The sequence below is a fragment of the Pezoporus flaviventris genome, unplaced genomic scaffold (genome assembly GCF_033815535.1).
Source record: "Pezoporus flaviventris isolate CSIRO_AGI_PZ_B2104156 unplaced genomic scaffold, CSIRO_AGI_Pfla_v1 ptg000057l, whole genome shotgun sequence".
In the NCBI taxonomy this organism is placed as follows: domain Eukaryota; kingdom Metazoa; phylum Chordata; class Aves; order Psittaciformes; family Psittacidae; genus Pezoporus; species Pezoporus flaviventris.
In genome coordinates this window covers 5652024-5703140 of record NW_026892605.1, presented here as the reverse complement: position 1 = coordinate 5703140, position 51117 = coordinate 5652024, and the positions used below count along the sequence as shown (strand labels likewise).

General features: G+C 41.1%; 2 long non-coding RNA genes across 2 annotated transcripts; both read right to left on the bottom strand.

Moving 5' to 3' along the window:
* Positions 1-258: 258 nt before the first annotated feature.
* On the bottom strand, positions 259-23904 carry LOC133277494 (uncharacterized). Its single transcript, XR_009746227.1, has 2 exons — positions 23768-23904; positions 259-880 (listed from the first exon to the last, which is right to left on the bottom strand). It is a non-coding gene; the product is annotated as an uncharacterized LOC133277494 (long non-coding RNA).
* A 20251-nt stretch (positions 23905-44155) lies between these two features.
* LOC133277497 (uncharacterized) lies at positions 44156-49876 on the bottom strand. Its single transcript, XR_009746231.1, has 3 exons — positions 49756-49876; positions 44324-44479; positions 44156-44222 (listed from the first exon to the last, which is right to left on the bottom strand). It is a non-coding gene; the product is annotated as an uncharacterized LOC133277497 (long non-coding RNA).
* Positions 49877-51117: the final 1241 nt, after the last annotated feature.

Genomic DNA, 51117 nt, shown 5'->3' with positions numbered 1-51117 from the left:
AAAATGAAAGGCAGTGCCAAGATACTGAAAAGACCATCTTTGCTTTGATTCACAGCTATGCTCAACTCACTGAAGAAACCATGAAGAGAAGGAAAATTGAAATCGTACTATCTGTTCATCATATATTGTATTCTTTCCAGTCTGCAGGTATAACAGCATGGATGAATAGTGACATCTCTGCTTCTGTGGAACAGAAAAACAGACTAATTTTGCCAGTAGGATTGTCTCTTCAGCACTGAGAGTGAATTTCATCGTTAAAAAAAAGGCTTTCCATAGTTTTTATTCTCTTAAAAATTAACATTTTAATGATAAATATTCACTGTTACACTTTGTCATTTTAACAGACACTTTGCCTTTTCATATGTCCTTGGCATCTATTTTAATCATGTGAATAACAAAAGAGTAACAAGATCTTTTTTTCTAAATTACATAAAGTACATTTTCCTCTCTGGTGAAAGAAAAAATGGCTTAATAGGGTATTGTCTCTCTCTGTAATTTTTCTATTATATCTGATTTATTTAGAAGGTACTCTAAATCTGTTAATGAATTCAAAATAAGGCTTTGAACAGAAGAATTACTATTGTTTAAATATTTGAAGTTTTTCAGTGCATTCTGCTTCTGATATTTGGTCTCATCCTCTTTCTTACTGCCCACTTCTATTAATAGCATTTTTTTCAGAACAAATCCTGGGTCCTCTCCCATGTTCACAGCTCTCACAGCTTTAAATGACTCTATCAGTCACATCTGGCCGGCAAAGCCCTTCCAGTTGCTTTCAGCTGAGTTTCCAATTATCTTCTTGTTACTTTAGAATGCAGTGGATCCACAGTATTCTCAACTTCATTACTCCTCACTGCTAACAGGTGTAAAAAGTAATTTTTACCTGTAAGACAAGCACATTAATCCCTAGAGGGTCAAAGTAAGCAGATTGATGGAACAAAAAAAGATTTTTTTTTTTTAAATGATTGTATGGGTGAATGAAAGAGGTAACAAGTATATTTGTTGCCAGTTCATACTTCATCTTGCTACTTCGACAATCTCACCTTGCATTTATTAAGCAATCTCTATTGAGCAGTATTTTTCCTGTCAAAGCAACTTATAAAATTAGTAGACAGAAACAAAGCCATGTAGAAACAAATTAAATGTCTTTTCTTCATTTTATGGGAAAGAATATGTCTGTTTCTGCTTTTCAAGCAACAGAAAATGTTGTTTATTCTGCTCTCAGATTTGTTACTCTCTGCTAAGAAAATCTGAGCATCCTTTACTGGTGCTGATACTGAAATGGAGAAGGATCTGTATTTATTCTAGGCAGCTGAAAAATGTCAGGGTATTAATGTTATCACTACTCTTTGTTGTTGTGAACTAAAGAGACTGTGAACATGATGGGTAATTTTTTTTTTTTCTTGTATACTTTATAACCAAAGCAGAGACATTACAGTAATATACAGAGGACTCAAGGGAGCATATGTGTCTTAATGCAAATAAAAATCAAGTCCAAAATGTATACAGTACATCTACTAGAACAAAATAAAATTATTAAAGTGTATGGCAAGACATTTTTAGTTAACCAAATTCTGGAAACTTGAAATAAGAGGTTAAAAGGTGAATGATAATTTTTGTACCTAGTCCTTGAGAGGGAATCAATCTCACCTTCTCTCTGAAGAGTGTTTTTCAGGTTTCTATAAGAAGGTTAGTATTGTTTTGTTTATAGAAGAAGGTTTGGTTTGTTTTCTGATTTTTTAAGTTTGTCATGCAATGTTATGCTGTCTTACCTAAGATGATGGCTTAAAAACAAGTGGTTACCTTTTTACCTCATTAAAAATAGACAGGTTTGGTTATGTTGGCAAAGACTGAGGGCATTGCAGAGAACCGTGATGGCAGAACATGCAAACCCCTATATTCTAGGCGGTGCTATAAGATCACAGCAAAGTATACAACTTTGGTACAGGGGAGAATGAGAGATTGCTTTTTATTTCTAAACATACCTGACAATGTTTTAAAATTTTCTGTAGAAGCCATGAACATTTTGTCATGAACAAGCGTCTCTGTGGCTGGAAGGCCCCAAGTTTAGCTTGGAAAAGAACTTGTAGGGAAAGCTTGATTCAAGCATTAAAATTTCAGCACATTCTAAAGGCAGAAAAAAAAAGTTTTAACAAAAACAAGAGCTAAATGAGTTACTTTAGTGGTGAAATTACCGCAGGCAGTTCAAAAGCAAGCTCCAGTACTGATCATAATCCGTGTAGGCACCCAATGTACTGTTGATGTGGTCACAAAAGACTTTATCAATATCAGTATATCTACTTCAGTTAAAAAAAAAAAAACCAACAAACAAACAAAAAAAAAACAAAAAACCAACCCAGAGCTGAAAGCCCCAAACCAAGCTCTGTCCTTCTAATTTTTAAGTTTTCCAGGAACAGCAAAACAAGAATGACAAGTTTTAAAGGCAGTCAGATAGCCCCATGACTCAGATTTGTCATAAAACAGAGCCCTTTGAATAAACAGAAGATTCTGATCAATCAACAAAAAGTCCTCACTAAAAGTAATATAATAATATATAACACATTCCAAAAGAATTCAGATTATATAGTACTATAGAATCATAGAATAGTTAGGGTTGGAAAGGACCTTAAGATCATCTAATTCCAGCCCCCTGCCATGGGCAGGGACCCCTCACACTAAATCGCGTCACCCAAGGCTCTGACCAACATGGCCTTGAACACCGCCAGGGATGGAGCATTAACAACTTCCCTGGACAGCCCATTCCAGTGCCTCACCACCCTTACCGTAAACAGCTTCTTCCTTATACCCAATTTAAACTTCCCCTGTTTAAATTTGAACCCGTTACCCCTTGTCCTATCACTACAGTCCCTAATGAAGAGTCCATCCCCAGCATCCCTGTAGCCACCCTTCAGATACTGGAAGCACAGCCTTCTCTTCTCCAGGCTGAACAGCCCCAACTTTCTCAGCCCATCTTCATACAGGAGGTGCTCCAGTCCCCTGATCATCCTTGTAGCCCTCCTCTGGACTTGTTCCAACAGTTTCATGTAGCCCTCCTCTGGACTTGTTCCAACAGTTTCATGTCCTTTTTATGTTGAGGACACCAGAACTGCACACAATACTCCAAGTGAAGTCTCACAAGAGCAGAGTAGAGGAGCAGGATCACCTCCTTCAACCTGCTGGTCTCTTTCCTTTTGATGCAGCCCAGGCTACGGTTGGCTTTCTGGGCTGCGAACACACACTGCTGGCGCATGTTCATGGATGGATGTTCATATGGATGCTGAGATCTTACTTTCAGATTTGTAGCTAGCATAGACAAAATGTGAATGTTTGAGTCAGTGTGAAACCTGCAAAAAAATGCAAGACAGAACCAAGTAAAGAAAAAAAGCCTATTTTTATTGACTATTTATTATGCTACCACATAGCGGTAAGAAAAGAAGAACCCATATGCAGAAAAATCAATGAAGGTAGTAGAAATTAAATGGATGATCAGAAGTGAATATTGCTTACAGGATTTTACAGTGGACCACCAGAAACAGAAGATGAAATCAATTTGTATGTGTCAGAAATTTAGAATGTAGTTCAGACTTACTAGGCAGGTTATTTAGCAGCTGAAGGAGAAGAGGAAAATAGTATTTCTAAGTAGGTAGTAAAGTACTTCTAAATTTTTTAAAATATGGAAATTAAGTGCTATAAAAAGGGACTCAGGTTTTGCAACTGTTTCTTTACCATCAAGATATTAAGCATGACATCTTATGATTGATCTTGGCTATGACTGAGAGGCACAATTATGTAGTTTCCATATCTTTGCTTTATAAAAATAGTGAACATCGGTCCAACTGTTCATGTTCTGCAGTAATTGTTCTTTAAAAGAAGCTAAAAGAAATGACAACTGCATTGAACAGGAAAATAATGAAAGCAAATAAATGTATAATGTCTGCTAAGAAATGAAAATTAGTAATAATATGTAAATTATTTTTATTTCTGTGCTTGTTGGAGAATAGCCCAAAATCAGTGAAGATAATTAAAATACTCCACTGAATTCAGTGGGATTTGAACCCCCTGGATGGAAAACTAGTATCAGTTGGTTAATAGTTGATGCATCTACTGTGCTCATACCCTAAGTCACTGAAAATGAAAAGTCTTTTCTATTTCCAAATAGAAAGGGTGATGGATGACACAGACTTTCCAACAGGAGCTGCAGAATGTTTACAGTGGTCAGTTCCACTCTTGGTAACTGGAATCATGTTTCATGGAATTTGCATTTCTGACTCCTGGATGAGGTTTTCCGAACAGGCCCTTTTTTTTTTGCATGGTAACGAAGTACTCCCAAAAGGTGTTGAAAATGGTGATCAGGACTAATCAGATTTTAGCACACTGTTTGAATTGGTATGCTAGCCACAATTCACAGGTTGCAGTCAGTGCAGGCTGGAGGGATAAGAGGTAATGTTCCTTTTCAGTTATGCACAGCCTGTGAAAGGTGTGACCAGTGAAGTTGTTCCAGCTTGGCATTTGCAGGTCGGGTAGTACGTGATGCAGGGCAGTGTCTCAACCACAAAGAAAGGAATGGTACATCTGCATTCTCTAGAGAAAAAGGCAGGAGGAGGTCAGCATGGACGCTAGGCAAACAGAGATGACAACCAGCTGTGGGAAGTTGGTATTTCCATGGTGTTCCCCACTCCACCTTGTGATATGTATGCCTGCTATGTGGTCATTGCTCAAACGTAATATCCTATCCAACAACATAAAGCTCCTTACTTGAAACCAGGCATGTTTCTTCTTCCAAGCCAAGAAAATTATATATGAGAGAAAGAGGGATATAACAAGAGAATGGAAAACATGGGTGGTAACAAAGAGAAGGGGAAGAACACCCTGAGGGCATGGAGAAAGTGGATATCCAAAGGTGTGGTATCACCACGAGGTTAGAGACCAAATTCTGCTGCTTATCTGTACCCCTGGACCTCCATCATCTAGGGTAACACAGGGAAAAGAGCTGGTCTTGCTTTCCTTCAGAGAGCATCTGTCCCTCTCCCATCCAGATGCTCCCGATTCCTGTGGATTCGGCTCTGTTTCTCTCTGCTTTGAATTGCTGCCTCACTCTTGACATATATGCCAAGTTAAATTATGCACCTAACACCTTAATTGCCTGAGAGTGCTGTACCTAATGAACCATTTCAAAAGGCTGTAAATATTTCTAGCTAGAGCTTGGAAGTCAAGCATCAGTTTCCAAAAGAATTTTCTGCACACAGGATTGGGCTGTAATTGCTGTGCATCACGACTTGCTGCCAGAATGAAAAGTTGTTACAAACAGTGTTATTAAATGCTGTGCAGCTCTAGATTATAAAGATAATTAATTTTGAAAATGTAATGATCCATATGACACCATTCAAATGAATCATATGAGGAATTCCTAATAAAAATGAAATCCCTTTAGATAATTTTTTTTTTTTTTAATATAAAGTCACACATTTTAGTCCCTATGGCTTTAAAATGTTTGGTTAATTCTCTTGGGAAAGACCAGGGTTTAAAAGACCATCAGAGGCTCCTCCATATAACCCGCAAGCACCATAATCCAACACAAAGTTTCCGTCTTCCTCCAACCAGCCTCCTCTCACTGCTGTCTACCAGAAAGAATTGCAAACTTCACTGTGCTGTGAGCACTGCAGCACCTGCGGATTGCAGCTTTAATGCAGTGCTCATTACTGTAGGAGCCAGTATTTTAGTAGTGGTTTCCCATTTTACCCACTTTTAGCTATTTTTCATTGGAGGCAGTAGCTTGAAAATCAGAATAAGGCCATGATCCACTGAAGCACCTATATCTAATTGCAGTCTGGCAAAAAGGGTATCAGCACCTGCATTTTGGATTCAAGACCTTTAAGTGCGGTCATGTTTTGCTGGTATATCCAGAGTCCTGTTGAAAAATACACGTTGGCCAAATTAAAATCATCCTTCAAAAGTTGTCTTTTGCCATCAACTGAATCAAACAGGGGGAAGGGAAGACACATGCAAGTAGGACAGTGGTGGGAGGGATGTGCCATTCAGGATGAGCAGCTGGGCAAAAAGGCAGCTTTCACATCCTTGCCAGCAGGACCAGTGTTGGGGCTGTGAGCACCACTGTTCATGCCTTAACCTCACAAGGTCCGCTGAGAGCACTAGAGGTCATCTGTTTGTTGGGTTTTTTTTTAAGGCGAGAAGGATGTCTCATCTAAAGTAGAGTCTGAATTCAGAGTGTTCTTTGCAGATCCAGGACATCACTCTGACAGCAAAACAAAGCTCCAGTGCTTTCCACAATAGCACTGAGCAGCTCTTATCCTTGACCTACAGCCTGAATTCAGCATACCATCACTTTGCCTGAATATACATCTAATCTTTTAGCTCTTCTGCTTTTTTTCAGGTACTTGGTCTTCTCATTACCATTTTTGAGGACAATAGGGAAAAGCAGTTCTTCACAGCAATAAATATTCCCTTTCTGCAAACCAGCTGCTTTCAACATGTGTTTTTGCAAGGGCTTAGTAAATTAGAGCATGACTATAATCTGCACACAGATACACCAGCTTCACTGAAATACCTGGTTTGTGCAAAGCAACAGATTTCCAGTTCCTGCTGCTGTGGAAAACGGAAACTTGATCCAGACAGTGCACGTTATTTTCTTTCACCTAAGGGGATATGGAGGGTGTTTTCCTTGTGGTAATTACAGCTTTTCAAACCACATACCTGAGGATGAAGCTAAAATAGACATGAGACGAGGCTGGCAGGAGGGGTGCTGGGAATGTCATCATTAGTGGGCTGCCATGGAGAGAAAGCTCCTCTGGTACTGGGGCTAACATGGAGCCTGGTCTGGAGAGCCAGGGAATGGCTGGGTTATGTCTACAGCTGCTCAGCTGCTGTAGACTGTGTCTACAGTCCTGAGCACTAGCAGAGGCACTGGGAAATGAAGGAGGCACTGAGAGACTTGGAGAAGAGGAAGAAGCCAGAGAGGAAGAAAGTCTGATGGTTAGTTTCATCATTCTCTGGACAAAAGAAAAGGCCTTGCTAAGGAGAGCACAATGGCAGTACACAACAAAGTATTTATTATTACACTTAATTAGTGTAATTTTAAGTGCTAGATTCATTACCCCTTTAAGTAGCCTTTCTTATTAACAAGATTCTTCCTCATTTGAAGTGTGATAAAATACAGTTCTGTGTAAATCAACAGACCTGTGCAACTGTAAGCATATGTAAGCATATCAGAAGCAGACATTATGCATTTTTGAATGGAAGAAAATAAACATTAATTAGCACATAAGTATTTTTGTTGAAAATCTCTGTGTGGAAATGATATCACATATTCATAAGCAGCTGAATTGTAAATACCAGCTGATAATGTCTCCTAACCGTTAAATTAAGTATATGCCACCTGAGAAACAGCAGCATTGATTCCACTAACCATATGAAGTAAAAACGCGAGAAAAAATGTCCCATTTTTACGATTTCATTTTTGAGTTCTCTACTGCTGAAAGCGCAGTGGCAGCAGTGAATGGTCTGTGTGATAAACAACTTGAATCACACACAGACTGAGCAGACACAGTGGGAAAAATTCTCACCCCTTTGAAGGCAATGTTAGGCTTGGCACAGCACAGAACAGAGACAGCCTTCAGGAGCACTGTTTTGGCTTTCCCTGGGATGTTGCAAGAGCTTTGCAAGTTACAGTTGGCTAAAGAAAGAGAGTGTTGTGGAAGGACTGAAAAAGCATGAACTACTTTTTCTATTGTAAATTACTGAGAAATATGCACTGATTCCCTGAATCATTCTACTTTCCTGGAAACTGGATGAAAATTCCCTTCACCTGTCTGGAGGCAGATGTCCTTAAAACCCAACCTAAAGGCATACCAGAGGGTGAATGAAATACTTCGAAACACTGTTGCCTCCAGGAAGAGCAAAGCTGTTTTGTGAAACGTGCTTCATGCATGCTTGAAGTTGGAAGTCCAGCTGGGACATGGGTCATCACCCACACTAGATATTTCAACACTCTGAGAGAAGAATACCTAGTAGTCATCACTCCAACTCTCTTCCCTAATACTTCTTACTATAAAATAATGTAAAAGTTCTCTTTATTGTGAGAAGCTGTTTGAGCAACTTTCCGGAAGTTAGAGAAGTTCAGCTCAGGTTGAAGCGCCACTTTCTTCTGCTGCATGGAGAGGAGCTGTAGGACAATGGAGGAGAGTAATTAAGAAAAACATGACAGTAAAGGATTTCAAACACTCTGTGTGTGCCATCAGCGGATAAATGGTTTGCAAACGAAGGAATAATATCTTCAGAAAAAACAGTCCTCATGAAAGTACATTGGTATAATCTGAATGTCTTTTTAATGCGCAACCAGAACTTACAAAAAAGGAAGTCTTGCTAGATACAGGAGGAATTTCTGGCATTTTATGTTACACACACAAAGAAAATATTTTAAAATGTAAGTATGAAAAGGCAATGAATCTCCAGCTGGAACTGCCTGTGTCTGTGGAAGATAAGAGGTCAGGAAAAAGCAGAAAGAACAGTAATTTCTTTAAAATTCTTCTTGTAATCCACTTACAGCATAGCACTTACAGAACACCTTGCAATGGTTAGGCAGACAGCTGTGGCAGCAATATGTGCTACCCTGACCCTAACTATTTCCTCATTTTTCTGTCTCCTTGCAATTCATTTTCTTTACTGTAGCAGTGAATTCTTCAGCTCAGGGGTTGTTCACAGGTGCATGCTAATAGGGACCTCTACTCACTGATGCAATACAAATTAATAAGCTGCAGGACTAGGTAGCATACAAGCATTCAAGTGGATAAATGTGCATGTGAAAGCCTGGGTGGATTTTTGCTTTGTCATCCCTACAGCTCTCCTCCATGGCTCCCACAACTCCAGAGTTCCCCGTGGTGAGGAAAGCTGCAGGACCCACTACCCACCTGACCCTCTGGCATCCATCACGGGGGACATTCATGCCATCAGCTGTACCCTACATCAGAGGGGAGGTATTACTGGGAAAGATTTGTATTGCTTGACATTTTTATTTTGCCTAAAGAAAGGTATTCTGGCCAAGACTTCAAAGCCAGCTCTGTTTCCTGAATTTTGAAAGCAAGATTTCTCAGGAGGATAAATGGTGGGCATTTTAGCTGGGGTCTTTGAAAGATTCATAAGAGGGAATAAATGTTGCTTGTGGTTTGTTTGATAAAGCTTGGGAAGTTTAAGATGCATCTCAAAAGTTGAGAGGAATGCTTAGGGACAGGGATGGGTTTTTCCTTTATTGGTTGTATAAGTCAAAAGAAACAATGAGACATAAAGAAATAATTATGAGACCTGCAAATCAGTGTCAGTAATGGTAACAGACTCTAGGTGTTTAGGTACCTATAAACTTCTTAATACCTCTCAAGAGTAAAATTTCCAGGGATGTGTTTCCCTGTAGTGAAGAATTTTGTTTTCCACACGATGCAACATAAAAATTTGTTATGGTGTGATAAGTAACTTACATAGGTTTTGCAAAGGACAAAAGATAAGAAAGTTTGTCTGTATTGAAAAAAGTCAGAATAACACACAACACACACACACCAAATGCTGTGAAGTCAGGTTTATAAAAAGAGAGCTAATTGCACACAATTTTCATCAAGTGCAGAGAATAATTCAGAGCCAAGCATGCCCAATGCCTTCCTGTTGCTCTGAGGGATCAGCAGCAGCAAAAGGTCCATGCAGCCAGCCTTCGTACTTGCACCACTTCCCACTTTTGTCTCGGGGAAGAAGCCTAAGGGAAAGGTGGGAGAGGCTAAGAAATGTGCTCACAGATTCTCTGTTATTCCCCAAATGAATTGCTTTAGTTAACTTTTAACAAACATTTTGTCAAGGACAACTGAAGTATACATCTGTGATTCTTTATTAGCTTGACAAATTTGTTCATTTTGTGTTCTTCCTGAAGAAAAACTAGTTTTTCAAGTCAGATTTTCACTTTTACAGTCAAGCTGTTAGCAGCAAAAATGTTGGTGGGTTTGCATTTTTTGTTTTTTCTTTTTATTTGAAGCTCCCATTAGGGTGAGCAGCAGGCATGACTCTGCAAGTTAAAAAACCTCCAGAAAGTTTGTTGAGTTTTTATGTCCCAAATCCTGATTTTGTCCAGTTATTCTCCTCCATCACACAATGTGTTTGTATCCTGCACCCGCAGTAATCACCTCCAGAAGAAAGAAAATTCAGTATTTGTTCTCCAGGAAAACTGTTACAGATGTGTGTTACATAGTTTCCTTTTCACTTTTGGTAAATTAAAGCAGTATTTTAAATATCCTGAATATGAATTTTGTTTGCCTCTCTTATTACAAAGCCTGAAGGAAAAGCAGGAGACGGTCTTATTTCCTTAGCAACAGTCAGGTGTGATTTATGCCACTGAGCGTCCCTGCAGCTGTCTCCAAGCAACAAACCAAACTGCAATGCCAACTGTTGTACGCACAGTATACGGAGGGGGCTGAGAGTGCAAATACCTATCCCTGGCATTGAGCAGGAGGGAAGACTGAACAAACATGGGATTATCATAGAAATGGAAATCAATGAAATAATCTAAGCATCTTAGTTCAGCCTGCCAAATGCTCAGCATGCAAAGAATAATCTATTTTAAATCAGTCAGTGCCTAGATGGCAGCTGTAGATGTGTGTTAATACTTTACCAAGGCTTTGCCTTAGCTTATGAAAGTGGTACCACTGTGTCTGATGCTCCTGAGCAGATCTGATGGAAAACAGAGTATTTGTGTAGCAAAAAAAAAAAACATATTTTGAGTAATAATTCACTCTTAAAGTAGTTTCCAAAATTTGCCCAACTTCATTTGCCATTTCAAAGCTGTTTCCTCTTTGAAGTAAAGAAACTTATCTCTATGATAGTATTATGTTGGCAAACATTGTGCTTCTAAATAACAACTGTAAAGCTAGCGAGGCTTGCCAACTGCAGTCATGAAAGATAGCACTGTTTTCCTGAAAAAAAAATATATTGTTTTAGTTAAGGTGAAATTTTCTCTGGACGCTGAGCTTTTGCAAGCATCAGTCTGCCTGCACCGATGTTTTCTAGGTGCTTTTCAGCTATAAGCTGAAAAAAAGCTAGGTGCTTTTTCGGCTACAAAAAATCGAGCAAGTTTGCAGTCCCTCCTGCCAACTTTTTATTCCTACCCCTAGTTTACTCTTACTGTAAATCCATAAAAACTCTGAAATAACTGTGTGGATTCTACTGCTGAAAATTCAGCAATTGTGTACGAATTGCTGGGTGCTGTAATCAGGGGAGACCTGCTAACCAACATGGTGAGGATGGAGCATGGAAATGCTGGGATCTTTCCAGGGGTCACCACCCACTGGTGCTGGAAGCAGTGCTCCAGTGTGTTTCACATCCCTGAGCACACGCTGCCCATGCCAGGCTTGATGAAGAGGCAGAGCAGGCAGAAAGCTCTACCTCTCCCTGGCCTTTCTGCCCTATGAAATGTTTTTTCTTTCAGTGCTTTGCAGCAGAGAAAACATCCCCAGGCCACCTGTGTGTCTTGGGTGCAATGCCAGCACCTACAGCCTGGAAATATAGCCGCTCTGTAATATAGCCACTCTGTAAGCAGAGCGGAAAGACATAACAAAGAACACCAGAGCATCCCTCACTTTAGGAATCAGCTCTGAAATTACAACACGGGTTGTCTGCTGGTCTCCAGAGAGTTGGCTGGCTGGGATCAGGCTTAACACCAGTCATGGTATAACTCAGACTGGCTAATCACAGTTCCTGTCTTGAAAAGGCAGGAATTAATTCAGCATGATCCTTCAAGCTTTCAAATTTTCACTTCTTGGTGTGCTACCTGAGTGGTTGTACTCTGAAACCAATCTGATTAATTTCAGCACGTTAGGTAATAGCTGTCTTGCCTTCTACTTGGAAAAGTTTCTAAACTGATTATGGTTACTTTCACTTACTGCAGAGCATTTCCCCCACTTCACAGAATGGAATCGTAAATGGTTTGGTTTGGAAGTGACCTTAAAGTTCAAACCCCCTGCTCAAAACCCAATCCTGGCCTTGAACACTGCCAGGAATAGGGCAGACACAGCTTCTCTGGACAACCTGTGCCAAGGCCTCACCATCCTCAAAGAACTTCTTCCTCATGTATAATCTAAATCTACTCTTTGTCAGTTAATCTATTCCCCTTGTCCTATCCCTACATGTCCTTGTATAAAGTCCCTCTACAGATTTTCTGTAGCCCCCTTTAGGTATTGGAAGGCTGCTATTAGGTCTTCCCAGATTCTTTGCTTCTCCAGGCTGAACAAGCCCAACTCTCTCAGCCTGTCTCCGTATGAGAGATGCTCCAGCCCCTTGATCATCTTCATGGCCTCCTCTAGACTCATTCCAACAGGCCCACATCCTTCATATGTTGACGGTCCCCAACATACTTCTTAGGACATCCCCCTTTATCTCATATTTTTGTGGAGCTTCTCTAGGAAAGCTCTTACTTCACAATTTTTATAATCTACTAAAATTCTCATCAGCTGACAGCTGTTCCTTAGTTTTGAGAGAGCATAAAACTGTAAGGTATAATGTTGACATTTTTTTACAACATTTTGCCCTGTAATGGTAAATTCTTGCAGTAGCATAAGCTTGCATTTAAGTATTGAGTTAAAAAAGAGTTTGGGATTTCTTATCTGAGCTGCAGATACTCACTCCTGTTGACATTGCTCCTTCAGATCAGGTCTCACTGCAATTTTGAGTATTTAAAAAGAAAATAAAATTGATCTTTGAGATCTAATGCAGTACCAAAATCAAGCTTGTTCTCCTATTGCCCTTTATAACCCAGAATAATCAAACACAGATTTTTACATCAAAAAGCAATTTCTCAGAGGTTCAGGAAATGCTAGCTGCCCCAGTCATTACAAAATAGTTAAACAGAGGCACTCTGCTTTCCCTTGTGAAGTAGAACAAGCTTCTAAAATCAAGGAGCAGATAACTTTTAAAACAAAAGGAAAGGCTGCCTGGGTCCTTCTCATCTGGGCAGCCAAAGGAATTTTAGGTCCTTCTGGAAAAATGAAAAACATGGAATTCTATCATGTATATGTAAATATGCAGATGTAAGTAAGGCTTTTCTGGTATAAAACCATTGCAAAATGAGAAAAAAAACTGTGGAAAATACAAAGCCATTTCAGTTGGTTTAGCGCTCACATGCTTATTCTTTGTATATGTATTTTCACAAATTTTTATATACTTTTAGTATGAAGTTTGAAAGGATCACAATCTGTATTTTATGCTTTGCCTGGATTGCAGGGGTTTTATACTTGAAAGAGCAAAAAAATGGTTCAAGGAACTTTTTTTTTTTTACATGATACCGCTTCCTTATGAGTATTTAGAGGATGAGCTAGAAGTGTCAAAAATTTTATTATCCATCAGCACTCTATCCTTTCTATTAACCATTTTATCTTACGTGTACTTGTTTGCTTCTGGCAAGCTGATTTTAAATGACAAAACTTTATTTCCGTTTGTTAATTAAAATAAACACCCTGTGATTGTTAGAAGGTTTTGCCTTAATCTTTTACCCTTTAGGTTATTCACAAATATCAATTTCGTCAGTATCCTACTGAGGCTGCTCATGGTTTCTCAGGGTATATTTAGTGCTGCACAGAGAAGCAGACAGACTATGGGATAATAAAAGACTGATTTTGACACTGCCTTGCATCAGTCCTAGTAAAACTAATTAAATTCGGAGGCAAACCAGGCTGTTAGTGGGTCTGCATGTTGCAGTTCCCTTAGAGGAGTTGAAGACTGTCTTTTTCATCAATAACTGCAATACCACCCTAGTTCTAGGAGTAAGTGAATGCAAAATAGTAATGACTAAATTCATCATTGGAGAAGCCTGGGAGGAAGATGACTTCAAAGAAACCCAGACACAGCCATGGGTTCTTTATGGAAATGGGGACATGAAGGGCTGGACTGCAGCATCCCAGGATCTGAGTACCAGTCAGTGACTGCAGGTGGGTGGATGCCCACTGCAGAACTGCGTGTTCTATGTATCTCCCCTCTCCTCAAAACTCCTGAAACAAATCTAAGGTCCACCGGGCACCCTCCTGTCCCTAGAAATTCACAAAACAGTGTGTCACAAGGAAAGAGGCCAAGAGAAAAGTACATAGCTATGTCCCCTCTCTTTGTTGAACCAAAAATGTCAGGTGGAATGATAGCAGACTAACACTCTCCCAGAATGACTCGCCACACCTCAGGAAAGAAACAGTGGACAGGCTGTGCTGCTTGACCCATGTCTTGAATTCCACACTTTCTGCTTTTCCTTCCTTTCTTATTGCCATAGAAAAAGATAATCATCTGTGAAATGTCTAAGCTTGACACTTCTGAGATTAATTTTCTGCCCCCTTACACCTCTTCCAGCAACTGTTAAGTGTGTGTCTGGGGGTTTATTAATTTTTATTTGGGTTTGGTGTTTTGTTTTGGTTTCCATTGAACTGTGTTACACATTTGCAAATTTCTCTCAATGACATGTATATTCTCTCTGAACATTTTTCTCCAGCCTATGTGACTTGAAAAAATGCCTAATGGAGTAGTCTTCCTTGCCTCTACTCCACATCATAAACACACACATTGGCCTCAGAAGTACCAATTCCCAATTGACATGCAAAACACATCTGCAAGAAGTTCCTGCATCTTTACTAACTGTATAGAAGAGTCATTTCTCATTCCCTGATGAAGTTTTAACCAATAAAGTAGCACAATGGCTCTATTTAAAATTTCCCTAAACAGCAACAAAATATTATTAATCCCTGCCTCCTCTCTGGTCCCAGATCGCTAACAGCCATCATAAACAGAGCAAACTGGGCTATTTGTCTATGTTTCATCTTATGCAGGAATTTTTTTTTTTTTTTGATTCTTCAATCAGATCTGCAGACTTTCCATCAGCTGCTTCTTTTATTCTCAACCCACACAAGTCAGTATTGTCATCTTTTAAAAGCAAATATTGTACTTCTTGTTTTCATTTAAAAAATAAATCAATAGAGTTTGTAACTGATAACCAGATTATGATTGCTTTTAAGACTCTGGTATCTTTCCCATGAGATAATCTGACAGCACAATAAAATACATCTATTTATTACAAGGAACATTCACATATTCAATGGTCCTGTTTTAAAAGAGACCATAAATGTGATTTAGGATTTTTAAGCAGCCTGGATTACTTTCATTCCTCTTAATTTCTAGCTGCTTTATTTTTATATGTCTTTCCTCCATGAGAAGAGCTTTTAAGAATTATTCAAGATTTTTAAATATATATATATTAAAAAATATATAAAAACATATATATACACACACATTTAGACACCTACACCCCTACCCATATTATAAAGTAAGAAACTTCTTTATGTGCTTCTTTCACAAAAACTAAAAGTGAAAGACTTTGTTCTCTGCAAAACTCATCTGATGTTCCTGTCTGCATTGTCCCTGTTTCCTTTCTACAACCTTCACCCCCAGCCCCAACACACACACTCGACACCTGCCTCAAGAAACTGTTCTGCAGTCCTCCTGAAAGCAGAGGCAAAAGCATTACTACAGTAATCATATCCAATAGTTCCCCAGCGCTGTTTGCCTCTCAGTGTGGGGGTCTTGTATTTTCAGAATCCAGGGAAAATGTTCTTTTCACTCTGGGGCTGGAATTGAAAAGTGTAACATCTGCCTCACACCCTGGTACATAGCGTTATTATGTTTCATGAGCACAATTACTTCCCAGGTGGCTCTGGAGTTACACTTCACAACTAAGAACATGCACTGAAAAAGCAAACCAGAAGATCACTAACAAGGAACGGCAATTGGGGAAAAGGTGGACAAGCTGTGTCTGTGTGCTCATGGGCAGCACTTCACTCTTGGGAATCATAGGCATGAGCCCTCACGAGTGGGAAAAGCAATCCCAAGGGAGAGGCACTCCCTGGGCTGGCAATTTAAACTTTTTATTATTAAGTAAAAGTTACCCTGTTTGGTAATTTGAAATGGTCACATATAATGGTTAAAATCTCAACAAGATGGAGGCAAGTGTTATCAAGTAGGGAGGCAAGATCTCCAGCATCTGTGCCCTGGAGGATATGTATGGAGAAGAAAGGTCTCTGCGGAACAGTAGCAGCTCCATGGTCCATCTTGAGTGAAGGTGCAGAAACTTGTGTGCTGGAGGAGGGCAGGAGCAGCCAGCTTTTCTAAGTGTTTAGGCTGCTCAACAGGGGGGGGAAAGCAGCCAGAACCAGGCTTGAGTGCTATTACCAACACATAAACAAATAAGCAGCAGGTATTTGTGTGTACCTAGTTATGCTGTTTATTTTATGCCAGCATGAAAACATAAATAAGATGAAGCAAATATTACTTGTATTGCCAGATTTAAATCCGTTTAGTATCCTTATTCCAAAAGGCCCCAGTATTGTGGCTGTTGCATTGGAAATCTGGACACAGTATGGAGGAAATAAGCTAAACCACACTTTATTTCTTTATGTTTTTCAATTTGTGAACCTATAGGTGGTATCAGACAAAATAGTCACACACTATCTTCTAATGTAAATGCAATGACAACTTAAGAAGTTTAAACTCCCCTTATTGACACATAAGCAAAGCCTTATATGATGTTAATTTTCAGGTTTTCATTGATCCTGATTTTTGAGAAGATTTTAAATGTTCTGAAATTACTGTCTAAAGCAACCACTGAAATTGCAGTCAGAACCAGGTTAGCAACTGCCTAATGCAAAGGAAAATTCCAAGAAAAAACAGGATGTTACCATCTAACAGCCAGGTATTCCCCAGAGTCCCAGCCTTTACCCCATTTTGGTGCATCCCTCAAATGAGTCTTTCCTGCCCATACCTGAGCATCTCTCAGAGTCCTCCAAAAGCAAACAACCTGTTTGAGCATGTCCTCTTTCCTGGCCAGTAGACTGTGCGGCCAGCATCCACCACCCTTCACCTTCCTCAGGGGGCTCCATCTTTGTGTGACTCTGGGACCCAAACATCACAGGTCTTTGAAGAGAGGCAGATACTGCAGTTGAAAACCAAGTTGGGCTGCTGGTGGCTGCAGTCCCCAAGCAGGGTAGCTGACAGGCTGCAGCCTGCTGTGAAACCAGTCAGGGTATTCTGAGTTTTCATGCTGTTGTGTGTGAAAGCCTAATTTTAATGTCAACTTTTTTCCTAGACTATTTAGAAACCATAACGGTATGAAAACCTGATGTGTGCAAATATATTTTAAAAAAATTTCCTGTATCTCTTTAAAGCACTGTTTGTTCACTGTACATTTCTGCTTGTCTTAAACCTGAGCAGATTCATTTGCTGAGGATTTTTGTTACAGTGTTAAGCCTGAAGTGCATTATTTTTAATGCTTTGATGCTACAACATTGCAATGATGGAGAGACTCAAGTGGTGACCTTGTATCTGTGATTATCTGCTGCCATGGCCACAGGGAGTCTGAGTGGAAGTATTCACTACCTCTTCCACATGGCCTGTGACCTGACAGTTCCTTGAGCTCCCTGGCAGGCATAAACAAGGTGGCTGCATGGTGCTGAGCCATGTGCTTGCCAGGCACAGTGTTTAGTGTTAGCAAAGACACCAAGTGCCAAACTCCTGTTTTCACCTGCTAACCTTCCTGGAAAGACATGGTGCTGTAAATGGATAAAGATAGGAAAAAAATATATGGCAAAAACTCTTGATAAGTTTTCTTTTCTTTTCCTCCCTTACATTTTGTTTTCATGACTGTAGATATTACTACAACACCTAATCAAAATTAGGTCAATCCCATTACAGTGGGAGCACTGTTTTAATGTTAGAAGAGGCCAGAATGCCACCCTTCAGGAAGGAGGAGATTTCCCTGGAATGAGAGACAGCCTTAATGCCAGAGACTGCATGACCCCAGAGTTAAGCCACTTACATCAATTCCCTGTCCAGAAGAGGAGCAGTCAGAGCACACTGTTGTAAAAATTGGTATCTGTATGTATTAAAGCAATCTCAACGCTGCTCCGTGGCCCAAATCACCCTCTTCAGTGTCAAAACTCAGGGGAAAGCAAAGGCAGTATTGCTGCCAGCTTGCCTTCTGCATCGCTGCCTGGGACTGCAAGGACATTGGCCTCATTCAAGGCTAGAGGTACTTTATATCCACAGTTTCTCAGAACTGGTTTAGTCTGAGAAGGATTAGGGTTAGTTCTGCAGTTTTGGTACTACTTCTAGCAATCTTCTATCATTGTAGACTCAGACCTGCAATGGTTTCTAGCAGAGCCATTAACCCAAGACAACTCACATGTGCTGCAGCACAAGCTGTGTGCTTGCTGTGCTGTGGGCTGGGAAATGCAGCTCCCTGAACTGTGTTGTGCAGGTGAAAACGGACATGTGCTCAAGCTCAATTAGCACCTTTATTCCAGCAACTTCCAACACCTGTTTTTCATGCTGCATTGGCTTTTCTGGCTCCTTAGCAACAATAGGTGCATTTCACTGATACTCAGCAAAGGCAAAACTTCACCAGTCTGTTCTGGCTTTAGCATATCTAACATTTCATAATGCTCAAATCACGACTCAAAAGCCGGACCTACACTGTGTTTTGGAGATGAATTGATGTAAAATACCATATCAGCACCACAAAAGATGTCCTCATTCCTGTTGTTGTGCCTTTTAGTCTTGTTCTTTTTTTATTTTCCTAAAGAAAAGTTGATTTCTGTTGTGAAGCTATAATTATATGCAAATTTTCAATTGCTATACTTGTCTTAGCTTCTCTAGTTCTTTCATTAGATATCATAATTCTTCATAAAACCATGATGTATACAGTGTCTTTAGAAGATTAAGTAAGACAATAATTGTGTGAAGTTATATAACCATTTACAATCCAATAGCTGCTTACATAAATGTAAATAGCAAATGCCCTCTCTCTAAGAACTTTGCATTTGTGGTATGTCAAAGCAACACTTAGAAGAAAATTAGAGGTCAGCTAAATTACATGCAGGAGAATTTAAAAGTAGTATTATTTGTTAAATAGCCTTAAATTTGCTGGACACATAATAAAAAATAAGCTTACCAAATCATATTCTACTGTAAAAGGTTATTTATTAAAAAATATAATGAACTGAAGAGATTATTCCTGGTGACTGTGCCCTTCAAGATTTTAGAACAAGTAAATTTCATTTCCAGACCTAATTTTTACTTACAAACTGGAAAACAAGCTTGTTTACTTTTTTGCTCCCAACTGGATTTTCATTTTTGAAGGAAACCATCTTGGGTAGAACTACTTGAGAAAAATAGACTAGTCTCTCATCCAAGATCTCTGTGGATGCAAAACAGGATATTTCAGTCAAAAGTTTGTTCATCATTTCAAATTTTTTTTCTTTTCTGATGCATAGTCAGTGCATAACATTTCAGGATTTTGACATGTTTTAAAATGTTGACAGCATGCACTGCTTGGCATTATTTTTTCTGTGTGGAGCAGAGATGTAAGCATACAATATATGCTGAAGTAGAAGACAGGTAAGCGATTCAAGATTAAGAGATGTCATCTCTCTTTGTTTGTCTCTGAGGCTACAGGGATAGCAAACGAGGATAAGATGATGATAGGCCATTTAGACCTCAACATTTCATGAGATCAGCATCAAAGTTAAACCACAAATATATTCTTTGCTTTTAAATCTGTTTTTCCTTCCTCATGCTGGTGTGCTGATTTTGTAACAGAAAAACCATTACCCCTTCAGTGAGTTTTACAAGAACGTCTGTCTGATATGGTCTTTTCATACCAGTGCAAACGTCCAAACTAGAGAAATGTGCAAAATCAGCTTCTTGGTTCCAGTTAGTAAAAAATTTAACATTACTTAGCTGAAAACATGGAGCTAGATTAAAGGAGTCATGCAAGACAATATGATTAAACCGGAAATGTAAAAGTTAGGACCTCAGAAAGGATTTTTCATCACCTTTATGTGAGCCTGTTCTTTGCTCCATGGGACTGCCCACAGCTTCCTTCTCACCAGGTGAAACCAAGAGCTTGGTTCAGCTCTTCCAGACTTCTCTCTTTCACCAGAGTAAACTAATTCTATCACCACAATGCCATAAGGCAATTTACAGTAGTATAATAGACTTTATCAGCTCAGACTATTGTCCATAAGACACTTTGATCATTAGAACTATTTGAAATAAAAGCTTCATTCCTGTACGCTTGACTTTGTCTAGAATTGGAGGTGAGAGTCTAAGCCATTTGGTAGGAACTGTGGCCAAATCCCTGAGATACCAAATACTCAATTTCCCATTGAAATTAGTGGTTGATTAGGTGCTTTGCCACTGCTGTTGATCAAATCTGGTCCCCATCTGTTCCCCAGCTTCCTTTAAAGATCTTGGTCTTGCCAGTGAAACACCGCACAACACATTTCTGTGTGTGGCATACATACACACAGGTGTATATGAGTGTGCTATCAGGTTAACTATGCAGTGCTGTCCGGGGACTAGTCCCACTCTTTTTCACCATTGCGAACAAGCAATAACCATTCTTTATAATGAACATGAATTTGGGAGGCCCATGCAAAAGTGACTCTTGCAATCCATTATAATTCTGTTCCTTTTTGCATGGTGCTATGTTTCCCAAGATATTCATAGAATCATAGAATACTTAGGGTTGGAAAGCACCTTAAGATCATCTATTCTATTGTATTCTTAAACAAAAAATACCGAACATGCCACTTGTAAATAAAGCAATGTAACTTGATGTGCTGATCAGTTATGTGCTCTTTCTACCACTGCTGCCTGTGCTCTAGCTTTAGCAATGACAGGACTTTAGCTCTCTTGCTGCAAGCAGTTATTATTCTGTTTTTCCCCTTTAGTTTTATCTTAGCCCATTTCACTTCTGCGAGTTACAGCTTCTCCATCTTCAGATTAGTTTTCTTGCTATTAAGTAACTTCCATTTAAGACAGTGAATAGCCCATTGCAGATAACTGTGCATAGCACTCTTATTAGGTTAAGCCCTCTGCTGCAGGAAGACTTAGGTCAGACATTGGCCCTTTTCAGTCCAAATGTCATTTCCAAGAATAATTTCCCCTGGTTGCTTAGCAACTTCTCTTAATCTTTCCTTTCTCTCATTCATATCAATATCCAGTCCCTCAGCCACATCGCTAAGCCAAAGCATGCTGCCTCCGGCTTGCTGTTTACAGTGTCCTGGTAAAATAGTAAGAAACTCATTGGTTTCGTTGTTTTGCTTCTCAGTATAGTTGCTTTTATGGTTGATTTGCCCAAGGAATATATCAGGCATGAGATTTTCAGGCATCAAGGAAAGAGATCAACTGCTGCCTTTCTGCACTGGGGCAGAGGGATGTGAGTCACATCAGTTTTGCAGTCCTTGAGGAACCCCAGACTGGACAGAGGTTGCCTCTTGCTCCATTTGTAAGTAAGCACCTAAGGAAATCTTCACACCAGCATGTAGGGATAAACTTCAAGCTTCTAAAGAGTTCCTGAGCTTTTTATTTTTCTTTCCTTTCACTTTTTCTTTTCTTCAATATCTTTGTCTGAATTTGGCAGAACAGCAGCATGGCTCAGAAGGAAGATGCTCAGAGTTTAGAGGAGTAACAGCATCAGGTGTATGTGATCTTTTTCCATGAAAAAAAAATGCAGGCTGTCATTTAAAATACATAGCACAGTCTTGCATGATCGAAATGTAATTTTGTTTCTGCAGAGTAATTTTGGCCCTTGCTGGTTTATACTCATTTACGCACAATTCTTCCCCTTTCTCTTCTATGCTGGTCAAGACCATGCCTCACAGTTAATGCTGCAATATCACTGCTTACACAATAACCATGGGTCTAAGCTTTTCTCATACACCCAGTTGCAGCTCAGAATTCAATGCAAGTGATATCATATTTACTTAAAAGAAGCAGTTATTCAAGCCCCTCCCTCTGAAGGAAATATTTTCTCTGGATGGTATTTAACAGTCATTGACCAAATATAGGAACTTCCAATATTTCTCATCTCTATGATTGCACTGGTTTATCCACTGGCAAGAACAAAATACTAAGAAGTATCACTATAGTCTCGTATGGTTTGATTTTTAACTCTGCTAGCATCTCTGTGTTTGCTTATGCATAAATAACGAAGATATGCTCTGCAGTTTTGTGGTAACCCCACTGGTACCTTGTGTTTCTCAAGCTGTAGGAAAAAAAAGTGACCTTGTAGTTCTCAGCCATACCACTGAGGAAACTTCAACTAAGGCCTTTATCAGTTTGAAAGTGTCCTTTACAAAACTAGGCAGATACCAGTGTTCGTCCAGAGCAAATGACCCTTTCAATACGCAACTAATTGAAATGTCAAAATAAAGTCACTTAAAGTTCTTGGTGATATTCAGGACTACCCACAAGACTGGACAAAGCCACTATTTTCCTACATACCCCGGTGTCGTCCTCATGTACAGTGCAGACTGGAGACTGCTCTCCAAAGGTGAGAAATAGAAATATTTTTCAATGTGGCTGGGGACAACAGGTGGTTACTGGGTTGTTGGCAAGTCACATGCCAAGAAATCTGTCTGTGAAGAAGTTAAACTCAGCTTAACAGGACATAACCTGCTAGTCATCCTTGTAGCATGAAGCAAGTATCAACAAGAGAAGTTCTTCACCTATATCAAGATTATAAATAACAGTTGTCAATGTCATGATTATACACCATTCCTTTCAGTGGCACAAGAACAAAAGGATAGTTTGTGCTATCTTTTTTGGAGGAGAAAAGCACAAATCCTCACTTTTCTACTTGAACTGCAGTAATCGATAGAATTATGAAGACATCCGGAAAACAGCTACTAATGATGATACACCCTGAAACCAATATCGTATCAAACAAAGCTAGACAGATGTGAGAAAAAAGCTTGTATCCATTTCTTCTGCCCCCAAGAGTAGAAGAGAAAAAGGTAAAAATAATGGAGACACATCATTATTCACATTAGTGGAGAGAAATGGGTTTTCTTTTTTACAGAGTCTTAAACAGAAGAGTTTTTGGAAAGACGAGGTGACCAGTATCTTCTGTGTCACAGCAAGAATTATTGGGAATGGAGGCAAGCACAGCAGTAAAGGAAGTAATGCTTTAAAAAATAGAAGGAATTATGCAAAGGAGACAAATATAACACAGACATTAACTCAGCAAATCATGAACAAATTGACCTAAAATGACAGAAAAAGTGAAAAGAAATATCATCCAAATTGTTAGATCTTGCAGTAAGAAGCAAAAAGAGTTGGAAATTTCTCATTTACAAGATGACATTTAATATAATTGGCATTACAGAAATCTAGTGGGAGGAATTGCATATCTGGAATGTTCAAAACATTGCTTTTAACCAGGTTAAGAGGAATAAAGCAGGTATAACATAGGTAGAAGAATTACAACATATCACAGGCGCCATTGCTCAACTTAGGGGCTTGAAGTCCAGAGTAACAATAACAACAATATTAACTGGACTGGACAGAAACTTGAAAGATGGTTATACCACCTATGAGTTGGTTTGCTTTTCTGGTTTTTAGCTCCTTTTTTCCATATTTGACACATACAAATATCTTGAACACAATAGACCAATTAGAAGATTATATATGTGGACAATAAGACTGGTCTGAGTCAGTTTGCTGTTCTAAAATTTGCATCTTTGACATGGATGCTGCCTGGCATGCTGCTAGTTCGTATCCTTCTCTGTTCATCCCTTCAGACTGCTAACTGCTGTTTCTGTGGGGTCTTTTTAAACTTTCTTTTAATGTTCTTGAATTTTAACATTAAAACATAATTGAACAAAGCTGATTTTCTTCTAAAAGTTTCATTATTTACATTCCCACTTAGTATTCTGTTGAGGTCTAAATGTTTTACCTCCTCCAGTTCTTAAATTCTGTAAGATTCATGGATTAACATCAGTACTGATAAAAAGGAGATAGTTCTTTTCTTGTATGTGAGGAAAGTTTTAGGCAACTTCACCTGAAAGAAAAGATCAGACAAAAGAGAAGGAATAAGAATAAATTAGCTCTTTAAGAAAAGTTTTAGATGGTCAAAAATCTACAGTCAAGGCAGAGAACTTTTTTTGAGCAAAAGTTCCTATTGGATAAATGAGGGCCAGCTAGACAATAGGTATCTAATAAGGAAACAAGGAGGAACAGGTAAAATGAATATGATGTCCAGTTCAGATTGTAATGGGAAGGTGTAATAAGACAAGTTAATGACGTTAGATAAAAATCCATGGCAGGCAGGGCAAAGATCAAAGCAAATTCCTTTTAAGTGTTTTAAGAAAAAAAAGAGGAAAGAAAGAAAGGTGGGCACCCAATTTTTTAACAACTCTTTCTACCTCATTAGTAACAGCTTTTCTATAATCATCTACTGCTTTACATCTGGCAAAAGGCAAGATGAGGTACTAGATGAAGTATTTTCATGACAGTGAAATAATTCCCAGGCCAGCAGTAACCAAAGAAGCACACCAAGCTATTGGTAGGGGACAAACTCTTGAGTCAGAAGGGCCAGATAACTTTTTCACAAGTCATGAAGCAAATTTTCTAAAGAAGAGTCTGGACAGTTGATTTCCTCTATTAAAATAAATTTTAGGAGAAGCAAGAGAAAATACCTGCTGGAAGAGTTGCGACATTGTCCACACTTCAGTAGGAATAAACAGAATGACAGATGGTGGCTTAATTTGATAGCAATCTCAGACAAAATAGTGTGAAATCAAACAATCAATTGTAGGAGATTCAACCCACAGAAAATGAGCGATCCTACATCTGCCATGGCAACGCATTTGCCACTGCTGATCTTCATTCTGCCCAAACATTTATTGATGGTTTTTGCTCTGTAAGCAGGAAGATACAGCAAATCTCAAATGTTAAGGACTTTTTGACCTAATCCCCAGCTTTCTGCCTTTTCTGTGATCCTTGTTAACCTTCTTCCTTTTTCCTGACTCAATGTTCTTTAGTTGTAGCTGGAGAAACATCTTAGTAAGCCTTTGTTGGCTCCTGTTAGGCAGAGTCTATCTAATCTGTCATAGGATTTAATTAATAAAGAATTAGAGGAAGACAATAATCAACATGACTCAATGTGATTTTATGGAAAACAAGCCTTGCCAGACTGTTGATTAAAATTTATTGAGTGGTTGAAGGTGACAAAGTCTTGAATGGTGTTGACATTGTTCTTCACAAAGTCATGATTGAAAAATGAGTGCTCTAAAATATCTTCAAAGCACATGAACTGGCTAATGAGTTGGAATGTTTCTTACAAGATAACAAGGAAAAATGTTGCTTGAAATATGAAAAACCATCATCAGCTATAGTTTCTAGAACTCCAGTGCACAGCAGCTTGCTTATAACCCAAGCAATGAGCTAAAACATGAAACAAACTCAATTATGTAGAAAGTCTGCACATTAGCAGCAGAAGACTGTAAATAAGGGACAATGCATCTGAGAAGTCAGTAGAGAGCAGATATACACAATGGAATCCTCACCAAGATAAATCCCAGAGCAACCACCTGCTCGTAACAGCAGCTGCAAGAATGTTAGTCCACATGGCTTGGTGCTTTCTCCAGCCCCATCATGAAAAGCTCCAAGAACACAGACACTACGCTTCTCTTCACAGTCTGCTTCACCCTGGACTGTTCCCACATGGAAAAAGGTTTCCCTTTATATATGTTGTGGGTTGTTTCTGTTTCATCTTAGACCCTCAGTCTGCTGCCTTGCACTCCTGTGGAGAGCCTGGCTTCATCTTCTTAGGGACCTGTCTGTAGGCAGAAGGCTTCTCTGAGGTGTCCCCAGAGCTTTCCCTTCTTCAGGCAGAAGTAGCCCTGTCTCTAAGGCTGCCCTCCTACCCTTGCAGGGCAGATGCTCCAGCCCCTAAGTGTCCTGACTGCCCTACGCTGGACTCCCACTACCTAATCGATCTTTTCTTCAGGTTTTGCTGTACGATAAAAGGCTACAAAGATGTTTCCATTAATATTCCATCAGAGATTTGTAATTAAAATAAACTACTGATTTAATGGTATTAGGAGAAAGACATTTTTGTTCATTACTTATACAAATCCATATCAGCTCCATTGTGGGAAGCCTTATACTGTGGTTCGACTAGATCTCCAGAGGTCCCTTCCAAACTCAACCGTTCTGTGATTCGGTGACCTGTATCTTAAAAAAGACCTATTTAATGATGAAGGAGATCAGGCTGTTACTGATTGGGGATTGAGACAATTTTTGGCTGGATTTAGTCCTCAACTGCTTTTTCTGAACTCATCAAACTTCCACAGAGGAGTGGGAAGGATCTGTTTTCTAGCTTCAGAAGTTAATCAGTTAACCTGGGCCAAGTACTCCTGGGAAAAAACAAAACAAAACAAAACAAAACCAAACACAAAACAGAACACTAAAACAAACCAAAACAAAACAAAGCCAAGCCCCAATCTGTAAGTATTCATTTAATATTTTACAATAATTACAATATTTTACATCAATTACTACGATGAGGTTTATTTGTATTTGTTTCTGTGAATATTCTATTCAATGAATTTGCTCTGTCAGCTGACATGAAAAGCACTAATATTAAGTTGTTTTGAGTTCCAAATTCGTTGACTCGGCAATTTACATTTAAATGTCATGCAACATATGCATTAAATAAAAACAGACCAATATTTATGGTTTGGGTTTGTTGTTTGTTTTTTTTTTTAAACTAGCTACTCTTCAAAGCAATTATTTTTTAAAAAATTGGTTGTAAATAGTAATTTAAAGTAAAAATTAAATCAAATATCACCCCATTTCTGGACATCAGAAAGTGAAAATATTTGCTGTTCAGATTACATGTCATCTTCTTCCAAGTCACATATGCAAACGTCTGTCTCTGAAATATCAGTTTCCCTCATTCATCTCTACTTTTTATACCCAATCCAAACACTGATCCCACTGTAAACTGCTTCTTAAAAATTTGCTTAAGATTAAAATAATCCATAATCATCACCATGTTTTGTTTTGCAGTGTTGGAAACAACAGACACATGTCAGTAGAGATGTTAAGTTCCCAGAATACATCCTCTTAAACGAGAATCAGATTCATCCAGAATGAATAAAGCATGATGATGCAATGCACATTGTTCTCAGAGAAAGCAGTTCTCTTCCACTTTGAAAGGAGCTTTATTAACTAATTACATAGTAATAATCAGAACATGCTGATCCCAGGGATTAATGACCAGAAGGTTGTGATTGTTTCTGTGCACACCTTGGCACATTAGCTCTCAGCAAGCCCCTAGTTATTCATCCTCAGGAAATTGCATTGTCCTTATTGGCATATTAAACTGCATATGAAAGTAGAGCCTTCAGGCTTATGGATAGCTTAATTTTTATCGGCTAGTATATGAATAACTAGTATGTACAGCAAAGGCAATGAATATCATGTATATCAAATTAATTGGGAATAATCCCTGAACCTTCTAGTAGCTTGATAATCACCACAGATTTTCCAGTAGCAATGTGGCTGATTTCATTTCGCACCACTGTACTTCCTACTAGTACCAATGAATTTACATTACCACAATTTTTTTTTTTTTTAACATAAGTATATATGTAATTTGACAATTTGGAGCTTACTGATTTCAAAATAGTAATTGCAGTATTCACAAAATTACAAAAGCTTTGAAGAAGGGAAGGAAAGGAGTGATTTGATTTTTTTCCCTCTTCAAGCAGGGTTTGCTGACTCCCGTTAATTAATAGCAGTGAGAACCGTGACCGCAAAGCAGTGCAATAGCAAGTCCTCACAGCCAACAGCCCTCCTTCCTAAGGGAGTGTCGTGATTTAAACCCAGTCAGACAGCACGTTCACTCACTACCCCCCCCCCCCCTTTTTTTCCCTCCCCCTACTCCTGGAGGGATGGAAAGGAGAATCGAAAAGAATGCAACTCGTACGGGTTGAGATAAGAACAGTTTAGTACCTAAGGTATAACTACTGCTACCACCAACGATAATAATGATACAGGAAATAACAAGGGAAGAGAATACAACACCTCAGCACCAGCTGACTGATAACTCACCCCCCTCAGCCCGACCAAGCACCGACCGATACCTCCTCTAACCCCCACAGTCCCAGCCCTTCTGGGTAACTCTCAGTTACACCCCGGGCATGACGTGCTGTGGTATGGAATACCTCTTTGGTCAGTTTGGGTCAGGTGTCCTGTCTCTGCTTCCTCCTGGCTTCCTCTCCTCCCTGGCAGAACATGAGGCTCACAAAGTCCTTGGCCAGACCAAAACATCATTGTTATCAGCTCTGTTCCCAGGCCAAAAGTCAAAACACAGCACTGCACCAGCTACCAAGAAGGAGAAAAATGACTGCTACTGCTGAAACCAGGAGAGGGAGACAACCATTAGGAGAGGGCACAGCTTATTTCTCATAGAATATGTTCTTCCATCAACATACTTTTCCACAACATAAAATATAACTGCTTTATTAAATCCCAGCTAGACTAAGTAATTTCTTACAGTATGGTTTTCTAAGACAAAATAAAAGGACCTGAACATCTCCCCAGACTTGAGCCACACTGCTAGGGCTGCTACACTAGATCTAACTGCAAGTTAGATCTAACCAGTTTTTTTTCTGACAAGCAGGATGGAGGGCTGGCTTTTTCAGCTCAGCAGTTTCTTCAGCATTAGCTATTATTTGAGGTTTAATCAGGGCATGGACTGCTACTGGCATAAACAGTTTGATCACATTTGTAACATGGCATGACACCACTGTGGTAACTTTTCAGAAAAGCACAAGTGGAACATGCGCTCTGGACTTGTGTTATTATGTAGAAAAAAATGGTCTTACTTAAGCAAGGAGCAGGATCAAACCGTCATATATGCCTTCTAAAGAAAGCACGGTTGAGTGAAAAAGAAGGGAAAGCTCAAACTTTTCAGTCCAGACTAGAAATATGATAATGAGTAATTTTATGGCCACTTTCACCCAACCTGCTCCAAGGGCTTTGATTAAGCATACCTTTAATTCTTCATTTGTCCGCCGTTTGTAACTTTAGAAAACAATCTTTTATAGTTATGTTATGCTTGATTTTGTCAAAGTAGGACCATAAATTCAAAAGCAAATGGTATTTTCCCCATCATCATATTATCCCAATCCCTTATGTTTAACATAATCTCATTTTATCTGGATAAAAGACAAAAGCAGTATTTAAAGCCATCATTTTATAGGTGAAATAGGAAGGTCTAGAAAGATTTGAAAATTGGGCAGAAGTGGCCTAGAGATAAAGCCTGGGGACAACACCTTGATCACAGCTCACCCCATCTTCCTGCTTGCTCGGACCATTCCCTTGCCCTGCTGTGGGGTGTGAATAAATACATTTTGGAGGAGGTTAGGTGTCTTGTTCTTCTTTTATTTCTTTTAGCATGCATTAGAATCATAGAATGATTTGGGTTGCAAATGACCTTAAAGATCATCTAGTACCACTCTCCCTGCCATTGTATATGCTTTAGTATCAATCTCTGCTCTGAAAGAAGAATGTGCTCTTTATTTCACAGTCAGGCTCATGCTCAGCTCAGTCTCCTCTTTCTACAGGGATACTCAACTGAAGATGCCCCTTGCAACCAAAAAACTGTGCCAGAAATATTATCCTCCCCTGAACATGGAGCTTTCCCCATCTCCATGGAGGATGGAGAAGTCCTAAAGCAGAGTATTCATCATTATTCCATCAATGACTTTGAAGATGATGAGGAGGATTTTTAACTCTGTTCTGAAATCAAGGAGGATGAAACACGGTTAGCAAAGCACAAGTGTGAATTGCTTGCATTGGTTGTCATTCCTTATGGGGCATGTAGCTGCATGCTGTACAATTTCAGGATTCCTATAGCACTCATACTAAGACAGAGGAAAAAAGGAGTTGTAAGAGTCTATACTAGAAGTTATAGGAGTGTGGATCAGTACAGATATCTCCTTGCTGGGAAAAAGAAAAAGGTCTCTGGACCACCTGCAAGCTTCTTGACCAAAACACAAAATGTGAGCACAATTCTATAGCTTCAGGATGCTCAGTCTTGATGAGAGAAGTTGAGCTTTGAAGTGTTACATAATACTGCTACAGAACTCTTTAAGCTCATGTGTTTCTTGGCTGGGTAAAACTTCCATCAATTGCTCTCTGACAGTCAGTTTAGATTTTCCAAGTTTTGGAGTTTCTGCAAAAAGAAGGAAAGGAAGGAAAACCATTGCTGTCTCTACAGAAGTATGGCATGAAAGTCTTTTCTCTCAAGCTCCCCGAGGACAAACAATGTGAGGAAGGGAACAAAGGGGAAGAAATAGAGTCTGTGTGTCTCACTAATATACAGGTGTACATAGCCAGAAGTATCTGCCTAACCAAGATCCAAAAAGATATATTCAAAGAGTTCTACAGTTCTTTGTATAAGGTCTTTAACAACCCTTGATATCAAAGTCCTGCCAGAAGCCTCTCAAAGCATCTGCTTATGTTGCTTGCAGTTTAAGGCCAGCAGCAAGTTGCCTGTAACACCAGCAAACCCTCATCCAAAGATAAGGGTTAGGACCCTGAAGATGAGCATTCCTGCAGACCAAGCTGTCAATACAGCAGGGATGACAGCCTGGCTCTAGGCAGTGGCAGGAGGTCATTGGCACCAGCTGTATACCGTGACAATCACAGGTTTGAAGATGGTGGGTCAGTTGCAGCTTTCCACGGAGGTGTTGGTACCCTTGGTCACCTGGGCCATATGACCTCCTTGCTATGAGTAAACTGAGATTCAGTACATCATGAACAGCCTTCTGGGTTTCTGTTTGAGAGGGCAAGTCTAAATTTCAGTAAAGCCATTTCTTGCATTTCGTTACCTTTAAGAGAAAATCACTCTTATTTTTCCTTAGAAACAGAAGAACTGCTTGCTGAAATACAACCATCGGTAAACACAAGCCATCTTTGGCATAGGCTAAGAATAATAAGAATTGATGGCAGACATCTCCTCCTAAGAGATATGATGACACAAAGTCTGGCAGGTGAGGATGCTGACAGGTGGAACACAGCACCAAGAGACATTGATGTTCAGCCATCACTTGGTCTCTCCATATCAAAAATGGGTATCTTTCTGGAAAATAAATCATAGATCAATGGACCAGGATGAATCTTTATAGCACATGGCATGTTGGTCAGAAGAAATAACTAGAGATATCTTTCAGTCTTAATATCTATTATTCAGATGATCAGAGCAGTGGATGAAAGATTGTGCATTCAGTAAGAACCACAGGCAGGAGCTAAGATAGGCAGGAGACACAATCTCCTGACCTTCCAGTGGGCAAATAATTTCTCCTTAAAGCAAGGTACAATGTATTCTATAGGAAGGCACATAGCTTCTTGATTTCACCCTTATGTGGTGGAGCTTTTTTGCGTAGGAAACTATTTCCCTCCATGCTTTTATTGTTCTTGTTTTTTTCATGAGACAAAGGATAGGAAGAGTACATGACTTTCTGTTGTAGCTCATGATTTTATATCCTACAGCTGAAAATGAAATGCAGTTTGAAATTTACTTTTAGTCCTAATGTGAAATCGTATCAAGTAAAAGCAATTTCTGTACTCTTATCATGGAGAGATCCTTAAAAATAGCTGAAAATTTCTCTGTCCAGTTAAAAAAAGAAATTACCATCAGATTTGTACCTTGGCTCAAAATTATTTTATTGCCATCTAAGAATGATGATATTGAATTACAGATGGATCTTCATATCAAGCAACAAAATTATGAGATTTTTCTTTTGCCTTAATGTATTGTTCAAATCCTGGTTCTCTTGGACTCAATAAAAAGCACCAGGCTCTATGCAGCTGCAGCTGAAGGAACTTCAGCTACAAAACATTGGCTCTGATTGTAGCAATTAGGACAATAGTTTTCATTTTAATAACAATGTTCAGTGACTCATGTTAATAAAAAGTCCTCAAGAAACATAGGCCTGGAATGCTTGGATTTTTATTTTATTTTTATGAATTATTCTCCCATTTGAATATGGCTGTAGAGTTCAGAAATCTGTGGGGAAAAAATCATATGATTACTTTAGCTATTATTCAAACTCAAGCTAACAGGACAGATAAGCTGCCTGGGAGGTTGCAGCAAAATAGGAAGGAAGAACAAGGGTTCATAGGCTATTCCCCAGTGGCTTCTCTTTGTGCTTTGTCCTGCTGCAAGAGCTTGGTGACAAACACAGGAGTTGCCATAGCACTGCCCAGCTCCCCATATGAAGAAGCATACACTCTGCCGTAGCCCAGAAGGTACAAAACAGCCCTGGCAGGGCAGAGTGTGACCCATTTGGTGCATCAGAAGATGCTCTTGCAAGAGCTGCTGAGAAGATGCTTTTTACAGACCTCAGCAAATAAAACAGGTCAGAGACCAAACTGGTCCTTAGAAGTCCCCCAAAATACCCTTCTCCCAGTGAACATTAAATAGCAGAAATACACATAAGTTGGCAGAATGAGCAAAATGCGAGTGCCTCCATGCATCCATAATGCTGGTATCCCTGTGCATGGGGAAAATGAGCCCTCTTGAAGAGCAACTTTTCTCTCTGCATTTCACATTGCCTTTCAAGGTACCTAAAAATACTGTTGAATCACCATGTTTTGAGTAAATAAACAGAGTTCCAGTTTGTAATTAGTATAAAACAGAATGATAAAATATAATGAAAAATTAGACCTTCCTTAGGCCATAAATAACGTTTTTCTAACAGCACTGAAGAGTGGTTTGTCTGTACAAGAACAATGTAGGGTGAACTGCAAGCAGCAAAAGCTTTTATGCATCAATAAATTAAAGTTGTCTAGGTGGAAATTATACACAGACATGCACACTCATATGCATATGCAGAGATTTCACTAAGAAAATTACTCTCAAGCTGTTCCTCTGAAGCCATAACGGTTGAATGACCAAACTCTCAAGCAATTACTCAGGTGCTTGGCTTCACCTGCTCAGGAAACCCTAATACAGGAAGGGGATTAGCCACAGGTAACAGCTTAGGCAGGTGCAGGATAAGCCCCCAGACAGCAAAGCTGCTATTATTTTGAGGAAGACTGTTACCATGGTTTCTACAAAAATATTCCAGGTAACACTGAACCACTTGCTCATTCTATTTCAGTGCTATTTCCCTTTCGAAGGCAATGGTGCAACAAAAAACCTTGCCCCAGCATCCATGCCTTTCAACCAGAGAGTTCCCAGCCCATGGCAGGCTACCATGGGTTGAGGTCTCTGAGCTCTGTCATTTTGTAGAAGAAGTGAAGGTGCTCAGGCCACTGTGGCTGGACTGGTGCCCATGAACTAGGGAAATGACTCAAGGTACAGTGCAGCACTGGAGCCCCAAAACTATCAACTTGCCATTCCAAGATGTAGAGTCACCAGTTTAGACCCTGTGACTCCTTACTTATCTACCACAGCAGCTCGTCAGCATCCTGTGTCCCTGCTGTCACTTGGAAAGACTCTGTGGACCCAAAGGGTGTGTCCAGATCCCCATAGTAAGGGTTTCCACAAGAAAACCTCATCAAAAAGTGTCTGAGCCCACAAGCACCTTCCTGAGTGCCTAAACCACCAACTATGGGCTCTCCTGGAGCAAAACTCTGTAAGCACCACTTTGCAAGGGATAATGAATTCTCCTGAGGATGGAGAGGGGGTGAACATGTCTGTACACAGAAGTGTGGTCAGAGCTCCCATCCATCAGTCTATAAGCTTACCTCATCCAGTGACTAACATTAAATGATATTATTATAAAATATAGAAAATGAATTGCTAACATAATCTGATTTCTAAATGCAATGGCATATGTTGAAAGCCATTTATCTGTAGTATGAACGGATGATAACTAGAGCAGGCACATAGTGAGATGGTAAAAGTGGCTGGCCAGTCCTTGCAAGGGCATGAAACATCCTGGAAGAGTTAGCCATGGCAAAGAGTGGCGGGATTTTTCTCAGTGTGGATAAAGTGAATACCAGAAAGAAGAATTATTAAGGCCAAAAGGCCTTAGCCTAGGCACGAGAGGCTCTGGAGCAGCATCTCAACCTCTGAGGTGGGCAAGACGATGTGCTGAAGTGGGTCTTGACAGACATGCAACTGGGAAAACAAGAAGTGACAGGCAGGGATAGTGGGAGAACTCATAGCAGCCTTCCAATATCTGAAGGGGACCTACAGGGGTGCTGGAGAAGGACTTTTATCAGGGACTGCAAGGGTAGGAGAAGGGGTAATGGGTTTAAAGGTAAACAGGGGAAGTTCAGTTTGGATATAAGGAAGAAGTTCTTTACTGTGAGAGTGGTGAGGCACTTTAACAGGTTACCCAAAAAGCGATAAATCTTCCATCACTGGCAGTGTTCAAGGCCTGGCTGGATAGAGCTTTGGGTGACATGGTCTAGTGTGAGGCATCCCTGCTCATGGCAGGGGATTGGAACTAGATGATCTTAAAGTCCTTTCCAAACAAAACCATTCTATGATCCTATGAGACTAGACTTGATGGCTCAGGAAGGCTTGGATCCTATTTTCATATCTGCAGGCAGAAAATCTCAGTCTGAAATTTACATTTTTTTTCAAAGTCCTGATGCCAGATAGCATCTATGAACAGTGCTTTCAACTTTGATACCTCTGTAAGAGGTTCATTCCCATTCTCATGCATGACCCAGCCTTGGTTTCACAGCTTCTTATTATTGTCACCAGAACAGTAGCAGTGTAACATTAATAGGACCTGGAACTCAGAAAGATTCTATTCTCAATAAAAATATTTCTAAATATTTCTAAAGTAAAATGCTCTTCTGCAACTGTGTTTCCCTCTGAAGACGTATTACAGAATGGCACATGCCTCGCTGAAGTATCATGGAAACCCTTCAGATGCTACACAGGGATTGTGTGAAAAGGGAGAAGTTAATACCTCTGAAGAGGCACACTATGAACTGCTTTGTGTAGTGGCTTCTAAAGTTTATTCTCTGTTGTAAATCTAAATGTAATGAAGCAAATAGCAATCTCTGTTCAGATCATCTGGGAAAAGATTGTTTAATGTCATTAATACTGTATAAGAATGAATTACAAGCCCACTGTTTCTTGCATAAAACAGATAAACTCTGTAGACTCAAGGGCTTTTTGAAATATGCTTGCAGCCATACCATTCGGACAGCCCATAGGCCTCTCACAGCACCATCTTCACAGCCTGCTTTGGCCTAGCAGTGGGTACCATGTGGTTTTTGCTAAGTCCACAAGGAATCAGGCTTTTCAATGGAACTAAAAACCCCAGGTATTTGCATGCCTTTGTGCATCACTTGCGATGAGAGACTAAACAGCCATGAACACTAGATGATTTTGAAGAATAATCTAGCAACATCAGGCTACATGCACTGCCTGGATAGTCAAGAAAAGCCTTCACTCTACACTAGTGACTCTAAAGTCTTTGAGTGATGGCACTGATCTTATTCTTCACCGTATGACTGCTGTACGTTCTGAGTAGGAAAAAGGAGTTGCGTTTTAAGAGTTGCAAGGATGCGCATCTTAGCTTCTACATAGTGAAAAGGTATCCTCAAAGGACAAGGCAGTTATTCTTCGTGCAGGGAGTGAATCTGCAGGATCCTGTAAACTAGGAGGAGTGACAAAAATATTTGTAACAATCCAGACTGATTTGATTTTGTTTATGGACAATGGCAAAGCTCTCCAGAAAAACCTTACCTGGCACAGCAAGTTCTGGTATTTTAAGGCACAAAAGCCCCATGCATAGTTGGAAATGACTACATGCCCTTACAGGGGACACTAATGTAACAGACCCACATGCTTCTTAGACAGGTGGCAGATTATGAAACGGGTGTTTTTTAACAATCTGTGGTCACAATTTTTATGCAGACTTTTAACTGTAAAGAATTCCTAAACAATGAGCCAGGCTCCCATGGTTAGCATTAGAGATGGACTTATGCACATCTATGATTGCAGATAATTGTAAGGGTGGTGAGTCACTGAAATGGGTTGCTCAGGGAAGATCTATCCCTGGCAGTATTCAAGGCGAGGTTGGACAGAGCCTTGGGTGACATGGTTTAGTGTGAGGTGTCCCTGCCCACAGCAGGGGGGTTGGAACTAGATGATCTTAAGGTCCTTTCCAACCCTAACTATTCTATGATTGTATAATTAGTAGACATGATTATGAACAATTTATTGACCTACTGGATTTCTTTATTGAGATATCCATGATTAATTCATTAGCTTGTCCATGATGAAGTGCTTAAAATTAAAAGCATAACCTTAAGTAAGGTTAATTATTTCCAGACTGTGTTTTCCAAACAAAAAATTCTTCCCTAGTGAAAGATAAAAATATTCGTATAAAATGCTGTTCTGAAAAAAAAAGACAAATACTGCTGTTGAAACACGACTACAGCATGCTTGTGCTCAGACACATCTGTACTTCTCCAGGTTTTGGAGTAGTGGAATTGCCCAAGGACTGACTTCCTCAGAGGTGTCTCCTTGCTGGATCAGTCACTCTCTTTTTCTCTTTGCTGGCATTTCCAAAAGAAATCTTCCTTATAGGTTAGCTAGCTTGGTCTTTCATTTTTCATTAACCAAAACTGATCACTACAGTTTAATACTCCTACTGTACCCTACTCTGAAAGAGGAGGAAAAACAGCCTACTAACCAAACAGAAAAGAAAATACACACACAAACAAAAAAACACACCAAAAAAAAGCCAACCAAGCAAGCAAACAAACAAACAAACCAAACAAAAAAAACACACACACAAAAAAAAAACCAACAAAAAAACCCCACAGAACATCTCCCCCACGAAAGAGAAAAAAAAAAGAAAATATTGATTGGGAGTGTTAACAGGCTAAGTGGGGTTGCATGTTGATGATGCTACATAGAAAGTTTCACAGCTTTCCTACATGCAGAGGATCAGTCTTCCACACAGAGTGGGCAAAACATATGCAACAGCAGCACAAGTGTTAGGAAAATAGACATACTGTCTGATTTACATTTCTTCATGGTCCCAGAAGTTGTAGGTGCTTTATTTTAGGGTAGATTGGGCTCTCAATCCATTGTAGTTCATGTATGAAGTTTTCAAAAGAGAAATCCAAAAAGTGAGTGCAGAAGGATACAAAAAGAACCTGCTTTTTTAGGATAAGCCACACTCTCAGATTATGTCGTAGAATCATAGTATGGTTTGAGTTGGAAAGGACCTTAAAGATCATCTCATTCAAACCCCTCTTGCCATGGGCATGGACAACTTCCATTCAACCTGTCCTTGGACACTTCTAGGGGTGGGCCACTCATAGCTTCTCTGAGCAACCTGTTCCAGTGTCTAATCACTTCCATATAAACAGCTGCTATAAGGCCCCCACTGAACCTTCCCTCCAGGCTAAACAACCTCATCTCTCTCAGCCTGTCTCCATGGCAGTGCTGCTTTAGCCCTCTGAGTATCTTCATGGCCTCCTCTGTACCGACTCCAACAGCTCCATGTCCTTCTTCTATTGGTGTCCCCAGAGCTGAACACAGTACTGCAGGTGGGGTCGTACAAATACAGAGTAGAGAGAGGAGATGTCACACCACGTTCTTACAGAAAAACTAAATTCTCTGAAAACACAATATTGTTTAAGTGTGCCCACTGTACTGTCAAAACTACCAGATTTTTTAGCTTTCAAACCTACCAGATTTGTGCATCCAAAGGCATTTTCCAACATTTTAAGACTATAACAAAAGATGACAGGCAAAACTGTTTTTTTTTTCTGTCTGTAAAAACTGAGCTTCAACTATCCTGCCTGACCAATTTGGTGGCCTTCTATGATGGGGCTACAGAACTGATGGACAGGGGTAGAGCAGTTGATGTCATCTACCTGGACTTGTGTAAAGCGTTTGACACTGTCCCACACAACATCCCGGTCTCTAAATTGGAGAGACATCAATTTGATGGATGGACCACTCGGTGGATAAAGAACTGGTTGGATGGCCGCACACAAAGAGTTGTGGTCAGTGGCTCAATGTCCGGCTGGAGACCAGTAACGAGTGGTGTCCCTCAGGGATCAGTGTTGGGACTGGTCTTGTTTAACATCTTCATCACTGACATGGACACTGTTATTGAGTGCGCCTCAGCAAGTTTGCGATGACACCAAGCTGTGTGGTTCGGTTGATACGCTGGAGGGAAGGAATGCCATCCAGAGGGACCTTGACATGCTTGTGAGGTGGGCTGATGCCAACCTTATGAAGTTTAACCATGACAAGTGCAAGGTCCTACACCTGTGTCAGAACAATCCCAGGCACAGCCACAGGTTGGGCAAAGAAGAGATTCAGAGCAGCCTGGGGAGAAAGACTTGGAGGCGTTGGTTGATGAGAAAATGAACATGGGCTGGCAGCATCCTGGGCTGCATCAAAAGGAGCGTGACCACCAGGTCAAAGGAGGTCATCCTGCCCCTCTACTCTGCTCTTGTGGGACCTCACTTGGAGTATTGTGTACAGTTCTGGTGTCCTCAACATAAAAAGGACATGGAACTATTGGAACAAGTCCAGAGGAGGGCCACGAGGATGATCAGGGGACTGAAGCACCTCCCGTATGAAGACAGGCTGAGGAAGTTGGGGCTGTTCAGCCTGGAGAAGAGAAGGCTGCGTGGAGACCTCATAGCAGCCTTCCAGTATCTGAAGGGGGCCTATAGTGATGCTGGAGAGGGACTCTTCAATAGGGACTGTAGGACAACAGGTAATGGGTTAAAACTTAAACAGGGGAAGTTTAGATTGGAGGAAATTCTTTCCTGTTAGGGTGGTGAGGCACTGGAATAGGTTGCCCAGGGAGGTTGTGAATGCTCCATCCCTGGCAGGGTTCAAGACCAGGTTGGACAGAGCCTTGGGTGATATGGTTTAGCGTAAGGTGTCCCTTCCCACGGCAGGGGGGTTGGAACTAGATGATCTCAAGGTCCTTTCCAACCCTAACGATTCTATGATTCTATGATTCTATTAGTGCTACAAGTGATGCACTCAGGGGGTGGTATGACTTGCTATGGGAGAAGGTTCAACTCTGCAGTTGTGGCTCAAAGACACCAGACTGCTTATGGTCAAAGAGACACTGCATAGTCAAACAAGCAGCTTTTTTGCAAACAATTCCCACTCTGTGAACATTGTATTTGAAGCTACCATAGGCCCAGTTTATTCTAAGCAAAAATATCTTCATTTAAATAGAACTTTGTGATTTCATGTATGATTGATGAAAAAAGTGTGCAGAAGATACAGTAAGGTGATTTTAATAATTATCTTATGATAATATGATATGGTAATACATACATTGTAAAAACTCACCCTGGACTAAGAACCTTACAAAGCAGCGCCCCTGGTTTTCCAGAGCTATTTGCAGGGCAGTGGGTAGTAGTATGCAGTACATATAGGACATATAGGAATGCAAAGCTCAAGGGGCTGCCGTGATCAGAAGGTGCCAGGCAGCAAGTGTCAAGTATAGAGGGAGCCGGGACATCCACCCATCTGCCAGGATATGCTGCGAGTCACAGAGCATCCTAGCTTGCAAGAAACCCGAAATCCACAGTAATAAGCTGAGGTCCACCCACAGGAAGAGAGCAAGAGAAATCAGGGACATTGCTCACACCAGTGGGTCTCCTGTAACTGCAAATTGATGTGCTATTGCAAAAAAATAATGAAAGACCCCTCACCTGGATGGATCAACAAGGCAGGAGAGGATCATGGCACCAGAGCAGACATGAGAAGCCCTCAGTTATCTCTTCCATCTAGACCGAGTTCTGGTGATGAGTTTAAGCAGAGAAGGAAGGAGGATGTGCACTGAGACTCCTTCTGAAGTGAATGCCCCAGCAGCAACTATGAGTGTCACCACCACTCTGGGTCACCAGTCACCAGTGCTGAGGGAGAAAAAGGAGATGTGTTCTTACTGTCACCCAAGACAGCTGAAACACTAGGCAATGGCAGTACAAGCACGGTATTAGCAGAGGAATCCAGTGTCTCTTCAAAAACACTTCGGGTTTAATTTCTTGCACCCTCACAGGTGTCACAAAACAAAACTCACCCCTTTTCTCCAGCAATTCCTCCTTCACCTATTCTGCCCCTCATGTGAGGACATGAAGCTCCATCTTGAAACAAGTCCAGGTTCCCCATTTTCCTGACCAAATGGGTTTTTCAGAACTTGTCTTTTCAGATAATCAGAAATTGTCTTCTAATTTACCATATGAATTTATTCATGAGCAATATGTAGCCATTTGATCCTCAGCAGATATTATCCTTCAACTCAAAGAGCTCTTTCCTCTCTTCAGCATTTACCACCCAACATGTTTATTAAAAGATATCCCCTCTAACCTTTGCTCAATGGCTAAATGAGCTAAGCTCAACAGAGGAAATGTTATAATTATTTTAAAATACAATTACCAATTCTGCTAATAAGAGAGAGCATAGAGACTACAAAGACAGGACGATTTCAGTAGTAACAATTAAAACATGAAGGTATCTGCCTTAGAGGCTACAGACAGAGACAATCATTAATTCCCCAAATATGTATTTCCCCCTGACACACAGCAGTGAACAAGTCTCCCACTAAAGATAAGGATAGTTCTTTATGTTCCACAATAACAAACCTTTCTGACATCCAGCCAACCTCCATCTGGAGCAGCAATTTACCTGTCTGCTTGTCTTTGCCAGCACTGGTCTCAGGAGTTCCCTCCAGCCAAGGTACAGGCAAGTGCACTAGCTGTGGTGGGAGCAGAGTAGCTGTGCCAAGGAGTGATCATTTCTCAGGTTATTATTGAATTCATTTTCCACTGGCATAGACTGTCAGACTGACCTGGCTCCATTTCTAATTAAGTCTTTCTTCAAACATTTTTAAGGAAAAGAAAAATCCCTTCTTTTCCTTAACCAAGTTGTGATTTTAAGATATTTCTGGTTTTACTTTGACATTTCAGAGATTTAATGGCAGGTGGGACATCTGGCCCCACACTGGGGAAAAGCCCTGTCATTAAATACAGGAGTGCTTAATATGCCAAACAATCTCAAAAAAGAAATAGCAGAAAAAAACATCTCCAGTTTTGATGAAAGTCTTCTGCAAGAAGTGGCTGAACAGACGCAAAGCTATGACTGGGTCATAGAACTGCTCACCCATGCCTGGGGGAGATGCAATGGGTGGACACCCTCAAGGTTCTTGTCCCTTTGTCTGAGTTAGAGCCTTCAGGGTTAGAACCTTGCTAGTCAAGCAAGAAGGATTAATCATCTGTTGAACCCTCTACCTGCTCTGGCTCACTGTGCTTAAATCCTGATGATGACCCTTACAGCATATCTAAGAGTCCAGGAATTGTATTATATGTAGTTGATATATGTACCCATATAAAAGATGCTTCCATAAATGCTATAGGAAGCTGCTTCCATTTGCATAGAGGAAGAAAAATGTTCTTGCCTTGCAGCCTGATAAAACCTGTAAAAGCTGTAGATAATTTCTCTTCCTCATATGTAGTTCATTTTTTCCAAACCATTACATTTTCCTCCATGAACAAAAGTAGGAAACTACAGCTGTTCAGTAGCAAACTATGTATTTACATCCTGCATGTGGCCTTACGTGTGTTTGGACCAGACCTGGTGCACGTCAGGAAGGTTAGAAGAGAGGACATGACATGCAGCACTTGGCAGAAGCTGAAGGTGAGCAAATGGCACCAGATGACAACTGGGTCATCTACAGGAGGTGCTGAGACACTTGTATCATACAAGAGCCTGGAGTATTTCCACAGAGCTGCCCCATTTGTTACCCGCCCCACTGCCCACCCAGGCTACACTCCAGGAAAGGGAGATGAGGACAATAAGATGTATTATGCACCCATGGATACTGCCTGCAGTCACCTGCATGGTGAGTGCTTTTCCAATTGCTCAGGCTGACTTAAGCCTAGCCATTGTTAGCTTTCCAAAGTATCATATGAACAGTCATACGAACACAATTCCTTTGTTTTATAGTAGCTGATCTACAATAGAGATGCAGTGCTAAGGGATAGTGTTTCCAGTACTGGCACTGCTGGACACACCCTTGGTGCCAGTCACCTGAGGACACAGGCTTGCTCTGAACATGCCATGGAGAGCTTTACTGCAGGGCACTGCAGGATCAGCTTTCAAGACAGGCTGCAGGGATGCAGAGCCCATCCTCCTGTCATCAACTGCTTCCTTTGTTATAACTTCAAAAGACTCAGAAATTAAAAAAACCTCATTTTTACTTTTGCTAGATGGCTGAAGCAGGTAGCGAAAGCCTTAATTAGGGTAGATAATGCCAGAAGAATAAAAACCTGATATAACATAATGTCTCTTGGTGGTACATAAATGTCAAGACATTCTTGGAAGACAAGTGGTGCAGCAAAACAAATGCCTGTATTTTCGTTATACTGAGCGATGGATGAAGATGCAAATGTCACCATATGGCTGAAGGGTGCTGTGCAGATGAGTGGAGGTGGCTTGCTCACAGCACACTGCTTGAGCCAGTTGCACACCACTGCTCCTGGAGAGGGACCACAGCAGGCAATCTGTGCTAGAGCTGTCCAGGAGGGCATGCCAGGACTGGGCTTTGATCATGTTTTGGGGTGCATCCCTGCATCTCTTTTCTCACTGGATTAATCCTGAGTCCACCTAATGTGATACCTGCCTTGTCCATAAAACATACATAAGCTGCATAAGAGAAAAAAAAACCATCGCCTTGGAGGAGGAGATGAGGAGACAGGGCAGAGGGGACCCTTTTCCATAAGCACTTCACACAGTGAGGATTTAGGCTCCAAGACACATTGACAGTTCAAGAAATAAATAGCAACAGGATACAACCTGGACACTGGGCTTCAGTTTGAAGATAATATGACTAAATAAAATTAGTTTTTATGTTCCATTCAAATCATACTCTAATTTCACAGACATTTTCAGAAGTCTACAGCACTATACATGGCAGAATACATTAAAGATGCAAATGGAAGGTGAATGACTAATATTAGAGATTAAATAGGGAGATTTACATTAGATATAAGGAAAAAAATTCTTCCCTGTGAGGGTGGTGAGGTACTGGCGCAGGTTACCCGAAGAAGTTGGGGCTGCCCCATCCCTGGTAGGGTTCAAGACCAGGTTGGACAGGGCTTGGAGCAACTTGGTCTAGCGGAAGGTGTCCCTGCCTCTGGGAGTGGGTTAGAAGCAGATGATCTTTGAGGTACTTCCCAACCATTTTATGATTCTATGATAAGCAATTAAACAAAGAACAGAAATCATTTTCTAAGAGGAATAACTCCTTTCTTCCTCTTGCCTTATTTTTACTGTTGGCTTTAACAGGTATTTTGCATTTAAGGGATTCTAAGTATGGCCTCAGTTTTCATTAGCACATGCATCTCCAGCCCCTGAACACTGCAAGGCCTTCAGGTCCTCAGCATGGTCCCTTGCAGACTCCCAGCACCCTGGCAGAGAGCCCCTGGCCTGAATCTGCTGAACACAGCACATGAACACAAGCACATGTGAGGAGGTTCACATGCACCATTTAGCATTTGGCCAAGGCTGATTTTCCTCTCCTTCCCCTCCTGCTGAGCAAGAGCCCAATAGGAGGAGGAAGGGCCAATCAAGATCTTACAGTTGGAAGATCTTGCAATTTTATACAGCTGCTGAATCCCTCAGGAAATATACCGGAGTAGGTAAAAAAGGTATCTGCTTTTTCTTCAGCTATAAAGGGAATCGCTTGAGAGGTGCTACAACAGAGGAACACCCTCCCGACGACACCAAGGAAAATGCTATGGTTTAACTTAAAGGAAACAAAGTGCAATCCCACATTACTCAAAGCCAGTTCCTATGAAAGATATAGTTTTCATGACCAGCCAACTGAGGCAATGAATGAGTGATTAAAATCATCAGCTGATGGTTTTCTTCTAAGAAATGACAGATTAGACCGTAAAACACTGTAGTTTGATGTGTTAAAACAGACACTAGAACAAATCAATCAAACCTTTTCGTACCACACGTTAATGACAGACATTCCTTCAGCAAAGAATTTTTTCATCAGTTCCCTACACTGTAGATAAACTGAAATATATGAATCTATTTTCAAAGTAGGTGATTTAAAAGCAGTATTAAAGTAAGACAGAGACAAATAGTTAAACTTTCCTCTAAAGAACCAGAGGTCAGTCTTCCTTAATGTCAAATTTTAGTCTGTAATGCATTTATTTTCTCAAGATATTTTTTTCTTTTCAAATCAGATAAACCTTTACACAGGATAGTCTGATTTTTGCAGCTACTGCTGCTTCAGAAGGGAAGTCCTTTTTGCCTCTTTCCCCTGTCTCTGTAGGTCTCCTGCAGCAAGCACTTTCCCTCAGCACCTGCCTGTGAGCTGTGGGTGTGTGAGAGAAAAGAGATTAATGAAGTAGTTTCAGTGCAGTCTGTATGCAAAGATATAAACCCAGCCAGAAAGGAATGCACTCCAGTTTTGACCTCTTCCAAGAACCCAAGTTTTTTTGTAGACAGCTGAATCAAACCCACAGCAGAAATGGGCTTATCAAGCTGATCGTGTCTCATCAAAGGGAACGGCAGGACGCATTTTGGGGATGGAGATATCACTTATTCAGGAGAACAGGAGGTTGTAGGAAACTGAAAAAGCCAGAGAGTAAATACAGAGTGACTAAAGCCTGGAAAAAAAGGACCAGTCTGCAAAGGGATTTTGGTGGGATACTTTTTGTGGTTTTGTTTGTTTAACTCTTCTGTCTCACTTTAGGGTTTTTCATCAATTTTCAGTTTGCTGCTGGAGCTCAGGGATTGTGTTTTGAAGAGGTGCTGCAGCTGTTCTCAGAGCTGCCACCAGGCAAAAAGCCCACCACAGCCATTCACCAGAGGGAACGGGGGACTGATCCATAGAGAGTCTCATTTTCTCTCAGACAATATGAAGGATCTTAAGAAATACAAAAATATGCCAAAGCTTCTGAAACCTCATCATTTGTAATGTCACTGACTTGGTGAGGTGGGAAGGCACCTCTTGGATCATCTTGTCTAACACCCGTGCTCTATCAGGTCACCCAGAACACATTGCTCAGTGCATCCAGTCAGGTTTCAAACTTCCCCCAAGATGGAGATTGCACACCCTCTCTGGGCTGCCCAAACCATGAGGCATGGCCTATTAAGTGTGATATCACTATCACAAATATTTCAGTTTCAGCTTTTCTAATGTGGCAATATAAAAAGTAGCTTCTATCTCTCTGTGCTCATGCTTAGCACCATTATGAAAGTCAGTTTCCACCAGCTTCAGATGCATACAATAAAATATACTTCCCACTAACTTAAGACTAGAATCATTTAGGCTGGGAAAGACCTTTAAGATCATACAGTCCCATTGTAAGAGACATAGACGAAAGAATACAAGAACTAGAAAGAGTCTGTTGCTGTGCGCAATCCATAATTCCTCTTGTATGAAAATACTTCCAGCAGCAGCCTGCCCCTCTGCCAGGCCCTGGAGCGAGCAGGGCAAGCTGCCCTTTACAAGCATAGGCTCTGCTGCGTGTGAGCATGTCACTGTGACCTGCTGAGATCCTACCCTTGGGTTTATTAGCCCAAGCAGACTACACAAACCACATATTGTCTTTTACTCAGGCTTGCCCTTTCCAAATATTAATCCCTTTGTTATTCAGTGGATTTGCTTGCTTACAATGAGACTTGAACACCAGCTAATACTCTACATGATACCAACCACAGAGGACCAGATATCCTCCATGCAAGGTGCCTTTCTGCTCCAGGGACAAGCAGGAACACTCAAGCAGTATCCCATCCCACTGCCCTCACTGGTAGTGTGCTTGGTGGCTGCAGCCTTGCTGGCCTGCCCAGTAAACATGTGCCTGCAGTGTACCAAAGCCTGCCAGGTTCTTTGCAGCACCCAGCCATCCCTGCTGCCACACAGAACAGCCCCAGGGAAGCTGCTGGCTGAGATTTCAATTTGTTGCAGCAGCACTCTCCTGAAATACTGGGAAAGGCATTTAACAGTATTCCCAGCAGGTGCCCACTGCTGTATCCCTACCAGTTCAGCCCAGCCCTTGGAAGTAGCTGCTCAGGCAGAGCGCTGTGGGAAGTCTGCAGTCTGAATGTCAGCACAAGATCTGGGCATGGCCCTTGCTGTGGCTAACACCCCATAAAGGCAAGACCCTCAGTTCATGAGCTTAGAACAGTCTTTGCTTCTCTTTTCCTTGGCTTTTTCACCAGCAGGGGAAGGGATGCTCAGAGGAGGCAGAACAAGGGCCGACCTGTCCATCTTTTTACTGCTCTCCTCAGAGTCATTCCAATCACACCAGCCCTGGCACACCCAATCAGTTTTATCGCTCTAATGCACCCGGTCTGCTTAGAATCCCCTTTGGTGTTCATTTAATTCAATAATAATTCTGCCTAAATGCTTGTGAACACCTCTAGGTGAATACTAGGGAGAGCACAACCTGCCCACTGGCACATCCTTGCACAGCTGATGGATGTGCAGGAGTGTGAGATTCCTGAAGCATTAAGGTTGCTGAAGTTTGTGTCTAAGTTTAGAAAAGGATCTCTCTTCTGCCTGACATGAAGGACAGGTGCCTTCTGCAGGAGATCTGCGCAAAAACTGTGCATTAATAAACATCAGCTTCCCTGGGGCAGCTCCTGCTGTTTTGGCTTGCAGACCAAGATGCAGGAGGCAGTGAGAAGCAGTAACCTGTGGGACAGTTTGCCTCCCCTGCACAGGCTGCTGAGGCTGGAGTGAGCACAGCACCTCCACCAGATCCCAAACCAACTCAACCCCTGTCTGACGCTTTAACATTTGCTGTGGGTATATTTGCCCTTGACCTTTCAGGGATCTTTAACTTAGTGTTTTTAACAAAGGGGACATAGGGGAGATGACAAAGAAACAAAAGACACAGAAAGTAGTTACACCCTTGTCTTCAAATTTTGACAACACAGTACCTTAAGTACTTAAAGTTATTCATGTCCTTATCCTGACTCCTGCTTCTCTGAGATGCTCCATGACATCCCTGTGTAAGAAGCCTATTTGGACATGTTAAAATAACAGGAGCTTCTGCCCAGTCCCTCCTGCTCTAACACATCCAGCAAGTACAGGCTCACAGCAAGAGCTGGTTTTGCTTTTCCCAAGGATACAAAAAATATGTTTTCAGCTGCCACACTTGAAAACCCAGTGCCACAATATTCTCACACTGTGCAATAACTTCACAGAACATATTTCTGTGAAGAAAAATCCTTCTTTTTCTTACCGCATGCAGATATGCAACGCCTTAGCTTGCTTTTCCTAGAAACATTCCTGAGTATGTGAAGAGAGTGAAAGAACAGGTAACCTTTCTGACTGTTGTCTTGTATGAGCCAGAAAATAAGTAGCAGATAAGACCAATTACCACGGACAGAAAAGGAGAGGCAGGATTTAAAGAAGAGGGATTGAAAATGCATCACTTAGTCTTGTTCTTAATTGCATATTGCACAGCTGGAGTAAATAAATGGACACTTGTCTTAAGTGCTGCACAGCAGCAGGGGGCAGGAGGAGTACCTTAGGGCTCAGTGGCGGGGGGTGAGTCTCCTTTAGCAAATATCCAGTGAGAAGAAGCCAGTTACTTTAAGCTGGTGTTTGAGAGGAGGCAGAGCTACTGCCTAGCTCATTACATGCCTAAAAGAATCATAGAATGGTTTGGGTTGGAAGGGACCATCTCATTCCAACCCCTGTCATGGGCAGGAAAACCTTCCACTAGACCAGGCTGCGTCAAACCCCATTCAACCTGGCCTTGAATGCTGCCAGGGATGGGGCACCACAGCTTCTCTGGGCAACATGTTCCAGTGTCTCACCACCCTCACAGGGAAGAATTCCTTCCTTATACCTAGTCTAAATCTACCCTCTCTCAGCCATTCTCCCTTGCCCTGTCTCTACATGCCTTTGTAAAATGTCCCCCTACAGCTTTCTTTTTCACCCCTTTAGTTATTGTAAGACTGCTATAAGGTGTCCTGGATTCAGCTGTAACAGTTAATTTTCTTCCTAGTAGCTGGTGCAGTGCTGTGTTTTGGCTTTAGTCTGACAACAATGCTGATAACACACCGATGTTTTAGCTGTTGCTAAGTAGCACTTACCCTGAACAAGGATTTTTCAGTCTCATGCTCTGGCAGTGAGGAAGGGCACGGGAATCCAGGAGGAAGCAGGACACCTGACCCAAACTAGCCAAAAGGGCATTCCATACCACAGCACACAGGAAGAAATTGGCTGAGAGGTGACAATCGCTGCTCGGTTTGGGTTGGGTATCAGTGGGTGAGTGGTGAGCAATTGTATTGTCATAGAATTATAGAATCAGAGAATAGTCAGGGTTGGAAAGGACCTTAAGATCATCCAGTTCTAAGCCCCCTGCCATGGGCAGGGACACCTCACACTAAACCATCTCACCCAAGGCTCTGTCCAACCTGGCCTTGAACACCGCCAGGGATGGAGCATTCACAGCTTCCCTGGGCAACCCATTCCAGTGCCTCACCACCCTTACAGTAAAGAATATCTGCCTTATATCCAAACTAAACTTCCTCTGTTTAAGTTTTTACCTGTTACCCTTTGTCATGTCACTACAGTCCCTATTGAATAGTCCCTCCCCAGCATCCCCGTAGCCACCCTTCAGATACTGGAAGGCTGCTATGAGGTCTCTACGTGGCCTTCTCTTCTCCAGGCTGAACAGCCCCAACTTCCTCAGCCTGTCTTCATACGGGAGGTGCTTCAGTCCCCTGATCACCCTCGTGGCCCTCCTCTGGACTTGTTTCAACAGTTCCATGTCCTTTTTATGTTGAGGACACCAGAACTGCACACAATACTCCAGGTGAGGTCTCACAGGAGCAGAGTAAAGGGGCAGGATCACCTCCTTCGACCTGCTGGTCACGCTCCTTTTGATGCAGCCCAGGATACGGTTGGCTTTCTGGGCTGCGAGCACACACTGCCGCCTCATGTTGAGTTTCTCATTGACCAACACCCCCAGGTCCTTCTCCGCAGGGCTGCTCTGAATCTCTTCTCTGCCCAACCTGTAGCTGTGCCTGGGGTTGCTCCAACCCAGGTGTAGGACCTTGCACTTGGCATGGTTAAACTTCATGAGGTTGGCATCAGCCCACCTCACAAGCATGTCGAGGTCCCTCTGGATGGCATTCCCTTCCCTCCAGCGTATCAACCGAACCACACAGCTTGGTGTCATTGGCAAACTTGCTGATGGTGCACTCAATCTCACTGCATACTTAAGATCTTTTAAGGTTCCCCAGATGGAAGTAATGGCCTTTATTATTAAATGCCATTGAGAAACTGGTTGATACAAGTATTGTCCTACTTATAATTTTCAACATGAATAAGCTCTGCTTGGAAATTACATTACATATTTCCACATCACTCAGCAGCATATAAGACTGTCTAAAAATACAGACATACTTAAATAAATCATTTTAATAAAGACAACAAGAGGGAAATCCTGCCTGAGCAGTTTGATGGCCTTCTAAGATGGGGCTACGGAACTGATGGACAGGGGTAGAGCAGTTGATGTCATCTACCTGGACTTGTGCAAAGCATTCAACACTGTCACGCATGACATCCTTGTCTCTAAATTGGAGAAACATCAATTTGATGGATGGACCACTCTGTGGATAAAGAACTGGCTGGATGGTCGCACGTAAAGAGTTGTGGTCAATGGCTCAGTGTCCAGCTGGAGACCAGTAACGAGTGGTGTCCCTCAGGGATCAGTGTTGGGACCGGTCTTGTTCAACATCTTTGTGATTGTGCATCACTTGTGTTTGTTTTGAAGGTTTTTTGTTTTCCTTTTTCCCTTTTGCTTTTTAGTTTTATATTGTATCCCTTTGTTTTTTACCTTATCATTATTATTAGTAGTAGTGGGTTTGTATTACTATACCTTAGTTACTGGACTGGTCTTATTTCAACCCATGAGATTTACATTCTTTCAATTCTCCTCCACATCCCTGTGGAAGAGGGGGGGAGAAAAAGGTGGGACTGAGCAAGCGGTTGCATAGTTCTCGAGTTTCCAGCTGAGATTAAACTATGACATAAGGTCTCCCTGGAGCCTTCTCTTCTCCAGGTTGAACAACCCCAACTTTCTCAGCCTGTCTTCATGGGAAAGGTGCCCCAGGCCCTGGAGCATTTTTGTGGCCCCTTTGGACTTGCTTCAGCAGGTGCACGTCCTTCTCATGTTGTTGCCCCACAGCTGGGCAAAGTGTTCTAGGTGGTATCTCACCAGAGCAGAGTGGAGGGGCAGAATCAACTCCATCATCCTGCTGGTCATGCTTCTTTTGATGCAGCCCAGGACATGGTTGGTTTCTGGGCTGCAAGCGCACACTGCAGGCTCATGGGGAGCTTCTTAAAATCAACAAAGAACTACACTCTCAATTAATAAAACAAAATAGATCTCCCGCAGGTAATGAGAAAGGAAAATTGCGGAGCCAGAGGGAAGAGCAGCTGAAATTTGACAGTGAAAACTGGAAAGAAGTAAAATCAGCACAGCAAAGTTTGCCCAGTATGTCAGGGAAACACTTTGTGGTAGGAAGGTAATAGTTAAGAAAGCTATGATTATTGCATGGAAATTTAATTTGCTTCCATCAGTCACCATTATAGCAGATACCACCCTACACATCACTGGGGCCTATGAGTTGAGATAGCAACTTTTGTGCTCTGTCCATAGTGTGCAGCACTGCAGGATGGTGCCTGACTGTACAAGGTGCTGATAAACTGTGCTGAACCACATCTGCCTTCACAGGAGAAACCAGGAGAGCCGGCACTTGCTGTGTTTTGCAGAGCTTTACCCCAAGCACCACCTCCCCCTCCATGCCCCTTCCCCAGGCAATAATGGGTCTATTCAAGCTATTTCAATGGTCTTTTGATTAAAAAAAAAAAATCTCTCTCCACCATTAGGTATTCGCAGGCACCAATGTCTGCTTTGGCTGTGGACACATCCGCTCTCCATCCTGGTGGTGGCTTCCAACAAAACAAATCAGTTGCTGTAAGCGGAGAGCTTGAGTCATGTCAACGTTACCACTGGTTAATATATTCAGAGATGGACAAATATGAATTCATTGAAAAAACAGTGTATCCATGGATTGCATTCCTTTCCTTATGCCAGCAAGCAGGTGAGTTGGCAGTGTATTCTCAAGATCTTTTCCATCAGTGTCAGATGATAACACTGCTCCTAGTCTGGAAAAACTTAGGGGGAAAAATCAAGTGTGAAAGAAAAAGGTGAAAAACTGCTTGTGGGGTGTTTTCT